The following is a 72,089-nucleotide window of genomic DNA, read 5'->3' as shown; positions in this document are numbered from 1 at the left end:
CTAACCCTAGGCTACCCTTGACTGCTTCTGCCTCCAATAGATTTCCTAAGCACTAGTGTTTTAAGGAACAGCTTAAAAAGAGAATCCTAATGTGATTTCTTTATAATGGGTGTGTTCCTTATCTTATCCTAGTGTCTAAACTCTTCTCCATGGCTGGACCTCCAAATAATATTCCTTTACGTGCTAAGGGGTATCTAGAGATTGGGATAGGTTTAATAACTACCCTAACACTAACGCGTACCCTAACCCTAACCCCTACCCTAACCCTAACACGTACCCTAATCCTAACCAATACCCTAAGCCGAGCCCTAACCCTAACACTAACCCTAACCCTAACCCTAACCCATACCCTACGCCGTACCCGAAGCCCTCCCCAAACCCGTACCCTAAGCCGTACCCTAAGCCGTACCCTAAGCCTAACCCTAACCCTAGGCTACCCTTGACTGCTTCTGCCTCCAATAGATTTCCTAAGCACTAGTGTTTTAAGGAACAGCTTAAAAAGAGAATCCTAATGTGATTTCTTTATAATGGGTGTGTTCCTTATCTTATCCTAGTGTCTAAACTCTTCTCCATGGCTGGACCCCCAAATAATATTCCTTTACGTGCTAAGGGGTATCTAGAGTGTGGGATAGGTTTAATAACTACCCTAACCCTAACGCGTACCCTAACCCTATCCCCTACCCTAACCCTAACACGTACCCTAATCCTAACCCGTACCCTAAACCGAGCCCTAACCCTAACACTAACCCTAACCCTAACCCTAACCCATACCCTACGCCATACCCGAAGCCCTCCCCGAACCCGTACCCTAAGCCGTACCCTAAGCCGTACCCTAAGCCTAACCCTAACCCTAGGCTACCGTTGACTGCTTCTGCCTCCAATAGATTTCCTAAGCACTAGTGTTTTAAGGAACAGCTTAAAAAGAGAATCCTAATGTGATTTCTTTACAATGGGTGTGTTCCTTATCTTATCCTAGTGTCTAAACTCTTCTCCATGGCTGGACCTCCAAATAATATTCCTTTACGTGCTAAGGGGTATCTAGAGACTGGGATAGGTTTAATAACTACCCTAACACTAACGCGTACCCTAACCCTAACCCCTACCCTAACCCTAACACGTACCCTAATCCTAACCAATACCCTAAACCGAGCCCTAACCCTAACACTAACCCTAACCGTAACCCTAACCCATACCCTACGCCGTACCCGAAGCCCTCCCCGAACCGGTACCCTAAGCCGTACCCTAAGCCTAACCCTAAGCCTAAACCTAACCCTAGGCTACCCTTGACTGCTTCTGCCTCCAATAGGTTTTCTAAGCACTAGTGTTTTAAGGAACAGCTTAAAAAAGAATCCTAATGTGATTTCTTTATAATGGGTGTGTTCCTTATCTTATCCTAGTGTCTAAACTCTTCTCCATGGCTGAACCTCCAAATAATATTCCTTTACGTGCTAAGGGGTATCTAGAGAGTGGGTTAGGTTTAATAACTACCCTAACACTAACGCGTACCCTAACCCTAAACCCTACCCTAACCCTAACACGTACCCTAATCCTAACCAATACCCTATACCGAGCCCTAACCCTAACACTAACCCTAACCCTAACCCTAACCCATACCCTACGCCGTACCAGAAGCCCTCCCCGAACTCGTACCCTAAGCCGTACCCTAAGCCTAACCCTAACCCTAGGATACCCTTGGATGCTTCTGCCTCCAATAGATTTCCTAAGCACTAGTGTTTTAAGGAACAGCTTAAAAAGAGAATCCTAATGTGATATCTTTATAATGGGTGTGTTCCTTATCTTATCCTAGTGTCTAAACTCTTCTCCATGGCTGGACCTCCAAATAATATTCCTTTATGTGTAAGGGGTATCTAGAGAGTGGGATAGGTTTAATAACTACCCTAACACTAATGCGTACCCTAACCCTAACCCCTACCCTATCGCTAACACGTACCCTAATCCTAACCAATACCCTAAACCGAGCCCTAACCCTAACACTAACCCTAACCCTAACCCTAACACATACCCTACGCCGTACCAGAAGCCCTCCCCGAACCCGTACCCTAAGCCGTACCCTAAGCCTAACCCTAAGCCTAACCCTAAACGTAGGCTACCCTTGAATGCTTCTGCCTCCAATAGATTTCCTAAGCAGTAGTGTTTTAAGGAACAGCTTAAAAAGAGAATCCTAATGTGATTTCTTTATAATGGGTGTGTTCCTTATCTTATCCTAGTGTCTAAATTCTTCTCCATGGCTGGACCTCCAAATAATATTCCTTTACGTGCTAAGGGGTATCTAGAGAGTGGGATAGCTTTAATAACTACCCTAACACTAACGCGTACCCTAACCCTAACCCCTACCCTAACCCTAACACGTACCCTAATCCTAACCAATACCCTAAACCGAGCCCTAACCCTAACACTAACCCTAACCCTAACCCTAACCCATACCCTACGCCGTACCCGAAGCCATCCCCGAACCCGTACCCTAAGCCGTACCCTAAGCCGTACCCTAAGCCTAACCCTAACCCTAGGCTACCCTTGACTGCTTCTGCCTCCAATAGATTTCCTAAGCACTAGTGTTTTAAGGAACAGCTTAAAAAGAGAATCTTATTGTGATTTCTTTATAATGGGTGTGTTCCTTATCTTATCCTAGTGTCTAAACTCTTCTCCATGGCTGGACCTCCAAATAATATTCCTTTATGTGCTAAGGGGTATCTAGAGAGTGGGATAGGTTTAATAACTACCCTAACACTAATGCGTACCCTAACCCTAACCCCTACCCTATCGCTAACACGTACCCTAATCCTAACCAATACCCTAAACCGAGCCCTAACCCTAACACTAACCCTAACCCTAACCCTAACACATACCCTACGCCGTACCAGAAGCCCTCCCCGAACCCGTACCCTAAGCCGTACCCTAAGCCTAACCCTAAACGTAGGCTACCCTTGAATGCTTCTGCCTCCAATAGATTTCCTAAGCAGTAGTGTTTTAAGGAACAGCTTAAAAAGAGAATCCTAATGTGATTTCTTTATAATGGGTGTGTTCCTTATCTTATCCTAGTGTCTAAATTCTTCTCCATGGCTGGACCTCCAAATAATATTCCTTTACGTGCTAAGGGGTATCTAGAGAGTGGGATAGCTTTAATAACTACCCTAACACTAACGCGTACCCTAACCCTAACCCCTACCCTACCTTAACACGTACCCTAATCCTAAACAATACCCTAAACCGAGCCCTAACCCTAACACTAACCCTAACCCTAACCCTAACCCATACCCTACGCCGTACACGAAGCCATCCCCGAACCCGTACCCTAAGCCGTACCCTAAGCCGTACCCTAAGCCTAACCCTAACCCTAGGCTACCCTTGACTGCTTCTGCCTCCAATAGATTTTCTAAGCACTAGTGTTTTAAGGAACAGCTTAAAAAGAGAATCCTAATGTGATTTCTTTATAATGGGTGTGTTCCTTATCTTATCCTAGTGTCTAAACTCTTCTCCATGGCTGGACCTCCAAATAATATTCCTTTACGTGCTAAGGGGTATCTAGAGAGTGGGTTAGGTTTAATAACTACCCTAACACTAACGCGTACCCTAACCCTAAACCCTACCCTAACCCTAACACGTACCCTAATCCTAACCAATACCCTATACCGAGCCCTAACCCTAACACTAACCCTAACCCTAACCCTAACCCATACCCTACGCCGTACCAGAAGCCCTCCCCGAACCCGTACCCTAAGCCATACCCTAAGCCTAACCCTAAGCCTAACCCTAACCCTAGGCTACCCTTGACTGCTTCTGCCTCCAATAGATTTCCTAAGCACTAGTGTTTTAAGGAACAGCTTAAAAAGAGAATCCTAATGTGATTTCTTTATAATGGGTGTGTTCCTTATCTTATCCTAGTGTCTAAACTCTTCTCCATGGCTGGACCTCCAAATAATATTCCTTTACGTGCTAAGGGGTATCTAGAGAGTGGGTTAGGTTTAATAACTACCCTAACACTAACGCGTACCCTAACCCTAACCCCTACCCTATCGCTAACACGTACCCTAATCCTAACCAATACCCTAAACCGAGCCCTAACCCTAACACTAACCCTAACCCTAACCCTAACCCATACCCCACGCCATACCAGAAGCCCTCCCCGTACCCGTACCCTAAGCCGTACCCTAAGCCTAACCCTAAGCCTAACCCTAACCCTAGGCTACCCTTGACTGCTTCTGCCTCCAATAGATTTCCTAAGCACTAGTGTTTTAAGGAACAGCTTAAAAAGAGAATCCTAATGTGATTTCTTTATAATGGGTGTGTTCCTTATCTTATCCTAGTGTCTAAACTCTTCTCCATGGCTGGACCTCCAAATAATATTCCTTTACGTGCTAAGGGGTATCTAGAGAGTGGGTTAGGTTTAATAACTACCCTAACACTAACGCGTACCCTAACCCTAACCCCTACCCTAACCCTAACACGTACCCTAATCCTAACCAATACCCTAAGCCGAGCCCTAACCCTAACACTAACCCTAACCCTAACCCTAACCCATACCCTAAGCCGTACCCGAAGCCCTCCCCAAACCCGTAACCTAAGCCGTACCCTAAGCCATACCCTAAGCCTAACCCTAACCCTAGGCTACCCTTGACTGCTTCTGCCTCCAATAGATTTCCTAAGCACTAGTGTTTTAAGGAACAGCTTAAAAAGAGAATCCTAATGTGATTTCTTTATAATGGGTGTGTTCCTTATCTTATCCTAGTGTCTAAACTCTTCTCCATGGCTGGACCCCCAAATAATATTCCTTTACGTGCTAAGGGGTATCTAGAGAGTGGGATAGGTTTAATAACTACCCTAACCCTAACGCGTACCCTAACCCTATCCCCTACCCTAACCCTAACACGTACCCTAATCCTAACCCGTACCCTAAACCGAGCCCTAACCCTAACACTAACCCTAACCCTAACCCTAACCCATACCCTACGCCATACCCGAAGCCCTCCCCGAACCCGTACCCTAAGCCGTACCCTAAGCCGTACCCTAAGCCTAACCCTAACCCTAGGCTACCCTTGACTGCTTCTGCCTCCAATAGATTTCCTAAGCACTAGTGTTTTAAGGAACAGCTTAAAAAGAGAATCCTAATGTGATTTCTTTACAATGGGTGTGTTCCTTATCTTATCCTAGTGTCTAAACTCTTCTCCATGGCTGGACCTCCAAATAATATTCCTTTACGTGCTAAGGGGTATCTAGAGACTGGGATAGGTTTAATAACTACCCTAACACTAACGCGTACCCTAACCCTAACCCCTACCCTAACCCTAACACGTACCCTAATCCTAACCAATACCCTAAACCGAGCCCTAACCCTAACACTAACCCTAACCGTAACCCTAACCCATACCCTACGCCGTACCCGAAGCCCTCCCCGAACCGGTACCCTAAGCCGTCTCCTAAGCCGTACCCTAAGCCTAAACCTAACCCTAGGCTACCCTTGACTGCTTCTGCCTCCAATAGATTTTCTAAGCACTAGTGTTTTAAGGAACAGCTTAAAAAGAGAATCCTAATGTGATTTCTTTATAATGGGTGTGTTCCTTATCTTATCCTAGTGTCTAAACTCTTCTCCATGGCTGAACCTCCAAATAATATTCCTTTACGTGCTAAGGGGTATCTAGAGAGTGGGTTAGGTTTAATAACTACCCTAACACTAACGCGTACCCTAACCCTAAACCCTACCCTAACCCTAACACGTACCCTAATCCTAACCAATACCCTATACCGAGCCCTAACCCTAACACTAACCCTAACCCTAACCCTAACCCATACCCTACGCCGTACCAGAAGCCCTCCCCGAACCCGTACCCTAAGCCGTACCCTAAGCCTAACACTAAGCCTAACCCTAACCCTAGGCTACCCTTGGATGCTTCTGCCTCCAATAGATTTCCTAAGCACTAGTGTTTTAAGGAACAGCTTAAAAAGAGAATCCTAATGTGATTTTTTATAATGGGTGTGTTCCTTATCTTATCCTAGTGTCTAAACTCTTCTCCATGGCTGGACCTCCAAATAATATTCCTTTATGTGCTAAGGGGTATCTAGAGAGTGGGATAGGTTTAATAACTACCCTAACACTAATGCGTACCCTAACCCTAACCCCTACCCTATCGCTAACACGTACCCTAATCCTAACCAATACCCTAAACCGAGCCCTAACCCTAACACTAACCCTAACCCTAACCCTAACACATACCCTACGCCGTACCAGAAGCCCTCCCCGAACCCGTACCCTAAGCCGTACCCTAAGCCTAACCCTAAACGTAGGCTACCCTTGAATGCTTCTGCCTCCAATAGATTTCCTAAGCAGTAGTGTTTTAAGGAACAGCTTAAAAAGAGAATCCTAATGTGATTTCTTTATAATGGGTGTGTTCCTTATCTTATCCTAGTGTCTAAATTCTTCTCCATGGCTGGACCTCCAAATAATATTCCTTTACGTGCTAAGGGGTATCTAGAGAGTGGGATAGCTTTAATAACTACCCTAACACTAACGCGTACCCTAACCCTAACCCCTACCCTAACCCTAACACGTACCCTAATCCTAACCAATACCCTAAACCGAGCCCTAACCCTAACACTAACCCTAACCCTAACCCTAACCCATACCCTACGCCGTACCCGAAGCCATCCCCGAACCCGTACCCTAAGCCGTACCCTAAGCCGTACCCTAAGCCTAACCCTAACCCTAGGCTACCCTTGACTGCTTCTGCCTCCAATAGATTTCCTAAGCACTAGTGTTTTAAGGAACAGCTTAAAAAGAGAATCTTATTGTGATTTCTTTATAATGGGTGTGTTCCTTATCTTATCCTAGTGTCTAAACTCTTCTCCATGGCTGGACCTCCAAATAATATTCCTTTATGTGCTAAGGGGTATCTAGAGAGTGGGATAGGTTTAATAACTACCCTAACACTAATGCGTACCCTAACCCTAACCCCTACCCTATCGCTAACACGTACCCTAATCCTAACCAATACCCTAAACCGAGCCCTAACCCTAACACTAACCCTAACCCTAACCCTAACACATACCCTACGCCGTACCAGAAGCCCTCCCCGAACCCGTACCCTAAGCCGTACCCTAAGCCTAACCCTAAACGTAGGCTACCCTTGAATGCTTCTGCCTCCAATAGATTTCCTAAGCAGTAGTGTTTTAAGGAACAGCTTAAAAAGAGAATCCTAATGTGATTTCTTTATAATGGGTGTGTTCCTTATCTTATCCTAATGTCTAAATTCTTCTCCATGGCTGGACCTCCAAATAATATTCCTTTACGTGCTAAGGGGTATCTAGAGAGTGGGATAGCTTTAATAACTACCCTAACACTAACGCGTACCCTAACCCTAACCCCTACCCTACCTTAACACGTACCCTAATCCTAAACAATACCCTAAACCGAGCCCTAACCCTAACACTAACCCTAACCCTAACCCTAACCCATACCCTACGCCGTACACGAAGCCATCCCCGAACCCGTACCCTAAGCCGTACCCTAAGCCGTACCCTAAGCCTAACCCTAACCCTAGGCTACCCTTGACTGCTTCTGCCTCCAATAGATTTTCTAAGCACTAGTGTTTTAAGGAACAGCTTAAAAAGAGAATCCTAATGTGATTTCTTTATAATGGGTGTGTTCCTTATCTTATCCTAGTGTCTAAACTCTTCTCCATGGCTGGACCTCCAAATAATATTCCTTTACGTGCTAAGGGGTATCTAGAGAGTGGGTTAGGTTTAATAACTACCCTAACACTAACGCGTACCCTAACCCTAAACCCTACCCTAACCCTAACACGTACCCTAATCCTAACCAATACCCTATACCGAGCCCTAACCCTAACACTAACCCTAACCCTAACCCTAACCCATACCCTACGCCGTACCAGAAGCCCTCCCCGAACCCGTACCCTAAGCCATACCCTAAGCCTAACCCTAAGCCTAACCCTAACCCTAGGCTACCCTTGACTGCTTCTGCCTCCAATAGATTTCCTAAGCACTAGTGTTTTAAGGAACAGCTTAAAAAGAGAATCCTAATGTGATTTCTTTATAATGGGTGTGTTCCTTATCTTATCCTAGTGTCTAAACTCTTCTCCATGGCTGGACCTCCAAATAATATTCCTTTACGTGCTAAGGGGTATCTAGAGAGTGGGTTAGGTTTAATAACTACCCTAACACTAACGCGTACCCTAACCCTAACCCCTACCCTATCGCTAACACGTACCCTAATCCTAACCAATACCCTAAACCGAGCCCTAACCCTAACACTAACCCTAACCCTAACCCTAACCCATACCCCACGCCATACCAGAAGCCCTCCCCGTACCCGTACCCTAAGCCGTACCCTAAGCCTAACCCTAAGCCTAACCCTAACCCTAGGCTACCCTTGACTGCTTCTGCCTCCAATAGATTTCCTAAGCACTAGTGTTTTAAGGAACAGCTTAAAAAGAGAATCCTAATGTGATTTCTTTATAATGGGTGTGTTCCTTATCTTATCCTAGTGTCTAAACTCTTCTCCATGGCTGGACCTCCAAATAATATTCCTTTACGTGCTAAGGGGTATCTAGAGAGTGGGTTAGGTTTAATAACTACCCTAACACTAACGCGTACCCTAACCCTAACCCCTACCCTAACCCTAACACGTACCCTAATCCTAACCAATACCCTAAGCCGAGCCCTAACCCTAACACTAACCCTAACCCTAACCCTAACCCATACCCTAAGCCGTACCCGAAGCCCTCCCCAAACCCGTACCCTAAGCCGTACCCTAAGCCGTACCCTAAGCCTAACCCTAACCCTAGGCTACCCTTGACTGCTTCTGCCTCCAATAGATTTCCTAAGCACTAGTGTTTTAAGGAACAGCTTAAAAAGAGAATCCTAATGTGATTTCTTTATAATGGGTGTGTTCCTTATCTTATCCTAGTGTCTAAACTCTTCTCCATGGCTGGACCCCCAAATAATATTCCTTTACGTGCTAAGGGGTATCTAGAGAGTGGGATAGGTTTAATAACTACCCTAACCCTAACGCGTACCCTAACCCTATCCCCTACCCTAACCCTAACACGTACCCTAATCCTAACCCGTACCCTAAACCGAGCCCTAACCCTAACACTAACCCTAACCCTAACCCTAACCCATACCCTACGCCATACCCGAAGCCCTCCCCGAACCCGTACCCTAAGCCGTACCCTAAGCCGTACCCTAAGCCTAACCCTAACCCTAGGCTACCCTTGACTGCTTCTGCCTCCAATAGATTTCCTAAGCACTAGTGTTTTAAGGAACAGCTTAAAAAGAGAATCCTAATGTGATTTCTTTACAATGGGTGTGTTCCTTATCTTATCCTAGTGTCTAAACTCTTCTCCATGGCTGGACCTCCAAATAATATTCCTTTACGTGCTAAGGGGTATCTAGAGACTGGGATAGGTTTAATAACTACCCTAACACTAACGCGTACCCTAACCCTAACCCCTACCCTAACCCTAACACGTACCCTAATCCTAACCAATACCCTAAACCGAGCCCTAACCCTAACACTAACCCTAACCGTAACCCTAACCCATACCCTACGCCGTACCCGAAGCCCTCCCCGAACCGGTACCCTAAGCCGTCTCCTAAGCCGTACCCTAAGCCTAAACCTAACCCTAGGCTACCCTTGACTGCTTCTGCCTCCAATAGATTTTCTAAGCACTAGTGTTTTAAGGAACAGCTTAAAAAGAGAATCCTAATGTGATTTCTTTATAATGGGTGTGTTCCTTATCTTATCCTAGTGTCTAAACTCTTCTCCATGGCTGAACCTCCAAATAATATTCCTTTACGTGCTAAGGGGTATCTAGAGAGTGGGTTAGGTTTAATAACTACCCTAACACTAACGCGTACCCTAACCCTAAACCCTACCCTAACCCTAACACGTACCCTAATCCTAACCAATACCCTATACCGAGCCCTAACCCTAACACTAACCCTAACCCTAACCCTAACCCATACCCTACGCCGTACCAGAAGCCCTCCCCGAACCCGTACCCTAAGCCGTACCCTAAGCCTAACACTAAGCCTAACCCTAACCCTAGGCTACCCTTGGATGCTTCTGCCTCCAATAGATTTCCTAAGCACTAGTGTTTTAAGGAACAGCTTAAAAAGAGAATCCTAATGTGATTTTTTATAATGGGTGTGTTCCTTATCTTATCCTAGTGTCTAAACTCTTCTCCATGGCTGGACCTCCAAATAATATTCCTTTATGTGCTAAGGGGTATCTAGAGAGTGGGATAGGTTTAATAACTACCCTAACACTAATGCGTACCCTAACCCTAACCCCTACCCTATCGCTAACACGTACCCTAATCCTAACCAATACCCTAAACCGAGCCCTAACCCTAACACTAACCCTAACCCTAACCCTAACACATACCCTACGCCGTACCAGAAGCCCTCCCCGAACCCGTACCCTAAGCCGTACCCTAAGCCTAACCCTAAACGTAGGCTACCCTTGAATGCTTCTGCCTCCAATAGATTTCCTAAGCAGTAGTGTTTTAAGGAACAGCTTAAAAAGAGAATCCTAATGTGATTTCTTTATAATGGGTGTGTTCCTTATCTTATCCTAGTGTCTAAATTCTTCTCCATGGCTGGACCTCCAAATAATATTCCTTTACGTGCTAAGGGGTATCTAGAGAGTGGGATAGCTTTAATAACTACCCTAACACTAACGCGTACCCTAACCCTAACCCCTACCCTAACCCTAACACGTACCCTAATCCTAACCAATACCCTAAACCGAGCCCTAACCCTAACACTAACCCTAACCCTAACCCTAACCCATACCCTACGCCGTACCCGAAGCCATCCCCGAACCCGTACCCTAAGCCGTACCCTAAGCCGTACCCTAAGCCTAACCCTAACCCTAGGCTACCCTTGACTGCTTCTGCCTCCAATAGATTTCCTAAGCACTAGTGTTTTAAGGAACAGCTTAAAAAGAGAATCTTATTGTGATTTCTTTATAATGGGTGTGTTCCTTATCTTATCCTAGTGTCTAAACTCTTCTCCATGGCTGGACCTCCAAATAATATTCCTTTATGTGCTAAGGGGTATCTAGAGAGTGGGATAGGTTTAATAACTACCCTAACACTAATGCGTACCCTAACCCTAACCCCTACCCTATCGCTAACACGTACCCTAATCCTAACCAATACCCTAAACCGAGCCCTAACCCTAACACTAACCCTAACCCTAACCCTAACACATACCCTACGCCGTACCAGAAGCCCTCCCCGAACCCGTACCCTAAGCCGTACCCTAAGCCTAACCCTAAACGTAGGCTACCCTTGAATGCTTCTGCCTCCAATAGATTTCCTAAGCAGTAGTGTTTTAAGGAACAGCTTAAAAAGAGAATCCTAATGTGATTTCTTTATAATGGGTGTGTTCCTTATCTTATCCTAGTGTCTAAATTCTTCTCCATGGCTGGACCTCCAAATAATATTCCTTTACGTGCTAAGGGGTATCTAGAGAGTGGGATAGCTTTAATAACTACCCTAACACTAACGCGTACCCTAACCCTAACCCCTACCCTACCCTAACACGTACCCTAATCCTAAACAATACCCTAAACCGAGCCCTAACCCTAACACTAACCCTAACCCTAACCCTAACCCATACCCTACGCCGTACACGAAGCCATCCCCGAACCCGTACCCTAAGCCGTACCCTAAGCCGTACCCTAAGCCTAACCCTAACCCTAGGCTACCCTTGACTGCTTCTGCCTCCAATAGATTTTCTAAGCACTAGTGTTTTAAGGAACAGCTTAAAAAGAGAATCCTAATGTGATTTCTTTATAATGGGTGTGTTCCTTATCTTATCCTAGTGTCTAAACTCTTCTCCATGGCTGGACCTCCAAATAATATTCCTTTACGTGCTAAGGGGTATCTAGAGAGTGGGTTAGGTTTAATAACTACCCTAACACTAACGCGTACCCTAACCCTAAACCCTACCCTAACCCTAACACGTACCCTAATCCTAACCAATACCCTATACCGAGCCCTAACCCTAACACTAACCCTAACCCTAACCCTAACCCATACCCTACGCCGTACCAGAAGCCCTCCCCGAACCCGTACCCTAAGCCATACCCTAAGCCTAACCCTAAGCCTAACCCTAACCCTAGGCTACCCTTGACTGCTTCTCCCTCCAATAGATTTCCTAAGCACTAGTGTTTTAAGGAACAGCTTAAAAAGAGAATCCTAATGTGATTTCTTTATAATGGGTGTGTTCCTTATCTTATCCTAGTGTCTAAACTCTTCTCCATGGCTGGACCTCCAAATAATATTCCTTTACGTGCTAAGGGGTATCTAGAGAGTGGGTTAGGTTTAATAACTACCCTAACACTAACGCGTACCCTAACCCTAACCCCTACCCTATCGCTAACACGTACCCTAATCCTAACCAATACCCTAAACCGAGCCCTAACCCTAACACTAACCCTAACCCTAACCCTAACCCATACCCCACGCCATACCAGAAGCCCTCCCCGAACCCGTACCCTAAGCCGTACCCTAAGCCTAACCCTAAGCCTAACCCTAACCCTAGGCTACCCTTGACTGCTTCTGCCTCCAATAGATTTCCTAAGCACTAGTGTTTTAAGGAACAGCTTAAAAAGAGAATCCTAATGTGATTTCTTTATAATGGGTGTGTTCCTTATCTTATCCTAGTGTCTAAACTCTTCTCCATGGCTGGACCTCCAAATAATATTCCTTTACGTGCTAAGGGGTATCTAGAGATTGGGATAGGTTTAATAACTACCCTAACACTAACGTGTACCCTAACCCTAACCCCTACCCTAACCCTAACACGTACCCTAATCCTAACCAATACCCTAAGCCGAGCCCTAACCCTAACACTAACCCTAACCCTAACCCTAACCCATACCCTAAGCCGTACCCGAAGCCCTCACCGAACCCGTACCCTAAGCCGTACCCTAAGCCGTACCCTAAGCCTAACCCTAACCCTAGGCTACCCTTGACTGCTTCTGCCTCCAATAGATTTCCTAAGCACTAGTGTTTTAAGGAACAGCTTAAAAAGAGAATCCTAATGTGATTTCTTTATAATGGGTGTGTTCCTTATCTTATCCTAGTGTCTAAACTCTTCTCCATGGCTGGACCCCCAAATAATATTCCTTTACGTGCTAAGGGGTATCTAGAGAGTGGGATAGGTTTAATAACTACCCTAACCCTAACGCGTACCCTAACCCTATCCCCTATCCTAACCCTAACACGTACCCTAATCCTAACCCGTACCCTAAACCGAGCCCTAACCCTAACACTAACCCTAACCCTAACACTAACCCATACCCTACGCCATACCCGAAGCCCTCCCCGAACCCGTACCCTAAGCCGTACCCTAAGCCGTACCCTAAGCCTAACCCTAACCCTAGGCTACCCTTGACTGCTTCTGCCTCCAATAGATTTCCTAAGCACTAGTGTTTTAAGGAACAGCTTAAAAAGAGAATCCTAATGTGATTTCTTTACAATGGGTGTGTTCCTTATCTTATCCTAGTGTCTAAACTCTTCTCCATGGCTGGACCTCCAAATAATATTCCTTTACGTGCTAAGGGGTATCTAGAGACTGGGATAGGTTTAATAACTACCCTAACACTAACGCGTACCCTAACCCTAACCCCTACCCTAACCCTAACACGTACCCTAATCCTAACCAATACCCTAAACCGAGCCCTATCCCTAACACTAACCCTAACCGTAACCCTAACCCATACCCTACGCCGTACCCGAAGCCCTCCCCGAACCGGTACCCTAAGCCGTCTCCTAAGCCGTACCCTAAGCCTAAACCTAACCCTAGGCTACCCTTGACTGCTTCTGCCTCCAATAGATTTTCTAAGCACTAGTGTTTTAAGGAACAGCTTAAAAAGAGAATCCTAATGTGATTTCTTTATAATGGGTGTGTTCCTTATCTTATCCTAGTGTCTAAACTCTTCTCCATGGCTGAACCTCCAAATAATATTCCTTTACGTGCTAAGGGGTATCTAGAGAGTGGGTTAGGTTTAATAACTACCCTAACACTAACGCGTACCCTAACCCTAAACCCTACCCTAACCCTAACACGTACCCTAATCCTAACCAATACCCTATACCGAGCCCTAACCCTAACACTAACCCTAACCCTAACCCTAACCCATACCCTACGCCGTACCAGAAGCCCTCCCCGAACCCGTACCCTAAGCCGTACCCTAAGCCTAACACTAAGCCTAACCCTAACCCTAGGCTACCCTTGGATGCTTCTGCCTCCAATAGATTTCCTAAGCACTAGTGTTTTAAGGAACAGCTTAAAAAGAGAATCCTAATGTGATTTTTTATAATGGGTGTGTTCCTTATCTTATCCTAGTGTCTAAACTCTTCTCCATGGCTGGACCTCCAAATAATATTCCTTTATGTGCTAAGGGGTATCTAGAGAGTGGGATAGGTTTAATAACTACCCTAACACTAATGCGTACCCTAACCCTAACCCCTACCCTATCGCTAACACGTACCCTAATCCTAACCAATACCCTAAACCGAGCCCTAACCCTAACACTAACCTTAACCCTAACCCTAACCCATACCCTACGCCGTACCAGAAGCCCTCCCCGAACCCGGACCCTAAGCCATACCCTAAGCCTAACCCTAAGCCTAACCCTAACCCTAGGCTACCCTTGACTGCTTCTGCCTCCAATAGATTTCCTAAGCACTAGTGTTTTAAGGAACAGCTTAAAAAGAGAATCCTAATGTGATTTCTTTATAATGGGTGTGTTCCTTATCTTATCCTAGTGTCTAAACTCTTCTCCATGGCTGGACCTCCAAATAATATTCCTTTATGTGCTAAGGGGTATCTAGAGAGTGGGATAGGTTTAATAACTACCCTAACACTAATGCGTACCCTAACCCTAACCCCTACCCTATCGCTAACACGTACCCTAATCCTAACCAATACCCTAAACCGAGCCCTAACCCTAACACTAACCCTAACCCTAACCCTAACACATACCCTACGCCGTACCAGAAGCCCTCCCCGAACCCGTACCCTAAGCCGTACCCTAAGCCTAACCCTAAACGTAGGCTACCCTTGAATGCTTCTGCCTCCAATAGATTTCCTAAGCAGTAGTGTTTTAAGGAACAGCTTAAAAAGAGAATCCTAATGTGATTTCTTTATAATGGGTGTGTTCCTTATCTTATCCTAGTGTCTAAATTCTTCTCCATGGCTGGACCTCCAAATAATATTCCTTTACGTGCTAAGGGGTATCTAGAGAGTGGGATAGCTTTAATAACTACCCTAACACTAACGCGTACCCTAACCCTAACCCCTACCCTAACCCTAACACGTACCCTAATCCTAACCAATACCCTAAACCGAGCCCTAACCCTAACACTAACCCTAACCCTAACCCTAACCCATACCCTACGCCGTACCCGAAGCCATCCCCGAACCCGTACCCTAAGCCGTACCCTAAGCCGTACCCTAAGCCTAACCCTAACCCTAGGCTACCCTTGACTGCTTCTGCCTCCAATAGATTTCCTAAGCACTAGTGTTTTAAGGAACAGCTTAAAAAGAGAATCTTATTGTGATTTCTTTATAATGGGTGTGTTCCTTATCTTATCCTAGTGTCTAAACTCTTCTCCATGGCTGGACCTCCAAATAATATTCCTTTATGTGCTAAGGGGTATCTAGAGAGTGGGATAGGTTTAATAACTACCCTAACACTAATGCGTACCCTAACCCTAACCCCTACCCTATCGCTAACACGTACCCTAATCCTAACCAATACCCTAAACCGAGCCCTAACCCTAACACTAACCCTAACCCTAACCCTAACACATACCCTACGCCGTACCAGAAGCCCTCCCCGAACCCGTACCCTAAGCCGTACCCTAAGCCTAACCCTAAACGTAGGCTACCCTTGAATGCTTCTGCCTCCAATAGATTTCCTAAGCAGTAGTGTTTTAAGGAACAGCTTAAAAAGAGAATCCTAATGTGATTTCTTTATAATGGGTGTGTTCCTTATCTTATCCTAGTGTCTAAATTCTTCTCCATGGCTGGACCTCCAAATAATATTCCTTTACGTGCTAAGGGGTATCTAGAGAGTGGGATAGCTTTAATAACTACCCTAACACTAACGCGTACCCTAACCCTAACCCCTACCCTACCCTAACACGTACCCTAATCCTAAACAATACCCTAAACCGAGCCCTAACCCTAACACTAACCCTAACCCTAACCCTAACCCATACCCTACGCCGTACACGAAGCCATCCCCGAACCCGTACCCTAAGCCGTACCCTAAGCCGTACCCTAAGCCTAACCCTAACCCTAGGCTACCCTTGACTGCTTCTGCCTCCAATAGATTTTCTAAGCACTAGTGTTTTAAGGAACAGCTTAAAAAGAGAATCCTAATGTGATTTCTTTATAATGGGTGTGTTCCTTATCTTATCCTAGTGTCTAAACTCTTCTCCATGGCTGGACCTCCAAATAATATTCCTTTACGTGCTAAGGGGTATCTAGAGAGTGGGTTAGGTTTAATAACTACCCTAACACTAACGCGTACCCTAACCCTAAACCCTACCCTAACCCTAACACGTACCCTAATCCTAACCAATACCCTATACCGAGCCCTAACCCTAACACTAACCCTAACCCTAACCCTAACCCATACCCTACGCCGTACCAGAAGCCCTCCCCGAACCCGTACCCTAAGCCATACCCTAAGCCTAACCCTAAGCCTAACCCTAACCCTAGGCTACCCTTGACTGCTTCTCCCTCCAATAGATTTCCTAAGCACTAGTGTTTTAAGGAACAGCTTAAAAAGAGAATCCTAATGTGATTTCTTTATAATGGGTGTGTTCCTTATCTTATCCTAGTGTCTAAACTCTTCTCCATGGCTGGACCTCCAAATAATATTCCTTTACGTGCTAAGGGGTATCTAGAGAGTGGGTTAGGTTTAATAACTACCCTAACACTAACGCGTACCCTAACCCTAACCCCTACCCTATCGCTAACACGTACCCTAATCCTAACCAATACCCTAAACCGAGCCCTAACCCTAACACTAACCCTAACCCTAACCCTAACCCATACCCCACGCCATACCAGAAGCCCTCCCCGAACCCGTACCCTAAGCCGTACCCTAAGCCTAACCCTAAGCCTAACCCTAACCCTAGGCTACCCTTGACTGCTTCTGCCTCCAATAGATTTCCTAAGCACTAGTGTTTTAAGGAACAGCTTAAAAAGAGAATCCTAATGTGATTTCTTTATAATGGGTGTGTTCCTTATCTTATCCTAGTGTCTAAACTCTTCTCCATGGCTGGACCTCCAAATAATATTCCTTTACGTGCTAAGGGGTATCTAGAGATTGGGATAGGTTTAATAACTACCCTAACACTAACGTGTACCCTAACCCTAACCCCTACCCTAACCCTAACACGTACCCTAATCCTAACCAATACCCTAAGCCGAGCCCTAACCCTAACACTAACCCTAACCCTAACCCTAACCCATACCCTAAGCCGTACCCGAAGCCCTCACCGAACCCGTACCCTAAGCCGTACCCTAAGCCGTACCCTAAGCCTAACCCTAACCCTAGGCTACCCTTGACTGCTTCTGCCTCCAATAGATTTCCTAAGCACTAGTGTTTTAAGGAACAGCTTAAAAAGAGAATCCTAATGTGATTTCTTTATAATGGGTGTGTTCCTTATCTTATCCTAGTGTCTAAACTCTTCTCCATGGCTGGACCCCCAAATAATATTCCTTTACGTGCTAAGGGGTATCTAGAGAGTGGGATAGGTTTAATAACTACCCTAACCCTAACGCGTACCCTAACCCTATCCCCTATCCTAACCCTAACACGTACCCTAATCCTAACCCGTACCCTAAACCGAGCCCTAACCCTAACACTAACCCTAACCCTAACACTAACCCATACCCTACGCCATACCCGAAGCCCTCCCCGAACCCGTACCCTAAGCCGTACCCTAAGCCGTACCCTAAGCCTAACCCTAACCCTAGGCTACCCTTGACTGCTTCTGCCTCCAATAGATTTCCTAAGCACTAGTGTTTTAAGGAACAGCTTAAAAAGAGAATCCTAATGTGATTTCTTTACAATGGGTGTGTTCCTTATCTTATCCTAGTGTCTAAACTCTTCTCCATGGCTGGACCTCCAAATAATATTCCTTTACGTGCTAAGGGGTATCTAGAGACTGGGATAGGTTTAATAACTACCCTAACACTAACGCGTACCCTAACCCTAACCCCTACCCTAACCCTAACACGTACCCTAATCCTAACCAATACCCTAAACCGAGCCCTATCCCTAACACTAACCCTAACCGTAACCCTAACCCATACCCTACGCCGTACCCGAAGCCCTCCCCGAACCGGTACCCTAAGCCGTCTCCTAAGCCGTACCCTAAGCCTAAACCTAACCCTAGGCTACCCTTGACTGCTTCTGCCTCCAATAGATTTTCTAAGCACTAGTGTTTTAAGGAACAGCTTAAAAAGAGAATCCTAATGTGATTTCTTTATAATGGGTGTGTTCCTTATCTTATCCTAGTGTCTAAACTCTTCTCCATGGCTGAACCTCCAAATAATATTCCTTTACGTGCTAAGGGGTATCTAGAGAGTGGGTTAGGTTTAATAACTACCCTAACACTAACGCGTACCCTAACCCTAAACCCTACCCTAACCCTAACACGTACCCTAATCCTAACCAATACCCTATACCGAGCCCTAACCCTAACACTAACCCTAACCCTAACCCTAACCCATACCCTACGCCGTACCAGAAGCCCTCCCCGAACCCGTACCCTAAGCCGTACCCTAAGCCTAACACTAAGCCTAACCCTAACCCTAGGCTACCCTTGGATGCTTCTGCCTCCAATAGATTTCCTAAGCACTAGTGTTTTAAGGAACAGCTTAAAAAGAGAATCCTAATGTGATTTTTTATAATGGGTGTGTTCCTTATCTTATCCTAGTGTCTAAACTCTTCTCCATGGCTGGACCTCCAAATAATATTCCTTTATGTGCTAAGGGGTATCTAGAGAGTGGGATAGGTTTAATAACTACCCTAACACTAATGCGTACCCTAACCCTAACCCCTACCCTATCGCTAACACGTACCCTAATCCTAACCAATACCCTAAACCGAGCCCTAACCCTAACACTAACCTTAACCCTAACCCTAACCCATACCCTACGCCGTACCAGAAGCCCTCCCCGAACCCGGACCCTAAGCCATACCCTAAGCCTAACCCTAAGCCTAACCCTAACCCTAGGCTACCCTTGACTGCTTCTGCCTCCAATAGATTTCCTAAGCACTAGTGTTTTAAGGAACAGCTTAAAAAGAGAATCCTAATGTGATTTCTTTATAATGGGTGTGTTCCTTATCTTATCCTAGTGTCTAAACTCTTCTCCATGGCTGGACCTCCAAATAATATTCCTTTACGTGCTAAGGGGTATCTAGAGAGTGGGTTAGGTTTAATAACTACCCTAACACTAACGCGTACCCTAACCCTAACCCCTACCCTATCGCTAACACGTACCCTAATCCTAACCAATACCCTAAGCCGAGCCCTAACCCTAACACTAACCCTAACCCTAACCCTAACCCATACCCTACGCCGTACCCGAAGCCCTTCCCAAACCCGTACCCTAAGACGTACCCTAAGCCGTACCCTTAGCCTAACCCTAACCCTAGGCTACCCTTGACTGCTTCTGCCTCCAATAGATTTCCTAAGCACTAGTGTTTTAAGGAACAGCTTAAAAAGAGAATCCTAATGTGATTTCTTTATAATGGGTGTGTTCCTTATCTTATCCTAGTGTCTAAACTCTTCTCCATGGCTGGACCCCCAAATAATATTCCTTTACGTGCTAAGGGTTATCTAGAGTGTGGGATAGGTTTAATAACTACCCTAACCCTAACGCGTACCCTAACCCTATCCCCTACCCTAACCCTAACACGTACCCTAATCCTAACCCGTACCCTAAACCGAGCCCTAACCCTAACACTAACCCTAACCCTAACCCTAACCCATACCCTACGCCATACCCGAAGCCCTCCCCGAACCCGTACCCTAAGCCGTACCCTAAGCCGTACCCTAAGCCTAACCCTAACCCTAGGCTACCCTTGACTGCTTCTGCCTCCAATAGATTTCCTAAGCACTAGTGTTTTAAGGAACAGCTTAAAAAGAGAATCCTAATGTGATTTCTTTACAATGGGTGTGTTCCTTATCTTATCCTAGTGTCTAAACTCTTCTCCATGGCTGGACCTCCAAATAATATTCCTTTACGTGCTAAGGGGTATCTAGAGACTGGGATAGGTTTAATAACTACCCTAACACTAACGCGTACCCTAACCCTAACCCCAACCCTAACCCTAACACGTACCCTAATCCTAACCAATACCCTAAACCGAGCCCTAACCCTAACACTAACCCTAACCGTAACCCTAACCCATACCCTACGCCGTACCCGAAGCCCTCCCCGAACCGGTACCCTAAGCCGTACCCTAAGCCTAACCCTAAGCCTAAACCTAACCCTAGGCTACCCTTGACTGCTTCTGCCTCCAATAGGTTTTCTAAGCACTAGTGTTTTAAGGAACAGCTTAAAAAAGAATCCTAATGTGATTTCTTTATAATGGGTGTGTTCCTTATCTTATCCTAGTGTCTAAACTCTTCTCCATGGCTGAACCTCCAAATAATATTCCTTTACGTACTAAGGGGTATCTAGAGAGTGGGTTAGGTTTAATAACTACCCTAACACTAACGCGTACCCTAACCCTAAACCCTACCCTAACCCTAACACGTACCCTAATCCTAACCAATACCCTATACCGAGCCCTAACCCTAACACTAACCCTAACCCTAACCCTAACCCATACCCTACGCCGTACCAGAAGCCCTCCCCGAACTCGTACCCTAAGCCGTACCCTAAGCCTAACCCTAACCCTAGGCTACCCTTGACTGCTTCTGCCTCCAATAGATTTCCTAAGCACTAGTGTTTTAAGGAACAGCTTAAAAAGAGAATCCTAATGTGATTTCTTTATAATGGGTGTGTTCCTTATCTTATCCTAGTGTCTAAACTCTTCTCCATGGCTGGACCTCCAAATAATATTCCTTTACGTGCTAAGGGGTATCTAGAGATTGGGATAGGTTTAATAACTACCCTAACACTAACGCGTACCCTAACCCTAACCCCTACCCTAACCCTAACACGTACCCTAATCCTAACCAATACCCTAAGCCGAGCCCTAACCCTAACACTAACCCTAACCCTAACCCTAACCCATACCCTACGCCGTACCCGAAGCCCTCCCCAAACCCGTACCCTAAGCCGTACCCTAAGCCGTACCCTAAGCCTAACCCTAACCCTAGGCTACCCTTGACTGCTTCTGCCTCCAATAGATTTCCTAAGCACTAGTGTTTTAAGGAACAGCTTAAAAAGAGAATCCTAATGTGATTTCTTTACAATGGGTGTGTTCCTTATCTTATCCTAGTGTCTAAACTCTTCTCCATGGCTGGACCTCCAAATAATATTCCTTTACGTGCTAAGGGGTATCTAGAGACTGGGATAGGTTTAATAACTACCCTAACACTAACGCGTACCCTAACCCTAACCCCTACCCTAACCCTAACACGTACCCTAATCCTAACCCGTACCCTAAACTGAGCCCTAACCCTAACACTAACCCTAACCGTAACCCTAACCCATACCCTACGCCGTACCCGAAGCCCTCCCCGAACCGGTACCCTAAGCCGTACCCTAAGCCATACCCTAAGCCTAAACCTAACCCTAGGCTACCCTTGACTGCTTCTGCCTCCAATAGATTTTCTAAGCACTAGTGTTTTAAGGAACAGCTTAAAAAGAGAATCCTAATGTGATTTCTTTATAATGGGTGTGTTCCTTATCTTATCCTAGTGTCTAAACTCTTCTCCATGGCTGAACCTCCAAATAATATTCCTTTACGTGCTAAGGGGTATCTAGAGAGTGGGTTAGGTTTAATAACTACCCTAACACTAATGCGTACCCTAACCCTAACCCCTACCCTATCGCTAACACGTACCCTAATCCTAACCAATACCCTAAACCGAGCCCTAACCCTAACACTAACCTTAACCCTAACCCTAACCCATACCCTACGCCGTACCAGAAGCCCTCCCCGAACCCGGACCCTAAGCCGTACCCTAAGCCTAACCCTAAGCCTAACCCTAACCCTAGGCTACCCTTGACTGCTTCTGCCTCCAATAGATTTCCTAAGCACTAGTGTTTTAAGGAACAGCTTAAAAAGAGAATCCTAATGTGATTTCTTTATAATGGGTGTGTTCCTTATCTTATCCTAGTGTCTAAACTCTTCTCCATGGCTGAACCTCCAAATAATATTCCTTTACGTGCTAAGGGGTATCTAGAGAGTGGGTTAGGTTTAATAACTACCCTAACACTAACGCGTACCCTAACCCTAACCCCTACCCTATCGCTAACACGTACCCTAATCCTAACCAATACCCTAAACCGAGCCCTAACCCTAACACTAACCCTAACCCTAACCCTAACCCTAACACATACCCTACGCCATACCAGAAGCCCTCCCCGAACCCGTACCCTAAGCCGTACCCTAAGCCTAACCCTAAGCCTAACCCTAACCCTAGGCTACCCTTGACTGCTTCTGCCTCCAATAGATTTCCTAAGCACTAGTGTTTTAAGGAACAGCTTAAAAAGAGAATCCTAATGTGATTTCTTTATAATGGGTGTGTTCCTTATCTTATCCTAGTGTCTAAACTCTTCTCCATGGCTGGACCTCCAAATAATATTCCTTTACGTGCTAAGGGGTATCTAGAGATTGGGATAGGTTTAATAACTACCCTAACACTAACGCGTACCCTAACCCTAACCCCTACCCTAACCCTAACACGTACCCTAATCCTAACCAATACCCTAAGCCGAGCCCTAACCCTAACACTAACCCTAACCCTAACCCTAACCCATACCCTACGCCGTACCCGAAGCCCTCCCCAAACCCGTACCCTAAGCCGTACCCTAAGCCGTACCCTAAGCCTAACCCTAACCCTAGGCTACCCTTGACTGCTTCTGCCTCCAATAGATTTCCTAAGCACTAGTGTTTTAAGGAACAGCTTAAAAAGAGAATCCTAATGTGATTTCTTTATAATGGGTGTGTTCCTTATCTTATCCTAGTGTCTAAACTCTTCTCCATGGCTGGACCCCCAAATAATATTCCTTTACGTGCTAAGGGGTATCTAGAGTGTGGGATAGGTTTAATAACTACCCTAACCCTAACGCGTACCCTAAACCTATCCCCTACCCTAACCCTAACACGTACCCTAATCCTAACCCGTACCCTAAACCGAGCCCTAACCCTAACACTAACCCTAACCCTAACCCTAACCCATACCCTACGCCATACCCGAAGCCCTCCCCGAACCCGTACCCTAAGCCGTACCCTAAGCCGTACCCTAAGCCTAACCCTAACCCTAGGCTACCGTTGACTGCTTCTGCCTCCAATAGATTTCCTAAGCACTAGTGTTTTAAGGAACAGCTTAAAAAGAGAATCCTAATGTGATTTCTTTACAATGGGTGTGTTCCTTATCTTATCCTAGTGTCTAAACTCTTCTCCATGGCTGGACCTCCAAATAATATTCCTTTACGTGCTAAGGGGTATCTAGAGACTGGGATAGGTTTAATAACTACCCTAACACTAACGCGTACCCTAACCCTAACCCCTACCCTAACCCTAACACGTACCCTAATCCTAACCAATACCCTAAACCGAGCCCTAACCCTAACACTAACCCTAACCGTAACCCTAACCCATACCCTACGCCGTACCCGAAGCCCTCCCCGAACCGGTACCCTAAGCCGTACCCTAAGCCTAACCCTAAGCCTAAACCTAACCCTAGGCTACCCTTGACTGCTTCTGCCTCCAATAGGTTTTCTAAGCACTAGTGTTTTAAGGAACAGCTTAAAAAAGAATCCTAATGTGATTTCTTTATAATGGGTGTGTTCCTTATCTTATCCTAGTGTCTAAACTCTTCTCCATGGCTGAACCTCCAAATAATATTCCTTTACGTGCTAAGGGGTATCTAGAGAGTGGGTTAGGTTTAATAACTACCCTAACACTAACGCGTACCCTAACCCTAAACCCTACCCTAACCCTAACACGTACCCTAATCCTAACCAATACCCTATACCGAGCCCTAACCCTAACACTAACCCTAACCCTAACCCTAACCCATACCCTACGCCGTACCAGAAGCCCTCCCCGAACTCGTACCCTAAGCCGTACCCTAAGCCTAACCCTAACCCTAGGCTACCCTTGGATGCTTCTGCCTCCAATAGATTTCCTAAGCACTAGTGTTTTAAGGAACAGCTTAAAAAGAGAATCCTAATGTGATATCTTTATAATGGGTGTGTTCCTTATCTTATCCTAGTGTCTAAACTCTTCTCCATGGCTGGACCTCCAAATAATATTCCTTTATGTGCTAAGGGGTATCTAGAGAGTGGGATAGGTTTAATAACTACCCTAACACTAATGCGTACCCTAACCCTAACCCCTACCCTATCGCTAACACGTACCCTAATCCTAACCAATACCCTAAACCGAGCCCTAACCCTAACACTAACCCTAACCCTAACCCTAACACATACCCTACGCCGTACCAGAAGCCCTCCCCGAACCCGTACCCTAAGCCGTACCCTAAGCCTAACCCTAAGCCTAACCCTAAACGTAGGCTACCCTTGAATGCTTCTGCCTCCAATAGATTTCCTAAGCAGTAGTGTTTTAAGGAACAGCTTAAAAAGAGAATCCTAATGTGATTTCTTTATAATGGGTGTGTTCCTTATCTTATCCTAGTGTCTAAATTCTTCTCCATGGCTGGACCTCCAAATAATATTCCTTTACGTGCTAAGGGGTATCTAGAGAGTGGGATAGCTTTAATAACTACCCTAACACTAACGCGTACCCTAACCCTAACCCCTACCCTAACCCTAACACGTACCCTAATCCTAACCAATACCCTAAACCGAGCCCTAACCCTAACACTAACCCTAACCCTAACCCTAACCCATACCCTACGCCGTACCCGAAGCCATCCCCGAACCCGTACCCTAAGCCGTACCCTAAGCCGTACCCTAAGCCTAACCCTAACCCTAGGCTACCCTTGACTGCTTCTGCCTCCAATAGATTTCCTAAGCACTAGTGTTTTAAGGAACAGCTTAAAAAGAGAATCTTATTGTGATTTCTTTATAATGGGTGTGTTCCTTATCTTATCCTAGTGTCTAAACTCTTCTCCATGGCTGGACCTCCAAATAATATTCCTTTATGTGCTAAGGGGTATCTAGAGAGTGGGATAGGTTTAATAACTACCCTAACACTAATGCGTACCCTAACCCTAACCCCTACCCTATCGCTAACACGTACCCTAATCCTAACCAATACCCTAAACCGAGCCCTAACCCTAACACTAACCCTAACCCTAACCCTAACACATACCCTACGCCGTACCAGAAGCCCTCCCCGAACCCGTACCCTAAGCCGTACCCTAAGCCTAACCCTAAACGTAGGCTACCCTTGAATGCTTCTGCCTCCAATAGATTTCCTAAGCAGTAGTGTTTTAAGGAACAGCTTAAAAAGAGAATCCTAATGTGATTTCTTTATAATGGGTGTGTTCCTTATCTTATCCTAGTGTCTAAATTCTTCTCCATGGCTGGACCTCCAAATAATATTCCTTTACGTGCTAAGGGGTATCTAGAGAGTGGGATAGCTTTAATAACTACCCTAACACTAACGCGTACCCTAACCCTAACCCCTACCCTAACCCTAACACGTACCCTAATCCTAACCAATACCCTAAACCGAGCCCTAACCCTAACACTAACCCTAACCCTAACCCTAACCCATACCCTACGCCGTACCCGAAGCCATCCCCGAACCCGTACCCTAAGCCGTACCCTAAGCCGTACCCTAAGCCTAACCCTAACCCTAGGCTACCCTTGACTGCTTCTGCCTCCAATAGATTTCCTAAGCACTAGTGTTTTAAGGAACAGCTTAAAAAGAGAATCTTATTGTGATTTCTTTATAATGGGTGTGTTCCTTATCTTATCCTAGTGTCTAAACTCTTCTCCATGGCTGGACCTCCAAATAATATTCCTTTATGTGCTAAGGGGTATCTAGAGAGTGGGATAGGTTTAATAACTACCCTAACACTAATGCGTACCCTAACCCTAACCCCTACCCTATCGCTAACACGTACCCTAATCCTAACCAATACCCTAAACCGAGCCCTAACCCTAACACTAACCCTAACCCTAACCCTAACACATACCCTACGCCGTACCAGAAGCCCTCCCCGAACCCGTACCCTAAGCCGTACCCTAAGCCTAACCCTAAACGTAGGCTACCCTTGAATGCTTCTGCCTCCAATAGATTTCCTAAGCAGTAGTGTTTTAAGGAACAGCTTAAAAAGAGAATCCTAATGTGATTTCTTTATAATGGGTGTGTTCCTTATCTTATCCTAGTGTCTAAATTCTTCTCCATGGCTGGACCTCCAAATAATATTCCTTTACGTGCTAAGGGGTATCTAGAGAGTGGGATAGCTTTAATAACTACCCTAACACTAACGCGTACCCTAACCCTAACCCCTACCCTACCTTAACACGTACCCTAATCCTAAACAATACCCTAAACCGAGCCCTAACCCTAACACTAACCCTAACCCTAACCCTAACCCATACCCTACGCCGTACACGAAGCCATCCCCGAACCCGTACCCTAAGCCGTACCCTAAGCCGTACCCTAAGCCTAACCCTAACCCTAGGCTACCCTTGACTGCTTCTGCCTCCAATAGATTTTCTAAGCACTAGTGTTTTAAGGAACAGCTTAAAAAGAGAATCCTAATGTGATTTCTTTATAATGGGTGTGTTCCTTATCTTATCCTAGTGTCTAAACTCTTCTCCATGGCTGGACCTCCAAATAATATTCCTTTACGTGCTAAGGGGTATCTAGAGAGTGGGTTAGGTTTAATAACTACCCTAACACTAACGCGTACCCTAACCCTAAACCCTACCCTAACCCTAACACGTACCCTAATCCTAACCAATACCCTATACCGAGCCCTAACCCTAACACTAACCCTAACCCTAACCCTAACCCATACCCTACGCCGTACCAGAAGCCCTCCCCGAACCCGTACCCTAAGCCATACCCTAAGCCTAACCCTAAGCCTAACCCTAACCCTAGGCTACCCTTGACTGCTTCTGCCTCCAATAGATTTCCTAAGCACTAGTGTTTTAAGGAACAGCTTAAAAAGAGAATCCTAATGTGATTTCTTTATAATGGGTGTGTTCCTTATCTTATCCTAGTGTCTAAACTCTTCTCCATGGCTGGACCTCCAAATAATATTCCTTTACGTGCTAAGGGGTATCTAGAGAGTGGGTTAGGTTTAATAACTACCCTAACACTAACGCGTACCCTAACCCTAACCCCTACCCTATCGCTAACACGTACCCTAATCCTAACCAATACCCTAAACCGAGCCCTAACCCTAACACTAACCCTAACCCTAACCCTAACCCATACCCCACGCCATACCAGAAGCCCTCCCCGTACCCGTACCCTAAGCCGTACCCTAAGCCTAACCCTAAGCCTAACCCTAACCCTAGGCTACCCTTGACTGCTTCTGCCTCCAATAGATTTCCTAAGCACTAGTGTTTTAAGGAACAGCTTAAAAAGAGAATCCTAATGTGATTTCTTTATAATGGGTGTGTTCCTTATCTTATCCTAGTGTCTAAACTCTTCTCCATGGCTGGACCTCCAAATAATATTCCTTTACGTGCTAAGGGGTATCTAGAGATTGGGATAGGTTTAATAACTACCCTAACACTAACGCGTACCCTAACCCTAACCCCTACCCTAACCCTAACACGTACCCTAATCCTAACCAATACCCTAAGCCGAGTCCTAACCCTAACACTAACCCTAACCCTAACCCTAACCCATACCCTAAGCCGTACCCGAAGCCCTCCCCAAACCCGTACCCTAAGCCGTACCCTAAGCCGTACCCTAAGCCTAACCCTAACCCTAGGCTACCCTTGACTGCTTCTGCCTCCAATAGATTTCCTAAGCACTAGTGTTTTAAGGAACAGCTTAAAAAGAGAATCCTAATGTGATTTCTTTATAATGGGTGTGTTCCTTATCTTATCCTAGTGTCTAAACTCTTCTCCATGGCTGGACCCCCAAATAATATTCCTTTACGTGCTAAGGGGTATCTAGAGAGTGTGATAGGTTTAATAACTACCCTAACCCTAACGCGTACCCTAACCCTATCCCCTACCCTAACCCTAACACGTACCCTTATCCTAACCCGTACCCTAAACCGAGCCCTAACCCTAACACTAACCCTAACCCTAACTCTAACCCATACCCTACGCCATACCCGAAGCCCTCCCCGAACCCGTACCCTAAGCCGTACCCTAAGCCGTACCCTAAGCCTAACCCTAACCCTAGGCTACCCTTGACTGCTTCTGCCTCCAATAGATTTCCTAAGCACTAGTGTTTTAAGGAACAGCTTAAAAAGAGAATCCTAATGTGATTTCTTTACAATGGGTGTGTTCCTTATCTTATCCTAGTGTCTAAACTCTTCTCCATGGCTGGACCTCCAAATAATATTCCTTTACGTGCTAAGGGGTATCTAGAGACTGGGATAGGTTTAATAACTACCCTAACACTAACGCGTACACTAACCCTAACCCCTACCCTAACCCTAACACGTACCCTAATCCTAACCAATACCCTAAACCGAGCCCTAACCCTAACACTAACCCTAACCGTAACCCTAACCCATACCCTACGCCGTACCCGAAGCCCTCCCCGAACCGGTACCCTAAGCCGTCTCCTAAGCCGTACCCTAAGCCTAAACCTAACCCTAGGCTACCCTTGACTGCTTCTGCCTCCAATAGATTTTCTAAGCACTAGTGTTTTAAGGAACAGCTTAAAAAGAGAATCCTAATGTGATTTCTTTATAATGGGTGTGTTCCTTATCTTATCCTAGTGTCTAAACTCTTCTCCATGGCTGAACCTCCAAATAATATTCCTTTACGTGCTAAGGGGTATCTAGAGAGTGGGTTAGGTTTAATAACTACCCTAACACTAACGCGTACCCTAACCCTAAACCCTACCCTAACCCTAACACGTACCCTAATCCTAACCAATACCCTATACCGAGCCCTAACCCTAACACTAACCCTAACCCTAACCCTAACCCATACCCTACGCCGTACCAGAAGCCCTCCCCGAACCCGTACCCTAAGCCGTACCCTAAGCCTAACACTAAGCCTAACCCTAACCCTAGGCTACCCTTGGATGCTTCTGCCTCCAATAGATTTCCTAAGCACTAGTGTTTTAAGGAACAGCTTAAAAAGAGAATCCTAATGTGATTTTTTATAATGGGTGTGTTCCTTATCTTATCCTAGTGTCTAAACTCTTCTCCATGGCTGGACCTCCAAATAATATTCCTTTATGTGCTAAGGGGTATCTAGAGAGTGGGATAGGTTTAATAACTACCTTAACACTAATGCGTACCCTAACCCTAACCCCTACCCTATCGCTAACACGTACCCTAATCCTAACCAATACCCTAAACCGAGCCCTAACCCTAACACTAACCCTAACCCTAACCCTAACCCTAACACATACCCTACGCCATACCAGAAGCCCTCCCCGAACCCGTACCCTAAGCCGTACCCTAAGCCTAACCCTAAGCCTAACCCTAACCCTAGGCTACCCTTGACTGCTTCTGCCTCCAATAGATTTCCTAAGCACTAGTGTTTTAAGGAACAGCTTAAAAAGAGAATCCTAATGTGATTTCTTTATAATGGGTGTGTTCCTTATCTTATCCTAGTGTCTAAACTCTTCTCCATGGCTGGACCTCCAAATAATATTCCTTTACGTGCTAAGGGGTATCTAGAGATTGGGATAGGTTTAATAACTACCCTAACACTAACGCGTACCCTAACCCTAACCCCTACCCTAACCCTAACACGTACCCTAATCCTAACCAATACCCTAAGCCGAGCCCTAACCCTAACACTAACCCTAACCCTAACCCTAACCCATACCCTACGCCGTACCCGAAGCCCTCCCCAAACCCGTACCCTAAGCCGTACCCTAAGCCGTACCCTAAGCCTAACCCTAACCCTAGGCTACCCTTGACTGCTTCTGCCTCCAATAGATTTCCTAAGCACTAGTGTTTTAAGGAACAGCTTAAAAAGAGAATCCTAATGTGATTTCTTTATAATGGGTGTGTTCCTTATCTTATCCTAGTGTCTAAACTCTTCTCCATGGCTGGACCCCCAAATAATATTCCTTTACGTGCTAAGGGGTATCTAGAGTGTGGGATAGGTTTAATAACTACCCTAACCCTAACGCGTACCCTAACCCTATCCCCTACCCTAACCCTAACACGTACCCTAATCCTAACCCGTACCCTAAACCGAGCCCTAACCCTAACACTAACCCTAACCCTAACCCTAACCCATACCCTACGCCATACCCGAAGCCCTCCCCGAACCCGTACCCTAAGCCGTACCCTAAGCCGTACCCTAAGCCTAACCCTAACCCTAGGCTACCGTTGACTGCTTCTGCCTCCAATAGATTTCCTAAGCACTAGTGTTTTAAGGAACAGCTTAAAAAGAGAATCCTAATGTGATTTCTTTACAATGGGTGTGTTCCTTATCTTATCCTAGTGTCTAAACTCTTCTCCATGGCTGGACCTCCAAATAATATTCCTTTACGTGCTAAGGGGTATCTAGAGACTGGGATAGGTTTAATAACTACCCTAACACTAACGCGTACCCTAACCCTAACCCCTACCCTAACCCTAACACGTACCCTAATCCTAACCAATACCCTAAACCGAGCCCTAACCCTAACACTAACCCTAACCGTAACCCTAACCCATACCCTACGCCGTACCCGAAGCCCTCCCCGAACCGGTACCCTAAGCCGTACCCTAAGCCTAACCCTAAGCCTAAACCTAACCCTAGGCTACCCTTGACTGCTTCTGCCTCCAATAGGTTTTCTAAGCACTAGTGTTTTAAGGAACAGCTTAAAAAAGAATCCTAATGTGATTTCTTTATAATGGGTGTGTTCCTTATCTTATCCTAGTGTCTAAACTCTTCTCCATGGCTGAACCTCCAAATAATATTCCTTTACGTGCTAAGGGGTATCTAGAGAGTGGGTTAGGTTTAATAACTACCCTAACACTAACGCGTACCCTAACCCTAAACCCTACCCTAACCCTAACACGTACCCTAATCCTAACCAATACCCTATACCGAGCCCTAACCCTAACACTAACCCTAACCCTAACCCTAACCCATACCCTACGCCGTACCAGAAGCCCTCCCCGAACTCGTACCCTAAGCCGTACCCTAAGCCTAACCCTAACCCTAGGCTACCCTTGGATGCTTCTGCCTCCAATAGATTTCCTAAGCACTAGTGTTTTAAGGAACAGCTTAAAAAGAGAATCCTAATGTGATATCTTTATAATGGGTGTGTTCCTTATCTTATCCTAGTGTCTAAACTCTTCTCCATGGCTGGACCTCCAAATAATATTCCTTTATGTGCTAAGGGGTATCTAGAGAGTGGGATAGGTTTAATAACTACCCTAACACTAATGCGTACCCTAACCCTAACCCCTACCCTATCGCTAACACGTACCCTAATCCTAACCAATACCCTAAACCGAGCCCTAACCCTAACACTAACCCTAACCCTAACCCTAACACATACCCTACGCCGTACCAGAAGCCCTCCCCGAACCCGTACCCTAAGCCGTACCCTAAGCCTAACCCTAAGCCTAACCCTAAACGTAGGCTACCCTTGAATGCTTCTGCCTCCAATAGATTTCCTAAGCAGTAGTGTTTTAAGGAACAGCTTAAAAAGAGAATCCTAATGTGATTTCTTTATAATGGGTGTGTTCCTTATCTTATCCTAGTGTCTAAATTCTTCTCCATGGCTGGACCTCCAAATAATATTCCTTTACGTGCTAAGGGGTATCTAGAGAGTGGGATAGCTTTAATAACTACCCTAACACTAACGCGTACCCTAACCCTAACCCCTACCCTAACCCTAACACGTACCCTAATCCTAACCAATACCCTAAACCGAGCCCTAACCCTAACACTAACCCTAACCCTAACCCTAACCCATACCCTACGCCGTACCCGAAGCCATCCCCGAACCCGTACCCTAAGCCGTACCCTAAGCCGTACCCTAAGCCTAACCCTAACCCTAGGCTACCCTTGACTGCTTCTGCCTCCAATAGATTTCCTAAGCACTAGTGTTTTAAGGAACAGCTTAAAAAGAGAATCTTATTGTGATTTCTTTATAATGGGTGTGTTCCTTATCTTATCCTAGTGTCTAAACTCTTCTCCATGGCTGGACCTCCAAATAATATTCCTTTATGTGCTAAGGGGTATCTAGAGAGTGGGATAGGTTTAATAACTACCCTAACACTAATGCGTACCCTAACCCTAACCCCTACCCTATCGCTAACACGTACCCTAATCCTAACCAATACCCTAAACCGAGCCCTAACCCTAACACTAACCCTAACCCTAACCCTAACACATACCCTACGCCGTACCAGAAGCCCTCCCCGAACCCGTACCCTAAGCCGTACCCTAAGCCTAACCCTAAACGTAGGCTACCCTTGAATGCTTCTGCCTCCAATAGATTTCCTAAGCAGTAGTGTTTTAAGGAACAGCTTAAAAAGAGAATCCTAATGTGATTTCTTTATAATGGGTGTGTTCCTTATCTTATCCTAGTGTCTAAATTCTTCTCCATGGCTGGACCTCCAAATAATATTCCTTTACGTGCTAAGGGGTATCTAGAGAGTGGGATAGCTTTAATAACTACCCTAACACTAACGCGTACCCTAACCCTAACCCCTACCCTACCTTAACACGTACCCTAATCCTAAACAATACCCTAAACCGAGCCCTAACCCTAACACTAACCCTAACCCTAACCCTAACCCATACCCTACGCCGTACACGAAGCCATCCCCGAACCCGTACCCTAAGCCGTACCCTAAGCCGTACCCTAAGCCTAACCCTAACCCTAGGCTACCCTTGACTGCTTCTGCCTCCAATAGATTTTCTAAGCACTAGTGTTTTAAGGAACAGCTTAAAAAGAGAATCCTAATGTGATTTCTTTATAATGGGTGTGTTCCTTATCTTATCCTAGTGTCTAAACTCTTCTCCATGGCTGGACCTCCAAATAATATTCCTTTACGTGCTAAGGGGTATCTAGAGAGTGGGTTAGGTTTAATAACTACCCTAACACTAACGCGTACCCTAACCCTAAACCCTACCCTAACCCTAACACGTACCCTAATCCTAACCAATACCCTATACCGAGCCCTAACCCTAACACTAACCCTAACCCTAACCCTAACCCATACCCTACGCCGTACCAGAAGCCCTCCCCGAACCCGTACCCTAAGCCATACCCTAAGCCTAACCCTAAGCCTAACCCTAACCCTAGGCTACCCTTGACTGCTTCTGCCTCCAATAGATTTCCTAAGCACTAGTGTTTTAAGGAACAGCTTAAAAAGAGAATCCTAATGTGATTTCTTTATAATGGGTGTGTTCCTTATCTTATCCTAGTGTCTAAACTCTTCTCCATGGCTGGACCTCCAAATAATATTCCTTTACGTGCTAAGGGGTATCTAGAGAGTGGGTTAGGTTTAATAACTACCCTAACACTAACGCGTACCCTAACCCTAACCCCTACCCTATCGCTAACACGTACCCTAATCCTAACCAATACCCTAAACCGAGCCCTAACCCTAACACTAACCCTAACCCTAACCCTAACCCATACCCCACGCCATACCAGAAGCCCTCCCCGTACCCGTACCCTAAGCCGTACCCTAAGCCTAACCCTAAGCCTAACCCTAACCCTAGGCTACCCTTGACTGCTTCTGCCTCCAATAGATTTCCTAAGCACTAGTGTTTTAAGGAACAGCTTAAAAAGAGAATCCTAATGTGATTTCTTTATAATGGGTGTGTTCCTTATCTTATCCTAGTGTCTAAACTCTTCTCCATGGCTGGACCTCCAAATAATATTCCTTTACGTGCTAAGGGGTATCTAGAGAGTGGGTTAGGTTTAATAACTACCCTAACACTAACGCGTACCCTAACCCTAACCCCTACCCTAACCCTAACACGTACCCTAATCCTAACCAATACCCTAAGCCGAGCCCTAACCCTAACACTAACCCTAACCCTAACCCTAACCCATACCCTAAGCCGTACCCGAAGCCCTCCCCAAACCCGTAACCTAAGCCGTACCCTAAGCCATACCCTAAGCCTAACCCTAACCCTAGGCTACCCTTGACTGCTTCTGCCTCCAATAGATTTCCTAAGCACTAGTGTTTTAAGGAACAGCTTAAAAAGAGAATCCTAATGTGATTTCTTTATAATGGGTGTGTTCCTTATCTTATCCTAGTGTCTAAACTCTTCTCCATGGCTGGACCCCCAAATAATATTCCTTTACGTGCTAAGGGGTATCTAGAGAGTGGGATAGGTTTAATAACTACCCTAACCCTAACGCGTACCCTAACCCTATCCCCTACCCTAACCCTAACACGTACCCTAATCCTAACCCGTACCCTAAACCGAGCCCTAACCCTAACACTAACCCTAACCCTAACCCTAACCCATACCCTACGCCATACCCGAAGCCCTCCCCGAACCCGTACCCTAAGCCGTACCCTAAGCCGTACCCTAAGCCTAACCCTAACCCTAGGCTACCCTTGACTGCTTCTGCCTCCAATAGATTTCCTAAGCACTAGTGTTTTAAGGAACAGCTTAAAAAGAGAATCCTAATGTGATTTCTTTACAATGGGTGTGTTCCTTATCTTATCCTAGTGTCTAAACTCTTCTCCATGGCTGGACCTCCAAATAATATTCCTTTACGTGCTAAGGGGTATCTAGAGACTGGGATAGGTTTAATAACTACCCTAACACTAACGCGTACCCTAACCCTAACCCCTACCCTAACCCTAACACGTACCCTAATCCTAACCAATACCCTAAACCGAGCCCTAACCCTAACACTAACCCTAACCGTAACCCTAACCCATACCCTACGCCGTACCCGAAGCCCTCCCCGAACCGGTACCCTAAGCCGTCTCCTAAGCCGTACCCTAAGCCTAAACCTAACCCTAGGCTACCCTTGACTGCTTCTGCCTCCAATAGATTTTCTAAGCACTAGTGTTTTAAGGAACAGCTTAAAAAGAGAATCCTAATGTGATTTCTTTATAATGGGTGTGTTCCTTATCTTATCCTAGTGTCTAAACTCTTCTCCATGGCTGAACCTCCAAATAATATTCCTTTACGTGCTAAGGGGTATCTAGAGAGTGGGTTAGGTTTAATAACTACCCTAACACTAACGCGTACCCTAACCCTAAACCCTACCCTAACCCTAACACGTACCCTAATCCTAACCAATACCCTATACCGAGCCCTAACCCTAACACTAACCCTAACCCTAACCCTAACCCATACCCTACGCCGTACCAGAAGCCCTCCCCGAACCCGTACCCTAAGCCGTACCCTAAGCCTAACACTAAGCCTAACCCTAACCCTAGGCTACCCTTGGATGCTTCTGCCTCCAATAGATTTCCTAAGCACTAGTGTTTTAAGGAACAGCTTAAAAAGAGAATCCTAATGTGATTTTTTATAATGGGTGTGTTCCTTATCTTATCCTAGTGTCTAAACTCTTCTCCATGGCTGGACCTCCAAATAATATTCCTTTATGTGCTAAGGGGTATCTAGAGAGTGGGATAGGTTTAATAACTACCCTAACACTAATGCGTACCCTAACCCTAACCCCTACCCTATCGCTAACACGTACCCTAATCCTAACCAATACCCTAAACCGAGCCCTAACCCTAACACTAACCCTAACCCTAACCCTAACACATACCCTACGCCGTACCAGAAGCCCTCCCCGAACCCGTACCCTAAGCCGTACCCTAAGCCTAACCCTAAACGTAGGCTACCCTTGAATGCTTCTGCCTCCAATAGATTTCCTAAGCAGTAGTGTTTTAAGGAACAGCTTAAAAAGAGAATCCTAATGTGATTTCTTTATAATGGGTGTGTTCCTTATCTTATCCTAGTGTCTAAATTCTTCTCCATGGCTGGACCTCCAAATAATATTCCTTTACGTGCTAAGGGGTATCTAGAGAGTGGGATAGCTTTAATAACTACCCTAACACTAACGCGTACCCTAACCCTAACCCCTACCCTAACCCTAACACGTACCCTAATCCTAACCAATACCCTAAACCGAGCCCTAACCCTAACACTAACCCTAACCCTAACCCTAACCCATACCCTACGCCGTACCCGAAGCCATCCCCGAACCCGTACCCTAAGCCGTACCCTAAGCCGTACCCTAAGCCTAACCCTAACCCTAGGCTACCCTTGACTGCTTCTGCCTCCAATAGATTTCCTAAGCACTAGTGTTTTAAGGAACAGCTTAAAAAGAGAATCTTATTGTGATTTCTTTATAATGGGTGTGTTCCTTATCTTATCCTAGTGTCTAAACTCTTCTCCATGGCTGGACCTCCAAATAATATTCCTTTATGTGCTAAGGGGTATCTAGAGAGTGGGATAGGTTTAATAACTACCCTAACACTAATGCGTACCCTAACCCTAACCCCTACCCTATCGCTAACACGTACCCTAATCCTAACCAATACCCTAAACCGAGCCCTAACCCTAACACTAACCCTAACCCTAACCCTAACACATACCCTACGCCGTACCAGAAGCCCTCCCCGAACCCGTACCCTAAGCCGTACCCTAAGCCTAACCCTAAACGTAGGCTACCCTTGAATGCTTCTGCCTCCAATAGATTTCCTAAGCAGTAGTGTTTTAAGGAACAGCTTAAAAAGAGAATCCTAATGTGATTTCTTTATAATGGGTGTGTTCCTTATCTTATCCTAATGTCTAAATTCTTCTCCATGGCTGGACCTCCAAATAATATTCCTTTACGTGCTAAGGGGTATCTAGAGAGTGGGATAGCTTTAATAACTACCCTAACACTAACGCGTACCCTAACCCTAACCCCTACCCTACCTTAACACGTACCCTAATCCTAAACAATACCCTAAACCGAGCCCTAACCCTAACACTAACCCTAACCCTAACCCTAACCCATACCCTACGCCGTACACGAAGCCATCCCCGAACCCGTACCCTAAGCCGTACCCTAAGCCGTACCCTAAGCCTAACCCTAACCCTAGGCTACCCTTGACTGCTTCTGCCTCCAATAGATTTTCTAAGCACTAGTGTTTTAAGGAACAGCTTAAAAAGAGAATCCTAATGTGATTTCTTTATAATGGGTGTGTTCCTTATCTTATCCTAGTGTCTAAACTCTTCTCCATGGCTGGACCTCCAAATAATATTCCTTTACGTGCTAAGGGGTATCTAGAGAGTGGGTTAGGTTTAATAACTACCCTAACACTAACGCGTACCCTAACCCTAAACCCTACCCTAACCCTAACACGTACCCTAATCCTAACCAATACCCTATACCGAGCCCTAACCCTAACACTAACCCTAACCCTAACCCTAACCCATACCCTACGCCGTACCAGAAGCCCTCCCCGAACCCGTACCCTAAGCCATACCCTAAGCCTAACCCTAAGCCTAACCCTAACCCTAGGCTACCCTTGACTGCTTCTGCCTCCAATAGATTTCCTAAGCACTAGTGTTTTAAGGAACAGCTTAAAAAGAGAATCCTAATGTGATTTCTTTATAATGGGTGTGTTCCTTATCTTATCCTAGTGTCTAAACTCTTCTCCATGGCTGGACCTCCAAATAATATTCCTTTACGTGCTAAGGGGTATCTAGAGAGTGGGTTAGGTTTAATAACTACCCTAACACTAACGCGTACCCTAACCCTAACCCCTACCCTATCGCTAACACGTACCCTAATCCTAACCAATACCCTAAACCGAGCCCTAACCCTAACACTAACCCTAACCCTAACCCTAACCCATACCCCACGCCATACCAGAAGCCCTCCCCGTACCCGTACCCTAAGCCGTACCCTAAGCCTAACCCTAAGCCTAACCCTAACCCTAGGCTACCCTTGACTGCTTCTGCCTCCAATAGATTTCCTAAGCACTAGTGTTTTAAGGAACAGCTTAAAAAGAGAATCCTAATGTGATTTCTTTATAATGGGTGTGTTCCTTATCTTATCCTAGTGTCTAAACTCTTCTCCATGGCTGGACCTCCAAATAATATTCCTTTACGTGCTAAGGGGTATCTAGAGAGTGGGTTAGGTTTAATAACTACCCTAACACTAACGCGTACCCTAACCCTAACCCCTACCCTAACCCTAACACGTACCCTAATCCTAACCAATACCCTAAGCCGAGCCCTAACCCTAACACTAACCCTAACCCTAACCCTAACCCATACCCTAAGCCGTACCCGAAGCCCTCCCCAAACCCGTACCCTAAGCCGTACCCTAAGCCGTACCCTAAGCCTAACCCTAACCCTAGGCTACCCTTGACTGCTTCTGCCTCCAATAGATTTCCTAAGCACTAGTGTTTTAAGGAACAGCTTAAAAAGAGAATCCTAATGTGATTTCTTTATAATGGGTGTGTTCCTTATCTTATCCTAGTGTCTAAACTCTTCTCCATGGCTGGACCCCCAAATAATATTCCTTTACGTGCTAAGGGGTATCTAGAGAGTGGGATAGGTTTAATAACTACCCTAACCCTAACGCGTACCCTAACCCTATCCCCTACCCTAACCCTAACACGTACCCTAATCCTAACCCGTACCCTAAACCGAGCCCTAACCCTAACACTAACCCTAACCCTAACCCTAACCCATACCCTACGCCATACCCGAAGCCCTCCCCGAACCCGTACCCTAAGCCGTACCCTAAGCCGTACCCTAAGCCTAACCCTAACCCTAGGCTACCCTTGACTGCTTCTGCCTCCAATAGATTTCCTAAGCACTAGTGTTTTAAGGAACAGCTTAAAAAGAGAATCCTAATGTGATTTCTTTACAATGGGTGTGTTCCTTATCTTATCCTAGTGTCTAAACTCTTCTCCATGGCTGGACCTCCAAATAATATTCCTTTACGTGCTAAGGGGTATCTAGAGACTGGGATAGGTTTAATAACTACCCTAACACTAACGCGTACCCTAACCCTAACCCCTACCCTAACCCTAACACGTACCCTAATCCTAACCAATACCCTAAACCGAGCCCTAACCCTAACACTAACCCTAACCGTAACCCTAACCCATACCCTACGCCGTACCCGAAGCCCTCCCCGAACCGGTACCCTAAGCCGTCTCCTAAGCCGTACCCTAAGCCTAAACCTAACCCTAGGCTACCCTTGACTGCTTCTGCCTCCAATAGATTTTCTAAGCACTAGTGTTTTAAGGAACAGCTTAAAAAGAGAATCCTAATGTGATTTCTTTATAATGGGTGTGTTCCTTATCTTATCCTAGTGTCTAAACTCTTCTCCATGGCTGAACCTCCAAATAATATTCCTTTACGTGCTAAGGGGTATCTAGAGAGTGGGTTAGGTTTAATAACTACCCTAACACTAACGCGTACCCTAACCCTAAACCCTACCCTAACCCTAACACGTACCCTAATCCTAACCAATACCCTATACCGAGCCCTAACCCTAACACTAACCCTAACCCTAACCCTAACCCATACCCTACGCCGTACCAGAAGCCCTCCCCGAACCCGTACCCTAAGCCGTACCCTAAGCCTAACACTAAGCCTAACCCTAACCCTAGGCTACCCTTGGATGCTTCTGCCTCCAATAGATTTCCTAAGCACTAGTGTTTTAAGGAACAGCTTAAAAAGAGAATCCTAATGTGATTTTTTATAATGGGTGTGTTCCTTATCTTATCCTAGTGTCTAAACTCTTCTCCATGGCTGGACCTCCAAATAATATTCCTTTATGTGCTAAGGGGTATCTAGAGAGTGGGATAGGTTTAATAACTACCCTAACACTAATGCGTACCCTAACCCTAACCCCTACCCTATCGCTAACACGTACCCTAATCCTAACCAATACCCTAAACCGAGCCCTAACCCTAACACTAACCCTAACCCTAACCCTAACACATACCCTACGCCGTACCAGAAGCCCTCCCCGAACCCGTACCCTAAGCCGTACCCTAAGCCTAACCCTAAACGTAGGCTACCCTTGAATGCTTCTGCCTCCAATAGATTTCCTAAGCAGTAGTGTTTTAAGGAACAGCTTAAAAAGAGAATCCTAATGTGATTTCTTTATAATGGGTGTGTTCCTTATCTTATCCTAGTGTCTAAATTCTTCTCCATGGCTGGACCTCCAAATAATATTCCTTTACGTGCTAAGGGGTATCTAGAGAGTGGGATAGCTTTAATAACTACCCTAACACTAACGCGTACCCTAACCCTAACCCCTACCCTAACCCTAACACGTACCCTAATCCTAACCAATACCCTAAACCGAGCCCTAACCCTAACACTAACCCTAACCCTAACCCTAACCCATACCCTACGCCGTACCCGAAGCCATCCCCGAACCCGTACCCTAAGCCGTACCCTAAGCCGTACCCTAAGCCTAACCCTAACCCTAGGCTACCCTTGACTGCTTCTGCCTCCAATAGATTTCCTAAGCACTAGTGTTTTAAGGAACAGCTTAAAAAGAGAATCTTATTGTGATTTCTTTATAATGGGTGTGTTCCTTATCTTATCCTAGTGTCTAAACTCTTCTCCATGGCTGGACCTCCAAATAATATTCCTTTATGTGCTAAGGGGTATCTAGAGAGTGGGATAGGTTTAATAACTACCCTAACACTAATGCGTACCCTAACCCTAACCCCTACCCTATCGCTAACACGTACCCTAATCCTAACCAATACCCTAAACCGAGCCCTAACCCTAACACTAACCCTAACCCTAACCCTAACACATACCCTACGCCGTACCAGAAGCCCTCCCCGAACCCGTACCCTAAGCCGTACCCTAAGCCTAACCCTAAACGTAGGCTACCCTTGAATGCTTCTGCCTCCAATAGATTTCCTAAGCAGTAGTGTTTTAAGGAACAGCTTAAAAAGAGAATCCTAATGTGATTTCTTTATAATGGGTGTGTTCCTTATCTTATCCTAGTGTCTAAATTCTTCTCCATGGCTGGACCTCCAAATAATATTCCTTTACGTGCTAAGGGGTATCTAGAGAGTGGGATAGCTTTAATAACTACCCTAACACTAACGCGTACCCTAACCCTAACCCCTACCCTACCCTAACACGTACCCTAATCCTAAACAATACCCTAAACCGAGCCCTAACCCTAACACTAACCCTAACCCTAACCCTAACCCATACCCTACGCCGTACACGAAGCCATCCCCGAACCCGTACCCTAAGCCGTACCCTAAGCCGTACCCTAAGCCTAACCCTAACCCTAGGCTACCCTTGACTGCTTCTGCCTCCAATAGATTTTCTAAGCACTAGTGTTTTAAGGAACAGCTTAAAAAGAGAATCCTAATGTGATTTCTTTATAATGGGTGTGTTCCTTATCTTATCCTAGTGTCTAAACTCTTCTCCATGGCTGGACCTCCAAATAATATTCCTTTACGTGCTAAGGGGTATCTAGAGAGTGGGTTAGGTTTAATAACTACCCTAACACTAACGCGTACCCTAACCCTAAACCCTACCCTAACCCTAACACGTACCCTAATCCTAACCAATACCCTATACCGAGCCCTAACCCTAACACTAACCCTAACCCTAACCCTAACCCATACCCTACGCCGTACCAGAAGCCCTCCCCGAACCCGTACCCTAAGCCATACCCTAAGCCTAACCCTAAGCCTAACCCTAACCCTAGGCTACCCTTGACTGCTTCTCCCTCCAATAGATTTCCTAAGCACTAGTGTTTTAAGGAACAGCTTAAAAAGAGAATCCTAATGTGATTTCTTTATAATGGGTGTGTTCCTTATCTTATCCTAGTGTCTAAACTCTTCTCCATGGCTGGACCTCCAAATAATATTCCTTTACGTGCTAAGGGGTATCTAGAGAGTGGGTTAGGTTTAATAACTACCCTAACACTAACGCGTACCCTAACCCTAACCCCTACCCTATCGCTAACACGTACCCTAATCCTAACCAATACCCTAAACCGAGCCCTAACCCTAACACTAACCCTAACCCTAACCCTAACCCATACCCCACGCCATACCAGAAGCCCTCCCCGAACCCGTACCCTAAGCCGTACCCTAAGCCTAACCCTAAGCCTAACCCTAACCCTAGGCTACCCTTGACTGCTTCTGCCTCCAATAGATTTCCTAAGCACTAGTGTTTTAAGGAACAGCTTAAAAAGAGAATCCTAATGTGATTTCTTTATAATGGGTGTGTTCCTTATCTTATCCTAGTGTCTAAACTCTTCTCCATGGCTGGACCTCCAAATAATATTCCTTTACGTGCTAAGGGGTATCTAGAGACTGGGATAGGTTTAATAACTACCCTAACACTAACGCGTACCCTAACCCTAACCCCTACCCTAACCCTAACACGTACCCTAATCCTAACCAATACCCTAAACCGAGCCCTATCCCTAACACTAACCCTAACCGTAACCCTAACCCATACCCTACGCCGTACCCGAAGCCCTCCCCGAACCGGTACCCTAAGCCGTCTCCTAAGCCGTACCCTAAGCCTAAACCTAACCCTAGGCTACCCTTGACTGCTTCTGCCTCCAATAGATTTTCTAAGCACTAGTGTTTTAAGGAACAGCTTAAAAAGAGAATCCTAATGTGATTTCTTTATAATGGGTGTGTTCCTTATCTTATCCTAGTGTCTAAACTCTTCTCCATGGCTGAACCTCCAAATAATATTCCTTTACGTGCTAAGGGGTATCTAGAGAGTGGGTTAGGTTTAATAACTACCCTAACACTAACGCGTACCCTAACCCTAAACCCTACCCTAACCCTAACACGTACCCTAATCCTAACCAATACCCTATACCGAGCCCTAACCCTAACACTAACCCTAACCCTAACCCTAACCCATACCCTACGCCGTACCAGAAGCCCTCCCCGAACCCGTACCCTAAGCCGTACCCTAAGCCTAACACTAAGCCTAACCCTAACCCTAGGCTACCCTTGGATGCTTCTGCCTCCAATAGATTTCCTAAGCACTAGTGTTTTAAGGAACAGCTTAAAAAGAGAATCCTAATGTGATTTTTTATAATGGGTGTGTTCCTTATCTTATCCTAGTGTCTAAACTCTTCTCCATGGCTGGACCTCCAAATAATATTCCTTTATGTGCTAAGGGGTATCTAGAGAGTGGGATAGGTTTAATAACTACCCTAACACTAATGCGTACCCTAACCCTAACCCCTACCCTATCGCTAACACGTACCCTAATCCTAACCAATACCCTAAACCGAGCCCTAACCCTAACACTAACCTTAACCCTAACCCTAACCCATACCCTACGCCGTACCAGAAGCCCTCCCCGAACCCGGACCCTAAGCCATACCCTAAGCCTAACCCTAAGCCTAACCCTAACCCTAGGCTACCCTTGACTGCTTCTGCCTCCAATAGATTTCCTAAGCACTAGTGTTTTAAGGAACAGCTTAAAAAGAGAATCCTAATGTGATTTCTTTATAATGGGTGTGTTCCTTATCTTATCCTAGTGTCTAAACTCTTCTCCATGGCTGGACCTCCAAATAATATTCCTTTACGTGCTAAGGGGTATCTAGAGAGTGGGTTAGGTTTAATAACTACCCTAACACTAACGCGTACCCTAACCCTAACCCCTACCCTATCGCTAACACGTACCCTAATCCTAACCAATACCCTAAGCCGAGCCCTAACCCTAACACTAACCCTAACCCTAACCCTAACCCATACCCTACGCCGTACCCGAAGCCCTTCCCAAACCCGTACCCTAAGCCGTACCCTAAGCCGTACCCTTAGCCTAACCCTAACCCTAGGCTACCCTTGACTGCTTCTGCCTCCAATAGATTTCCTAAGCACTAGTGTTTTAAGGAACAGCTTAAAAAGAGAATCCTAATGTGATTTCTTTATAATGGGTGTGTTCCTTATCTTATCCTAGTGTCTAAACTCTTCTCCATGGCTGGACCCCCAAATAATATTCCTTTACGTGCTAAGGGTTATCTAGAGTGTGGGATAGGTTTAATAACTACCCTAACCCTAACGCGTACCCTAACCCTATCCCCTACCCTAACCCTAACACGTACCCTAATCCTAACCCGTACCCTAAACCGAGCCCTAACCCTAACACTAACCCTAACCCTAACCCTAACCCATACCCTACGCCATACCCGAAGCCCTCCCCGAACCCGTACCCTAAGCCGTACCCTAAGCCGTACCCTAAGCCTAACCCTAACCCTAGGCTACCCTTGACTGCTTCTGCCTCCAATAGATTTCCTAAGCACTAGTGTTTTAAGGAACAGCTTAAAAAGAGAATCCTAATGTGATTTCTTTACAATGGGTGTGTTCCTTATCTTATCCTAGTGTCTAAACTCTTCTCCATGGCTGGACCTCCAAATAATATTCCTTTACGTGCTAAGGGGTATCTAGAGACTGGGATAGGTTTAATAACTACCCTAACACTAACGCGTACCCTAACCCTAACCCCAACCCTAACCCTAACACGTACCCTAATCCTAACCAATACCCTAAACCGAGCCCTAACCCTAACACTAACCCTAACCGTAACCCTAACCCATACCCTACGCCGTACCCGAAGCCCTCCCCGAACCGGTACCCTAAGCCGTACCCTAAGCCTAACCCTAAGCCTAAACCTAACCCTAGGCTACCCTTGACTGCTTCTGCCTCCAATAGGTTTTCTAAGCACTAGTGTTTTAAGGAACAGCTTAAAAAAGAATCCTAATGTGATTTCTTTATAATGGGTGTGTTCCTTATCTTATCCTAGTGTCTAAACTCTTCTCCATGGCTGAACCTCCAAATAATATTCCTTTACGTACTAAGGGGTATCTAGAGAGTGGGTTAGGTTTAATAACTACCCTAACACTAACGCGTACCCTAACCCTAAACCCTACCCTAACCCTAACACGTACCCTAATCCTAACCAATACCCTATACCGAGCCCTAACCCTAACACTAACCCTAACCCTAACCCTAACCCATACCCTACGCCGTACCAGAAGCCCTCCCCGAACTCGTACCCTAAGCCGTACCCTAAGCCTAACCCTAACCCTAGGCTACCCTTGACTGCTTCTGCCTCCAATAGATTTCCTAAGCACTAGTGTTTTAAGGAACAGCTTAAAAAGAGAATCCTAATGTGATTTCTTTATAATGGGTGTGTTCCTTATCTTATCCTAGTGTCTAAACTCTTCTCCATGGCTGGACCTCCAAATAATATTCCTTTACGTGCTAAGGGGTATCTAGAGATTGGGATAGGTTTAATAACTACCCTAACACTAACGCGTACCCTAACCCTAACCCCTACCCTAACCCTAACACGTACCCTAATCCTAACCAATACCCTAAGCCGAGCCCTAACCCTAACACTAACCCTAACCCTAACCCTAACCCATACCCTACGCCGTACCCGAAGCCCTCCCCAAACCCGTACCCTAAGCCGTACCCTAAGCCGTACCCTAAGCCTAACCCTAACCCTAGGCTACCCTTGACTGCTTCTGCCTCCAATAGGTTTTCTAAGCACTAGTGTTTTAAGGAACAGCTTAAAAAAGAATCCTAATGTGATTTGTTTATGATGGGTGTGTTCCTTATCTTATCCTAGTGTCTAAACTCTTCTCCATGGCTGAACCTCCAAATAATATTCCTTTACGTACTAAGGGGTATCTAGAGAGTGGGTTAGGTTTAATAACTACCCTAACACTAACGCATACCCTAACCCTAAACCCTACCCTAACCCTAACACGTACCCTAATCCTAACCAATACCCTATACCGAGCCCTAACCCTAACACTAACCCTAACCCTAACCCTAACCCATACCCTACGCCGTACCAGAAGCCCTCCCCGAACTCGTACCCTAAGCCGTACCCTAAGCCTAACCCTAACCCTAGGCTACCCTTGGATGCTTCTGCCTCCAATAGATTTCCTAAGCACTAGTGTTTTAAGGAACAGCTTAAAAAGAGAATCCTAATGTGATTTCTTTATAATGGGTGTGTTCCTTATCTTATCCTAGTGTCTAAACTCTTCTCCATGGCTGGACCTCCAAATAATATTCCTTTATGTGCTAAGGGGTATCTAGAGAGTGGGATAGGTTTAATAACTACCCTAACACTAATGCGTACCCTAACCCTAACCCCTACCCTATCGCTAACACGTACCCTAATCCTAACCAATACCCTAAACCGAGCCCTAACCCTAACACTAACCCTAACCCTAACCCTAACACATACCCTACGCCGTACCAGAAGCCCTCCCCGAACCCGTACCCTAAGCCGTACCCTAAGCCTAACCCTAAGCCTAACCCTAAACGTAGGCTACCCTTGAATGCTTCTGCCTCCAATAGATTTCCTAAGCAGGAGTGTTTTAAGGAACAGCTTAAAAAGAGAATCCTAATGTGATTTCTTTATAATGGGTGTGTTCCTTATCTTATCCTAGTGTCTAAATTCTTCTCCATGGCTGGACCTCCAAATAATATTCCTTTACGTGCTAAGGGGTATCTAGAGAGTGGGATAGCTTTAATAACTACCCTAACACTAACGCGTACCCTAACCCTAACCCCTACCCTAACCCTAACACGTACCCTAATCCTAACCAATACCCTAAGCCCAGCCCTAACCCTAACACTAACCCTAACCCTAACCCTAACCCATACCCTACGCCGTACCCAAAGCCCTCCCCAAACCCGTACCCTAAGCCGTACCCTAAGCCGTACCCTAAGCCTAACCCTAACCCTAGGCTACCCTTGACTGCTTCTGCCTCCAATAGTTTCCTAAGCACTAGTGTTTTAAGGAACAGCTTAAAAAGAGAATCCTAATGTGATTTCTTTATAATGGGTGTGTTCCTTATCTTATCCTAGTGTCTAAACTCTTCTCCATGGCTGGACCCCCAAATAATATTCCTTTACGTGCTAAGGGGTATCTAGAGAGTGGGATAGGTTTAATAACTACCCTAACCCTAACGCGTACCCTAACCCTATCCCCTACCCTAACCCTAACACGTACCCTAATCCTAACCCGTACCCTAAACCGAGCCCTAACCCTAACACTAACCCTAACCCTAACCCTAACCCATACCCTACGCCATACCCGAAGCCCTCCCCGAACCCGTACCCTAAGCCGTACCCTAAGCCGTACCCTAAGCCCAACCCTAACCCTAGGCTACCCTTGACTGCTTCTGCCTCCAATAGATTTCCTAAGCACTAGTGTTTTAAGGAACAGCTTAAAAAGAGAATCCTAATGTGATTTCTTTACAATGGGTGTGTTCCTTATCTTATCCTAGTGTCTAAACTCTTCTCCATGGCTGGACCTCCAAATAATATTCCTTTACGTGCTAAGGGGTATCTAGAGACTGGGATAGGTTTAATAACTACCCTAACACTAACGCGTACCCTAACCCTAACCCCTACCCTAACCCTAACACGTACCCTAATCCTAACCAATACCCTAAACCGAGCCCTAACCCTAACACTAACCCTAACCGTAACCCTAACCCATACCCTACGCCGTACCCGAAGCCCTCCCCGAACCGGTACCCTAAGCCGTCTCCTAAGCCGTACCCTAAGCCTAAACCTAACCCTAGGCTACCCTTGGCTGCTTCTGCCTCCAATAGATTTTCTAAGCACTAGTGTTTTAAGGAACAGCTTAAAAAGAGAATCCTAATGTGATTTCTTTATAATGGGTGTGTTCCTTATCTTATCCTAGTGTCTAAACTCTTCTCCATGGCTGAACCTCCAAATAATATTCCTTTACGTGCTAAGGGGTATCTAGAGAGTGGGTTAGGTTTAATAACTACCCTAACACTAACGCGTACCCTAACCCTAAACCCTACCCTAACCCTAACACGTACCCTAATCCTAACCAATACCCTATACCGAGCCCTAACCCTAACACTAACCCTAACCCTAACCCTAACCCATACCCTACGCCGTACCAGAAGCCCTCCCCGAACCCGTACCCTAAGCCGTACCCTAAGCCTAACACTAAGCCTAACCCTAACCCTAGGCTACCCTTGGATGCTTCTGCCTCCAATAGATTTCCTAAGCACTAGTGTTTTAAGGAACAGCTTAAAAAGAGAATCCTAATGTGATTTTTTATAATGGGTGTGTTCCTTATCTTATCCTAGTGTCTAAACTCTTCTCCATGGCTGGACCTCCAAATAATATTCCTTTATGTGCTAAGGGGTATCTAGAGAGTGGGATAGGTTTAATAACTACCTTAACACTAATGCGTACCCTAACCCTAACCCCTACCCTATCGCTAACACGTACCCTAATCCTAACCAATACCCTAAACCGAGCCCTAACCCTAACACTAACCCTAACCCTAACCCTAACCCATACCCCACGCCATACCAGAAGCCCTCCCCGTACCCGTACCCTAAGCCGTACCCTAAGCCTAACCCTAAGCCTAACCCTAACCCTAGGCTACCCTTGACTGCTTCTGCCTCCAATAGATTTCCTAAGCACTAGTGTTTTAAGGAACAGCTTAAAAAGAGAATCCTAATGTGATTTCTTTATAATGGGTGTGTTCCTTATCTTATCCTAGTGTCTAAACTCTTCTCCATGGCTGGACCTCCAAATAATATTCCTTTACGTGCTAAGGGGTATCTAGAGAGTGGGTTAGGTTTAATAACTACCCTAACACTAACGCGTACCCTAACCCTAACCCCTACCCTAACCCTAACACGTACCCTAATCCTAACCAATACCCTAAGCCGAGCCCTAACCCTAACACTAACCCTAACCCTAACCCTAACCCATACCCTAAGCCGTACCCGAAGCCCTCCCCAAACCCGTACCCTAAGCCGTACCCTAAGCCGTACCCTAAGCCTAACCCTAACCCTAGGCTACCCTTGACTGCTTCTGCCTCCAATAGATTTCCTAAGCACTAGTGTTTTAAGGAACAGCTTAAAAAGAGAATCCTAATGTGATTTCTTTATAATGGGTGTGTTCCTTATCTTATCCTAGTGTCTAAACTCTTCTCCATGGCTGGACCCCCAAATAATATTCCTTTACGTGCTAAGGGGTATCTAGAGAGTGGGATAGGTTCAATAACTACCCTAACCCTAACGCGTACCCTAACCCTATCCCCTACCCTAACCCTAACACGTACCCTAATCCTAACCCGTACCCTAAACCGAGCCCTAACCCTAACACTAACCCTAACCCTAACCCTAACCCATACCCTACGCCATACCCGAAGCCCTCCCCGAACCCGTACCCTAAGCCGTACCCTAAGCCGTACCCTAAGCCTAACCCTAACCCTAGGCTACCCTTGACTGCTTCTGCCTCCAATAGATTTCCTAAGCACTAGTGTTTTAAGGAACAGCTTAAAAAGAGAATCCTAATGTGATTTCTTTACAATGGGTGTGTTCCTTATCTTATCCTAGTGTCTAAACTCTTCTCCATGGCTGGACCTCCAAATAATATTCCTTTACGTGCTAAGGGGTATCTAGAGACTGGGATAGGTTTAATAACTACCCTAACACTAACGCGTACCCTAACCCTAACCCCTACCCTAACCCTAACACGTACCCTAATCCTAACCAATACCCTAAACCGAGCCCTAACCCTAACACTAACCCTAACCGTAACCCTAACCCATACCCTACGCCGTACCCGAAGCCCTCCCCGAACCGGTACCCTAAGCCGTCTCCTAAGCCGTACCCTAAGCCTAAACCTAACCCTAGGCTACCCTTGACTGCTTCTGCCTCCAATAGATTTTCTAAGCACTAGTGTTTTAAGGAACAGCTTAAAAAGAGAATCCTAATGTGATTTCTTTATAATGGGTGTGTTCCTTATCTTATCCTAGTGTCTAAACTCTTCTCCATGGCTGAACCTCCAAATAATATTCCTTTACGTGCTAAGGGGTATCTAGAGAGTGGGTTAGGTTTAATAACTACCCTAACACTAACGCGTACCCTAACCCTAAACCCTACCCTAACCCTAACACGTACCCTAATCCTAACCAATACCCTATACCGAGCCCTAACCCTAACACTAACCCTAACCCTAACCCTAACCCATACCCTACGCCGTACCAGAAGCCCTCCCCGAACCCGTACCCTAAGCCGTACCCTAAGCCTAACACTAAGCCTAACCCTAACCCTAGGCTACCCTTGGATGCTTCTGCCTCCAATAGATTTCCTAAGCACTAGTGTTTTAAGGAACAGCTTAAAAAGAGAATCCTAATGTGATTTTTTATAATGGGTGTGTTCCTTATCTTATCCTAGTGTCTAAACTCTTCTCCATGGCTGGACCTCCAAATAATATTCCTTTATGTGCTAAGGGGTATCTAGAGAGTGGGATAGGTTTAATAACTACCCTAACACTAATGCGTACCCTAACCCTAACCCCTACCCTATCGCTAACACGTACCCTAATCCTAACCAATACCCTAAACCGAGCCCTAACCCTAACACTAACCCTAACCCTAACCCTAACACATACCCTACGCCGTACCAGAAGCCCTCCCCGAACCCGTACCCTAAGCCGTACCCTAAGCCTAACCCTAAACGTAGGCTACCCTTGAATGCTTCTGCCTCCAATAGATTTCCTAAGCAGTAGTGTTTTAAGGAACAGCTTAAAAAGAGAATCCTAATGTGATTTCTTTATAATGGGTGTGTTCCTTATCTTATCCTAGTGTCTAAATTCTTCTCCATGGCTGGACCTCCAAATAATATTCCTTTACGTGCTAAGGGGTATCTAGAGAGTGGGATAGCTTTAATAACTACCCTAACACTAACGCGTACCCTAACCCTAACCCCTACCCTAACCCTAACACGTACCCTAATCCTAACCAATACCCTAAACCGAGCCCTAACCCTAACACTAACCCTAACCCTAACCCTAACCCATACCCTACGCCGTACCCGAAGCCATCCCCGAACCCGTACCCTAAGCCGTACCCTAAGCCGTACCCTAAGCCTAACCCTAACCCTAGGCTACCCTTGACTGCTTCTGCCTCCAATAGATTTCCTAAGCACTAGTGTTTTAAGGAACAGCTTAAAAAGAGAATCTTATTGTGATTTCTTTATAATGGGTGTGTTCCTTATCTTATCCTAGTGTCTAAACTCTTCTCCATGGCTGGACCTCCAAATAATATTCCTTTATGTGCTAAGGGGTATCTAGAGAGTGGGATAGGTTTAATAACTACCCTAACACTAATGCGTACCCTAACCCTAACCCCTACCCTATCGCTAACACGTACCCTAATCCTAACCAATACCCTAAACCGAGCCCTAACCCTAACACTAACCCTAACCCTAACCCTAACACATACCCTACGCCGTACCAGAAGCCCTCCCCGAACCCGTACCCTAAGCCGTACCCTAAGCCTAACCCTAAACGTAGGCTACCCTTGAATGCTTCTGCCTCCAATAGATTTCCTAAGCAGTAGTGTTTTAAGGAACAGCTTAAAAAGAGAATCCTAATGTGATTTCTTTATAATGGGTGTGTTCCTTATCTTATCCTAGTGTCTAAATTCTTCTCCATGGCTGGACCTCCAAATAATATTCCTTTACGTGCTAAGGGGTATCTAGAGAGTGGGATAGCTTTAATAACTACCCTAACACTAACGCGTACCCTAACCCTAACCCCTACCCTACCCTAACACGTACCCTAATCCTAAACAATACCCTAAACCGAGCCCTAACCCTAACACTAACCCTAACCCTAACCCTAACCCATACCCTACGCCGTACACGAAGCCATCCCCGAACCCGTACCCTAAGCCGTACCCTAAGCCGTACCCTAAGCCTAACCCTAACCCTAGGCTACCCTTGACTGCTTCTGCCTCCAATAGATTTTCTAAGCACTAGTGTTTTAAGGAACAGCTTAAAAAGAGAATCCTAATGTGATTTCTTTATAATGGGTGTGTTCCTTATCTTATCCTAGTGTCTAAACTCTTCTCCATGGCTGGACCTCCAAATAATATTCCTTTACGTGCTAAGGGGTATCTAGAGAGTGGGTTAGGTTTAATAACTACCCTAACACTAACGCGTACCCTAACCCTAAACCCTACCCTAACCCTAACACGTACCCTAATCCTAACCAATACCCTATACCGAGCCCTAACCCTAACACTAACCCTAACCCTAACCCTAACCCATACCCTACGCCGTACCAGAAGCCCTCCCCGAACCCGTACCCTAAGCCATACCCTAAGCCTAACCCTAAGCCTAACCCTAACCCTAGGCTACCCTTGACTGCTTCTCCCTCCAATAGATTTCCTAAGCACTAGTGTTTTAAGGAACAGCTTAAAAAGAGAATCCTAATGTGATTTCTTTATAATGGGTGTGTTCCTTATCTTATCCTAGTGTCTAAACTCTTCTCCATGGCTGGACCTCCAAATAATATTCCTTTACGTGCTAAGGGGTATCTAGAGAGTGGGTTAGGTTTAATAACTACCCTAACACTAACGCGTACCCTAACCCTAACCCCTACCCTATCGCTAACACGTACCCTAATCCTAACCAATACCCTAAACCGAGCCCTAACCCTAACACTAACCCTAACCCTAACCCTAACCCATACCCCACGCCATACCAGAAGCCCTCCCCGAACCCGTACCCTAAGCCGTACCCTAAGCCTAACCCTAAGCCTAACCCTAACCCTAGGCTACCCTTGACTGCTTCTGCCTCCAATAGATTTCCTAAGCACTAGTGTTTTAAGGAACAGCTTAAAAAGAGAATCCTAATGTGATTTCTTTATAATGGGTGTGTTCCTTATCTTATCCTAGTGTCTAAACTCTTCTCCATGGCTGGACCTCCAAATAATATTCCTTTACGTGCTAAGGGGTATCTAGAGATTGGGATAGGTTTAATAACTACCCTAACACTAACGTGTACCCTAACCCTAACCCCTACCCTAACCCTAACACGTACCCTAATCCTAACCAATACCCTAAGCCGAGCCCTAACCCTAACACTAACCCTAACCCTAACCCTAACCCATACCCTAAGCCGTACCCGAAGCCCTCACCGAACCCGTACCCTAAGCCGTACCCTAAGCCGTACCCTAAGCCTAACCCTAACCCTAGGCTACCCTTGACTGCTTCTGCCTCCAATAGATTTCCTAAGCACTAGTGTTTTAAGGAACAGCTTAAAAAGAGAATCCTAATGTGATTTCTTTATAATGGGTGTGTTCCTTATCTTATCCTAGTGTCTAAACTCTTCTCCATGGCTGGACCCCCAAATAATATTCCTTTACGTGCTAAGGGGTATCTAGAGAGTGGGATAGGTTTAATAACTACCCTAACCCTAACGCGTACCCTAACCCTATCCCCTATCCTAACCCTAACACGTACCCTAATCCTAACCCGTACCCTAAACCGAGCCCTAACCCTAACACTAACCCTAACTCTAACACTAACCCATACCCTACGCCATACCCGAAGCCCTCCCCGAACCCGTACCCTAAGCCGTACCCTAAGCCGTACCCTAAGCCTAACCCTAACCCTAGGCTACCCTTGACTGCTTCTGCCTCCAATAGATTTCCTAAGCACTAGTGTTTTAAGGAACAGCTTAAAAAGAGAATCCTAATGTGATTTCTTTACAATGGGTGTGTTCCTTATCTTATCCTAGTGTCTAAACTCTTCTCCATGGCTGGACCTCCAAATAATATTCCTTTACGTGCTAAGGGGTATCTAGAGACTGGGATAGGTTTAATAACTACCCTAACACTAACGCGTACCCTAACCCTAACCCCTACCCTAACCCTAACACGTACCCTAATCCTAACCAATACCCTAAACCGAGCCCTATCCCTAACACTAACCCTAACCGTAACCCTAACCCATACCCTACGCCGTACCCGAAGCCCTCCCCGAACCGGTACCCTAAGCCGTCTCCTAAGCCGTACCCTAAGCCTAAACCTAACCCTAGGCTACCCTTGACTGCTTCTGCCTCCAATAGATTTTCTAAGCACTAGTGTTTTAAGGAACAGCTTAAAAAGAGAATCCTAATGTGATTTCTTTATAATGGGTGTGTTCCTTATCTTATCCTAGTGTCTAAACTCTTCTCCATGGCTGAACCTCCAAATAATATTCCTTTACGTGCTAAGGGGTATCTAGAGAGTGGGTTAGGTTTAATAACTACCCTAACACTAACGCGTACCCTAACCCTAAACCCTACCCTAACCCTAACACGTACCCTAATCCTAACCAATACCCTATACCGAGCCCTAACCCTAACACTAACCCTAACCCTAACCCTAACCCATACCCTACGCCGTACCAGAAGCCCTCCCCGAACCCGTACCCTAAGCCGTACCCTAAGCCTAACACTAAGCCTAACCCTAACCCTAGGCTACCCTTGGATGCTTCTGCCTCCAATAGATTTCCTAAGCACTAGTGTTTTAAGGAACAGCTTAAAAAGAGAATCCTAATGTGATTTTTTATAATGGGTGTGTTCCTTATCTTATCCTAGTGTCTAAACTCTTCTCCATGGCTGGACCTCCAAATAATATTCCTTTATGTGCTAAGGGGTATCTAGAGAGTGGGATAGGTTTAATAACTACCCTAACACTAATGCGTACCCTAACCCTAACCCCTACCCTATCGCTAACACGTACCCTAATCCTAACCAATACCCTAAACCGAGCCCTAACCCTAACACTAACCTTAACCCTAACCCTAACCCATACCCTACGCCGTACCAGAAGCCCTCCCCGAACCCGGACCCTAAGCCATACCCTAAGCCTAACCCTAAGCCTAACCCTAACCCTAGGCTACCCTTGACTGCTTCTGCCTCCAATAGATTTCCTAAGCACTAGTGTTTTAAGGAACAGCTTAAAAAGAGAATCCTAATGTGATTTCTTTATAATGGGTGTGTTCCTTATCTTATCCTAGTGTCTAAACTCTTCTCCATGGCTGGACCTCCAAATAATATTCCTTTACGTGCTAAGGGGTATCTAGAGAGTGGGTTAGGTTTAATAACTACCCTAACACTAACGCGTACCCTAACCCTAACCCCTACCCTATCGCTAACACGTACCCTAATCCTAACCAATACCCTAAGCCGAGCCCTAACCCTAACACTAACCCTAACCCTAACCCTAACCCATACCCTACGCCGTACCCGAAGCCCTTCCCAAACCCGTACCCTAAGCCGTACCCTAAGCCGTACCCTTAGCCTAACCCTAACCCTAGGCTACCCTTGACTGCTTCTGCCTCCAATAGATTTCCTAAGCACTAGTGTTTTAAGGAACAGCTTAAAAAGAGAATCCTAATGTGATTTCTTTATAATGGGTGTGTTCCTTATCTTATCCTAGTGTCTAAACTCTTCTCCATGGCTGGACCCCCAAATAATATTCCTTTACGTGCTAAGGGTTATCTAGAGTGTGGGATAGGTTTAATAACTACCCTAACCCTAACGCGTACCCTAACCCTATCCCCTACCCTAACCCTAACACGTACCCTAATCCTAACCCGTACCCTAAACCGAGCCCTAACCCTAACACTAACCCTAACCCTAACCCTAACCCATACCCTACGCCATACCCGAAGCCCTCCCCGAACCCGTACCCTAAGCCGTACCCTAAGCCGTACCCTAAGCCTAACCCTAACCCTAGGCTACCCTTGACTGCTTCTGCCTCCAATAGATTTCCTAAGCACTAGTGTTTTAAGGAACAGCTTAAAAAGAGAATCCTAATGTGATTTCTTTACAATGGGTGTGTTCCTTATCTTATCCTAGTGTCTAAACTCTTCTCCATGGCTGGACCTCCAAATAATATTCCTTTACGTGCTAAGGGGTATCTAGAGACTGGGATAGGTTTAATAACTACCCTAACACTAACGCGTACCCTAACCCTAACCCCAACCCTAACCCTAACACGTACCCTAATCCTAACCAATACCCTAAACCGAGCCCTAACCCTAACACTAACCCTAACCGTAACCCTAACCCATACCCTACGCCGTACCCGAAGCCCTCCCCGAACCGGTACCCTAAGCCGTACCCTAAGCCTAACCCTAAGCCTAAACCTAACCCTAGGCTACCCTTGACTGCTTCTGCCTCCAATAGGTTTTCTAAGCACTAGTGTTTTAAGGAACAGCTTAAAAAAGAATCCTAATGTGATTTCTTTATAATGGGTGTGTTCCTTATCTTATCCTAGTGTCTAAACTCTTCTCCATGGCTGAACCTCCAAATAATATTCCTTTACGTACTAAGGGGTATCTAGAGAGTGGGTTAGGTTTAATAACTACCCTAACACTAACGCGTACCCTAACCCTAAACCCTACCCTAACCCTAACACGTACCCTAATCCTAACCAATACCCTATACCGAGCCCTAACCCTAACACTAACCCTAACCCTAACCCTAACCCATACCCTACGCCGTACCAGAAGCCCTCCCCGAACTCGTACCCTAAGCCGTACCCTAAGCCTAACCCTAACCCTAGGCTACCCTTGACTGCTTCTGCCTCCAATAGATTTCCTAAGCACTAGTGTTTTAAGGAACAGCTTAAAAAGAGAATCCTAATGTGATTTCTTTATAATGGGTGTGTTCCTTATCTTATCCTAGTGTCTAAACTCTTCTCCATGGCTGGACCTCCAAATAATATTCCTTTACGTGCTAAGGGGTATCTAGAGATTGGGATAGGTTTAATAACTACCCTAACACTAACGCGTACCCTAACCCTAACCCCTACCCTAACCCTAACACGTACCCTAATCCTAACCAATACCCTAAGCCGAGCCCTAACCCTAACACTAACCCTAACCCTAACCCTAACCCATACCCTACGCCGTACCCGAAGCCCTCCCCAAACCCGTACCCTAAGCCGTACCCTAAGCCGTACCCTAAGCCTAACCCTAACCCTAGGCTACCCTTGACTGCTTCTGCCTCCAATAGGTTTTCTAAGCACTAGTGTTTTAAGGAACAGCTTAAAAAAGAATCCTAATGTGATTTGTTTATGATGGGTGTGTTCCTTATCTTATCCTAGTGTCTAAACTCTTCTCCATGGCTGAACCTCCAAATAATATTCCTTTACGTACTAAGGGGTATCTAGAGAGTGGGTTAGGTTTAATAACTACCCTAACACTAACGCATACCCTAACCCTAAACCCTACCCTAACCCTAACACGTACCCTAATCCTAACCAATACCCTATACCGAGCCCTAACCCTAACACTAACCCTAACCCTAACCCTAACCCATACCCTACGCCGTACCAGAAGCCCTCCCCGAACTCGTACCCTAAGCCGTACCCTAAGCCTAACCCTAACCCTAGGCTACCCTTGGATGCTTCTGCCTCCAATAGATTTCCTAAGCACTAGTGTTTTAAGGAACAGCTTAAAAAGAGAATCCTAATGTGATTTCTTTATAATGGGTGTGTTCCTTATCTTATCCTAGTGTCTAAACTCTTCTCCATGGCTGGACCTCCAAATAATATTCCTTTATGTGCTAAGGGGTATCTAGAGAGTGGGATAGGTTTAATAACTACCCTAACACTAATGCGTACCCTAACCCTAACCCCTACCCTATCGCTAACACGTACCCTAATCCTAACCAATACCCTAAACCGAGCCCTAACCCTAACACTAACCCTAACCCTAACCCTAACACATACCCTACGCCGTACCAGAAGCCCTCCCCGAACCCGTACCCTAAGCCGTACCCTAAGCCTAACCCTAAGCCTAACCCTAAACGTAGGCTACCCTTGAATGCTTCTGCCTCCAATAGATTTCCTAAGCAGGAGTGTTTTAAGGAACAGCTTAAAAAGAGAATCCTAATGTGATTTCTTTATAATGGGTGTGTTCCTTATCTTATCCTAGTGTCTAAATTCTTCTCCATGGCTGGACCTCCAAATAATATTCCTTTACGTGCTAAGGGGTATCTAGAGAGTGGGATAGCTTTAATAACTACCCTAACACTAACGCGTACCCTAACCCTAACCCCTACCCTAACCCTAACACGTACCCTAATCCTAACCAATACCCTAAGCCCAGCCCTAACCCTAACACTAACCCTAACCCTAACCCTAACCCATACCCTACGCCGTACCCAAAGCCCTCCCCAAACCCGTACCCTAAGCCGTACCCTAAGCCGTACCCTAAGCCTAACCCTAACCCTAGGCTACCCTTGACTGCTTCTGCCTCCAATAGTTTCCTAAGCACTAGTGTTTTAAGGAACAGCTTAAAAAGAGAATCCTAATGTGATTTCTTTATAATGGGTGTGTTCCTTATCTTATCCTAGTGTCTAAACTCTTCTCCATGGCTGGACCCCCAAATAATATTCCTTTACGTGCTAAGGGGTATCTAGAGAGTGGGATAGGTTTAATAACTACCCTAACCCTAACGCGTACCCTAACCCTATCCCCTACCCTAACCCTAACACGTACCCTAATCCTAACCCGTACCCTAAACCGAGCCCTAACCCTAACACTAACCCTAACCCTAACCCTAACCCATACCCTACGCCATACCCGAAGCCCTCCCCGAACCCGTACCCTAAGCCGTACCCTAAGCCGTACCCTAAGCCCAACCCTAACCCTAGGCTACCCTTGACTGCTTCTGCCTCCAATAGATTTCCTAAGCACTAGTGTTTTAAGGAACAGCTTAAAAAGAGAATCCTAATGTGATTTCTTTACAATGGGTGTGTTCCTTATCTTATCCTAGTGTCTAAACTCTTCTCCATGGCTGGACCTCCAAATAATATTCCTTTACGTGCTAAGGGGTATCTAGAGACTGGGATAGGTTTAATAACTACCCTAACACTAACGCGTACCCTAACCCTAACCCCTACCCTAACCCTAACACGTACCCTAATCCTAACCAATACCCTAAACCGAGCCCTAACCCTAACACTAACCCTAACCGTAACCCTAACCCATACCCTACGCCGTACCCGAAGCCCTCCCCGAACCGGTACCCTAAGCCGTCTCCTAAGCCGTACCCTAAGCCTAAACCTAACCCTAGGCTACCCTTGGCTGCTTCTGCCTCCAATAGATTTTCTAAGCACTAGTGTTTTAAGGAACAGCTTAAAAAGAGAATCCTAATGTGATTTCTTTATAATGGGTGTGTTCCTTATCTTATCCTAGTGTCTAAACTCTTCTCCATGGCTGAACCTCCAAATAATATTCCTTTACGTGCTAAGGGGTATCTAGAGAGTGGGTTAGGTTTAATAACTACCCTAACACTAACGCGTACCCTAACCCTAAACCCTACCCTAACCCTAACACGTACCCTAATCCTAACCAATACCCTATACCGAGCCCTAACCCTAACACTAACCCTAACCCTAACCCTAACCCATACCCTACGCCGTACCAGAAGCCCTCCCCGAACCCGTACCCTAAGCCGTACCCTAAGCCTAACACTAAGCCTAACCCTAACCCTAGGCTACCCTTGGATGCTTCTGCCTCCAATAGATTTCCTAAGCACTAGTGTTTTAAGGAACAGCTTAAAAAGAGAATCCTAATGTGATTTCTTTATAATGGGTGTGTTCCTTATCTTATCCTAGTGTCTAAACTCTTCTCCATGGCTGGACCTCCAAATAATATTCCTTTATGTGCTAAGGGGTATCTAGAGAGTGGGATAGGTTTAATAACTACCCTAACACTAATGCGTACCCTAACCCTAACCCCTACCCTATCGCTAACACGTACCCTAATCCTAACCAATACCCTAAACCGAGCCCTAACCCTAACACTAACCCTAACCCTAACCCTAACACATACCCTACGCCGTACCAGAAGCCCTCCCCGAACCCGTACCCTAAGCCGTACCCTAAGCCTAACCCTAAGCCTAACCCTAAACGTAGGCTACCCTTGAATGCTTCTGCCTCCAATAGATTTCCTAAGCACTAGTGTTTTAAGGAACAGCTTAAAAAGAGAATCCTAATGTGATTTCTTTATAATGGGTGTGTTCCTTATCTTATCCTAGTGTCTAAACTCTTCTCCATGGCTGGACACCCAAATAATATTCCTTTACGTGCTAAGGGGTATCTAGAGAGTGGGATAGGTTTAATAACTACCCTAACCCTAACGCGTACCCTAACCCTATCCCCTACCCTAATCCTAACCCGTACCCTAAACCGAGCCCTAACCCTAACACTAACCCTAACCCTAACCCTAACCCATACCCTACGCCGTACCCGAAGCCCTCACCGAACCCGTACCCTAAGCCGTACCCTAAGACGTACCCTAAGCCTAACCCTAACCCTAGGCTACCCTTGACTGCTTCTGCCTCCAATAGATTTCCTAAGCACTAGTGTTTTAAGGAAAAGCTTAAAAAGAGAATCCTAATGTGATTTCTTTATAATGGGTGTGTTCCTTATCTTATCCTAGTGTGTAAACTCTTCTCCATGGCTGGACCTCCAAATAATATTCCTTTACGTGCTAAGGGGTATCTAGAGAGTGGGTTAGGTTTAATAACTACCCTAACACTAACGCGTACCCTAACCCTAACCCCTACCCTATCGCTAACACGTACCCTAATCCTAACCAATACCCTAAACCGAGCCCTAACCCTAACACTAACCCTAACCCTAACCCTAACCCATACCCTACGCCGTACCAGAAGCCCTCCCCGAACCCGTACCCTAAGCCGTACCCTAAGCCTAACCCTAAGCCTAACCCTAAACCTAGGCTACCCTTGAATGCTTCTGCCTCCAATAGATTTCCTAAGCACTAGTGTTTTAAGGAACAGCTTAAAAAGAGAATCCTAATGTGATTTCTTTATAATGGGTGTGTTCCTTATCTTATCCTAGTGTCTAAACTCTTCTCCATGGCTGGACCTCCAAATAATATTCCTTTACGTGCTAAGGGGTATCTAGAGAGTGTGATAGCTTTAATAACTACCCTAACACTAACGCGTACCCTAACCCTAACCCCTACCCTATCGCTAACACGTACCCTAATCCTAACCAATACCCTAAACCGAGCCCTAACCCTAACACTAACCCTAACCGTAACCCTAACCCATACCCTACGCCGTACCAGAAGCCCTCCCCGAACCCGTACCCTAAGCCGTACCCTAAGCCTAACCCTAAGCCTAACCCTAAACCTAGGCTACCCTTGAATGCTTCTGCCTCCAATAGATTTCCTAAGCACTAATGTTTTAAGGAACAGCTTAAAAAGAGAATCCTAATGTGATTTCTTTATAATGGGTGTGTTCCTTATCTTATCCTAGTGTCTAAACTCTTCTCCATGGCTGGACCTCCAAATAATATTCCTTTACGTGCTAATGGGTATCTAGAGATTGGGATAGGTTTAATAACTACCCTAACACTAACGCGTACCCTAACCCTAACCCCTACCCTAACCCTAACACGTACCCTAATCCTAACCAATACCCTAAGCCGAGCCCTAACCCTAACACTAACCCTAACCCTAACCCTAACCCATACCCTAAGCCGTACCCGAAGCCCTCCCCAAACCCGTACCCTAAGCCGTACCCTAAGCCATACCCTAAGCCTAACCCTAACCCTAGGCTACCCTTGACTGCTTCTGCCTCCAGTAGATTTCCTAAGCACTAGTGTTTTAAGGAACAGCTTAAAAAGAGAATCCTAATGTGATTTCTTTATAATGGGTGTGTTCCTTATCTTATCCTAGTGTGTAAACTCTTCTCCATGGCTGGACCTCCAAATAATATTCCTTTACGTGCTAAGGGGTATCTAGAGAGTGGGTTAGGTTTAATAACTACCCTAACACTAACGCGTACCCTAACCCTAACCCCTACCCTATCGCTAACACGTACCCTAATCCTAACCAATACCCTAAACCGAGCCCTAACCCTAACACTAACCCTAACCCTAACCCTAACCCATACCCTACGCCGTACCAGAAGCCCTCCCCGAACCCGTACCCTAAGCCGTACCCTAAGCCTAACCCTAAGCCTAACCCTAAACCTAGGCTACCCTTGAATGCTTCTGCCTCCAATAGATTTCCTAAGCACTAATGTTTTAAGGAACAGCTTAAAAAGAGAATCCTAATGTGATTTCTTTATAATGGGTGTGTTCCTTATCTTATGCTAGTGTCTAAATTCTTCTCCATGGCTGGACTTCCAAATAATATTCCTTTACGTGCTAAGGGGTATCTAGAGAGTGGGATAGCTTTAATAACTACCCTAACACTAACGCGTACCCTAACCCTAACCCCTACCCTAACCCTAACACGTACCCTAATCCTAACCAATACCCTAAACCGAGCCCTAACCCTAACACTAACCCTAACCCTAACCCTAACCCATACCCTACGCCGTACCCGAAGCCCTCCCCGAACCCGTACCCTAAGCCGTACCCTAAGCCTAACCCTAACCCTAGGCTACCCTTGACTGCTTCTGCCTCCAATAGATTTCCTAAGCACTAGTGTTTTAAGGAACAGCTTAAAAAGAGAATCCTAATGTGATTTCTTTATAATGGGTGTGTTCCTTATCTTATCCTAGTGTCTAAACTCTTCTCCATGGCTGGACCTCCAAATAATATTCCTTTACGTGCTAAGGGGTATCTAGAGATTGGGATAGGTTTAATAACTACCCTAACACTAACGCGTACCCTAACCCTAACCCCTACCCTAACCCTAACACGTACCCTAATCCTAACCAATACCCTAAGCCGAGCCCTAACCCTAACACTAACCCTAACCCTAACCCTAACCCATACCCTAAGCCGTACCCGAAGCCCTCCCCAAACCCGTACCCTAAGCCGTACCCTAAGCCGTACCCTAAGCCTAACCCTAACCCTAGGCTTCCCTTGACTGCTTCTGCCTCCAATAGATTTCCTAAGCACTAGTGTTTTAAGGAACAGCTTAAAAAGAGAATCCTAATGTGATTTCTTTATAATGGGTGTGTTCCTTATCTTATCCTAGTGTCTAAACTCTTCTCCATGGCTGGACCTCCAAATAATATTCCTTTACGTGCTTAGGGGTATCTAGAGACTGGGATAGGTTTAATAACTACCCTAACACTAACGCGTACCCTAACCCTAACCCCTACCCTAACCCTAACACGTACCCTAATCCTAACCAATACCCTAAACCGAGCCCTAACCCTAACACTAACCCTAACCCTAACCCTAACCCATACCCTACGCCGTACCCGAAGCCCTCCCCGAACCGGTACCCTAAGCCGTACCCTAAGCCGTACCCTAAGCCTAACCCTAACCCTAGGCTACCCTTGACTGCTTCTGCCTCCAATAGATTTTCTAAGCACTAGTGTTTTAAGGAACAGCTTAAAAAGAGAATCCTAATGTGATTTCTTTATAATGGGTGTGTTCCTTATCTTATCCTAGTGTCTAAACTCTTCTCCATGGCTGGACCTCCAAATAATATTCCTTTACGTGCTAAGGGGTATCTAGAGAGTGGGTTAGGTTTAATAACTACCCTAACACTAACGCGTACCCTAACCCTAAACCCTACCCTAACCCTAACACGTACCCTAATCCTAACCAATACCCTAAACCGAGCCCTAACCCTAACACTAACCCTAACCCTAACCCTAACCCATACCCTACGCCGTACCCGAAGTCCTCCCCGAACCCGTACCCTAAGCCGTACCCTAAGCCGTACCCTAAGCCTAACCCTAACCCTAGGCTACCCTTGACTGCTTCTGCCTCCAATAGATTTCCTAAGCATTGTGTTTTAAGGAACAGCTTAAAAAGAGAATCTTATTGTGATTTCTTTATAATGGGTGTGTTCCTTATCTTATCCTAGTGTCTAAACTCTTCTCCATGGCTGGAGACCCAAATAATATTCCTTTACGTGCTAAGGGGTATCTAGAGAGTGGGATAGGTTTAATAACTACCCTAACCCTAACGCGTACCCTAACCCTATCCCCTACCCTAGTCCTAACCCGTACCCTAAACCGAGCCCTAACCCTAACACTAACCCTAACACTAACCCTAACCCATACCCTACGCCGTACCCGAAGCCCTCACCGAACCCGTACCCTAAGCCTTACCCTAAGCCGTACCCTAAGCCTAACCCTAACCCTAGGCTACCCTTGACTTCTTCTGCCTCCAATAGATTTCCTAAGCACTAGTGTTTTAAGGAACAGCTTAAAAAGAGAATCCTAATGTGATTTCTTTATAATGGGTGTGTTCCTTATCTTATCCTAGTGTCTAAATTCTTCTCCATGGCTGGACCTCCAAATAATATTCCTTTACGTGCTAAGGGGTATCTAGAGAGTGGGATAGCTTTAATAACTACCCTAACACTAACGCGTACCCTAACCCTAACCCCTACCCTAACCCTAACACGTACCCTAATCCTAACCAATACCCTAAACCGAGCCCTAACCCTAACACTAACCCTAACCCTAACCCTAACCCATACCCTAAGCCGTACCCGAAGCCCTCCCCAAACCCGTACCCTAAGCCGTACCCTAAGCCGTACCCTAAGCCTAACCCTAACCCTAGGCTTCCCTTGACTGCTTCTGCCTCCAATAGATTTCCTAAGCACTAGTGTTTTAAGGAACAGCTTAAAAAGAGAATCCTAATGTGATTTCTTTATAATGGGTGTGTTCCTTATCTTATCCTAGTGTCTAAATTCTTCTCCATGGCTGGACCTCCAAATAATATTCCTTTACGTGCTAAGGGGTATCTAGAGAGTGGGATAGCTTTAATAACTACCCTAACACTAACGCGTACCCTAACCCTAACCCCTACCCTAACCCTAACACGTACCCTAATCCTAACCAATACCCTAAACCGAGCCCTAACCCTAACACTAACCCTAACCCTAACCCTAACCCATACCCTACGCCGTGCCCGAAGCCATCCCCGAACCCGTACCCTAAGCCGTACCCTAAGCCTAACCCTAACCCTAGGCTACCCTTGACTGCTTCTGCCTCCAATAGATTTCCTAAGCACTAGTGTTTTAAGGAACAGCTTAAAAAGAGAATCCTAATGTGATTTGTTTATGATGGGTGTGTTCCTTATCTTATCCTAGTGTCTAAATTCTTCTCCATGGCTGGACCTCCAAATAATATTCCTTTACGTGCTAAGGGGTATCTAGAGAGTGGGATAGCTTTAATAACTACCCTAACACTAACGCGTACCCTAACCCTAACCCCTACCCTAACCCTAACACGTACCCTAATCCTAACCAATACCCTAAACCGAGCCCTAACCCTAACACTAACCCTAACCCATACCCTACGCCGTACCCGAAGCCATCCCCGAACCCGTACCCTAAGCCGTACCCTAAGCCTAACCCTAACCCTAGGCTACCCTTGACTGCTTCTGCCTCCAATAGATTTCCTAAGCACTAGTGTTTTAAGGAACAGCTTAAAAAGAGAATCCTAATGTGATTTCTTTATAATGGGTGTGTTCCTTATCTTATCCTAGTGTCTAAACTCTTCTCCATGGCTGGACCTCCAAATAATATTCCTTTACGTGCTAAGGGGTATCTAGAGACTGGGATAGGTTTAATAACTACCCTAACACTAACGCGTACCCTAAACCTAACCCCTACCCTAACCCTAACACGTACCCTAATCCTAACCAATACCCTAAGCCGAGCCCTAACCCTAACACTAACCCTAAACCTAACCCTATCCCATACCCTACGCCGTACCCGAAGCCCTCCCCGAACCGGTACCCTAAGCCGTACCCTAAGCCGTACCCTAAGCCTAACCCTAACCCTAGGCTACCCTTGACTGCTTCTGCCTCCAATAGATTTTCTAAGCACTAGTGTTTTAAGGAACAGCTTAAAAAGAGAATCCTAATGTGATTTCTTTATAATGGGTGTGTTCCTTATCTTATCCTAGTGTCTAAACTCTTCTCCATGGCTGGACCTCCAAATAATATTCCTTTACGTGCTAAGGGGTATCTAGAGAGTGGGTTAGGTTTAATAACTACCCTAACACTAACGCGTACCCTAACCCTAAACCCTACCCTAACCCTAACACGTACCCTAATCCTAACCAATACCCTATACCGAGCCCTAACCCTAACACTAACCCTAACCCTAACCCTAACCCATACCCTACGCCGTACCAGAAGCCCTCCCCGAACCCGTACCCTAAGCCGTACCCTAAGCCTAACCCTAAGCCTAACCCTAACCCTAGGCTACCCTTGACTGCTTCTGCCTCCAATAGATTTCCTAAGCACTAGTGTTTTAAGGAACAGCTTAAAAAGAGAATCTTATTGTGATTTCTTTATAATGGGTGTGTTCCTTATCTTATCCTAGTGTCTAAACTCTTCTCCATGGCTGGACCCCCAAATAATATTCCTTTACGTGCTAAGGGGTATCTAGAGAGTGGGATAGGTTTAATAACTACCCTAACCCTAACGCGTACCCTAACCCTATCCCCTACCCTAATCCTAACCCGTACCCTAAACCGAGCCCTAACCCTAACACTAACCCTAACCCTAACCCTAACCCATACCCTACGCCGTACCCGAAGCCCTCACCGAACCCGGACCCTAAGCCGTACCCTAAGCCGTACCCTAAGCCTAACCCTAACGCTAGGCTACCCTTGACTGCTTCTGCCTCCAATAGATTTCCTAAGCACTAGTGTTTTAAGGAACAGCTTAAAAAGAGAATCCTAATGTGATTTCTTTATAATGGGTGTGTTCCTTATCTTATCCTAGTGTGTAAACTCTTCTCCATGGCTGGACCTCCAAATAATATTCCTTTACGTGCTAAGGGGTATCTAGAGAGTGGGTTAGGTTTAATAACTACCCTAACACTAACGCGTACCCTAACCCTAACCCCTGCCCAATCGCTAACATGTACCCTAATCCTAACCAATACCCTAAACCGAGCCCTAACCCTAACACTAACCCTAACCCTAACCCTAACCCATACCCTATGCCGTACCAGAAGCCCTCCCCGAACCCGTACCCTAAGCCGTACCCTAAGCCTAACCCTAAGCCTAACCCTAAACCTAGGCTACCCTTGAAAGCTTCTGCCTCCAATAGATTTCCTAAGCACTAGTGTTTTAAGGAACAGCTTAAAAAGAGAATCTTATTGTGATTTCTTTATAATGGGTGTGTTCCTTATCTTATCCTAGTGTCTAAACTCTTCTCCATGGCTGGACCCCCAAATAATATTCCTTTACGTGCTAAGGGGTATCTAGAGAGTGGGTTAGGTTTAATAACTACCCTAACACTAACGCGTACCCTAACCCTAACCCCTACCCTATCGCTAACACGTACCCTAATCCTAACCAATACCCTAAACCGAGCCCTAACCCTAACACTAACCCTAACCCTAACCCTAACCCATACCCTACGCCGTACCAGAAGCCCTCCCCGAACCCGTACCCTAAGCCGTACCCTAAGCCTAACCCTAAGCCTAACCCTAAACCTAGGCTACCCTTGAATGCTTCTGCCTCCAATAGATTTCCTAAGCACTAGTGTTTTAAGGAACAGCTTAAAAAGAGAATCTTATTGTGATTTCTTTATAATGGGTGTGTTCCTTATCTTATCCTAGTGTCTAAACTCTTCTCCATGGCTGGACACCCAAATAATATTCCTTTACGTGCTAAGGGGTATCTAGAGAGTGGGATAGGTTTAATAACTACCCTAACCCTAACGCGTACCCTAACCCTATCCCCTACCCTAATCCTAACCCGTACCCTAAACCGAGCCCTAACCCTAACACTAACCCTAACCCTAACCCTAACCCATACCCTACGCCGTACCCGAAGCCCTCACCGAACCCGTACCCTAAGCCGTACCCTAAGACGTACCCTAAGCCTAACCCTAACCCTAGGCTACCCTTGACTGCTTCTGCCTCCAATAGATTTCCTAAGCACTAGTGTTTTAAGGAAAAGCTTAAAAAGAGAATCCTAATGTGATTTCTTTATAATGGGTGTGTTCCTTATCTTATCCTAGTGTGTAAACTCTTCTCCATGGCTGGACCTCCAAATAATATTCCTTTACGTGCTAAGGGGTATCTAGAGAGTGGGTTAGGTTTAATAACTACCCTAACACTAACGCGTACCCTAACCCTAACCCCTACCCTATCGCAAACACGTACCCTAATCCTAACCAATACCCTAAACCGAGCCCTAACCCTAACACTAACCCTAACCCTAACCCTAACCCATACCCTACGCTGTACCAGAAGCCCTCCCCGAACCCGTACCCTAAGCCGTACCCTAAGCCTAACCCTAAGCCTAACCCTAAACCTAGGCTACCCTTGAATGCTTCTGCCTCCAATAGATTTCCTAAGCACTAGTGTTTTAAGGAACAGCTTAAAAAGAGAATCCTAATGTGATTTCTTTATAATGGGTGTGTTCCTTATCTTATCCTAGTGTCTAAACTCTTCTCCATGGCTGGACCTCCAAATAATATTCCTTTACGTGCTAAGGGGTATCTAGAGAGTGTGATAGCTTTAATAACTACCCTAACACTAACGCGTACCCTAACCCTAACCCCTACCCTATCGCTAACACGTACCCTAATCCTAACCAATACCCTAAACCGAGCCCTAACCCTAACACTAACCCTAACCGTAACCCTAACCCATACCCTACGCCGTACCAGAAGCCCTCCCCGAACCCGTACCCTAAGCCGTACCCTAAGCCTAACCCTAAGCCTAACCCTAAACCTAGGCTACCCTTGAATGCTTCTGCCTCCAATAGATTTCCTAAGCACTAATGTTTTAAGGAACAGCTTAAAAAGAGAATCCTAATGTGATTTCTTTATAATGGGTGTGTTCCTTATCTTATCCTAGTGTCTAAACTCTTCTCCATGGCTGGACCTCCAAATAATATTCCTTTACGTGCTAATGGGTATCTAGAGATTGGGATAGGTTTAATAACTACCCTAACACTAACGCGTACCCTAACCCTAACCCCTACCCTAACCCTAACACGTACCCTAATCCTAACCAATACCCTAAGCCGAGCCCTAACCCTAACACTAACCCTAACCCTAACCCTAACCCATACCCTAAGCCGTACCCGAAGCCCTCCCCAAACCCGTACCCTAAGCCGTACCCTAAGCCATACCCTAAGCCTAACCCTAACCCTAGGCTACCCTTGACTGCTTCTGCCTCCAGTAGATTTCCTAAGCACTAGTGTTTTAAGGAACAGCTTAAAAAGAGAATCCTAATGTGATTTCTTTATAATGGGTGTGTTCCTTATCTTATCCTAGTGTGTAAACTCTTCTCCATGGCTGGACCTCCAAATAATATTCCTTTACGTGCTAAGGGGTATCTAGAGAGTGGGTTAGGTTTAATAACTACCCTAACACTAACGCGTACCCTAACCCTAACCCCTACCCTATCGCTAACACGTACCCTAATCCTAACCAATACCCTAAACCGAGCCCTAACCCTAACACTAACCCTAACCCTAACCCTAACCCATACCCTACGCCGTACCAGAAGCCCTCCCCGAACCCGTACCCTAAGCCGTACCCTAAGCCTAACCCTAAGCCTAACCCTAAACCTAGGCTACCCTTGAATGCTTCTGCCTCCAATAGATTTCCTAAGCACTAATGTTTTAAGGAACAGCTTAAAAAGAGAATCCTAATGTGATTTCTTTATAATGGGTGTGTTCCTTATCTTATCCTAGTGTCTAAATTCTTCTCCATGGCTGGACTTCCAAATAATATTCCTTTACGTGCTAAGGGGTATCTAGAGAGTGGGATAGGTTTAATAACTACCCTAACCCTAACGCGTACCCTAACCCTATCCCCTACCCTAGTCCTAACCCGTACCCTAAACCGAGCCCTAACCCTAACACTAACCCTAACACTAACCCTAACCCATACCCTACGCCGTACCCGAAGCCCTCACCGAACCCGTACCCTAAGCCGTACCCTAAGCCTAACCCTAAGCCTAACCCTAAACCTAGGCTACCCTTGAATGCTTCTGCCTCCAATAGATTTCCTAAGCACTAGTGTTTTAAGGAACAGCTTAAAAAGAGAATCCTAATGTGATTTCTTTATAATGGGTGTGTTCCTTATCTTATCCTAGTGTCTAAATTCTTCTCCATGGCTGGACCTCCAAATAATATTCCTTTACGTGCTAAGGGGTATCTAGAGAGTGGGATAGCTTTAATAACTACCCTAACACTAACGCGTACCCTAACCCTAACCCCTACCCTAACCCTAACACGTACCCTAATCCTAACCAATACCCTAAACCGAGCCCTAACCCTAACACTAACCCTAACCCTAACCCTAACCCATACCCTAAGCCGTACCCGAAGACCTCCCCAAACCCGTACCCTAAGCCGTACCCTAAGCCGTACCCTAAGCCTAACCCTAACCCTAGGATTCCCTTGACTGCTTCTGCCTCCAATAGATTTCCTAAGCACTAGTGTTTTAAGGAACAGCTTAAAAAGAGAATCCTAATGTGATTTCTTTATAATGGGTGTGTTCCTTATCTTATCCTAGTGTCTAAACTCTTCTCCATGGCTGGACCTCCAAATAATATTCCTTTACGTGCTAAGGGGTATCTAGAGATTGGGATAGGTTTAATAACTACCCTAACACTAACGCGTACCCTAACCCTAACCCCTACCCTAACCCTAACACGTACCCTAATCCTAACCAATACCCTAAGCCGAGCCCTAACCCTAACACTAACCCTAACCCTAACCCTAACCCATACCCTAATCCGTACCCGAAGCCCTCCCCAAACCCGTACCCTAAGCCGTACCCTAAGCCGTACCCTAAGCCTAACCCTAACCCTAGGCTTCCCTTGACTGCTTCTGCCTCCAATAGATTTCCTAAGCACTAGTGTTTTAAGGAACAGCTTAAAAAGAGAATCCTAATGTGATTTCTTTATAATGGGTGTGTTCCTTATCTTATCCTAGTGTCTAAACTCTTCTCCATGGCTGGACCTCCAAATAATATTCCTTTACGTGCTTAGGGGTATCTAGAGACTGGGATAGGTTTAATAACTACCCTAACACTAACGCGTACCCTAACCCTAACCCCTACCCTAACCCTAACACGTACCCTAATCCTAACCAATACCCTAAACCGAGCCCTAACCCTAACACTAACCCTAACCCTAACCCTAACCCATACCCTACGCCGTACCCGAAGCCCTCCCCGAACCGGTACCCTAAGCCGTACCCTAAGCCGTACCCTAAGCCTAACCCTAACCCTAGGCTACCCTTGACTGCTTCTGCCTCCAATAGATTTTCTAAGCACTAGTGTTTTAAGGAACAGCTTAAAAAGAGAATCCTAATGTGATTTCTTTATAATGGGTGTGTTCCTTATCTTATCCTAGTGTCTAAACTCTTCTCCATGGCTGGACCTCCAAATAATATTCCTTTACGTGCTAAGGGGTATCTAGAGAGTGGGTTAGGTTTAATAACTACCCTAACACTAACGCGTACCCTAACCCTAAACCCTACCCTAACCCTAACACGTACCCTAATCCTAACCAATACCCTAAACCGAGCCCTAACCCTAACACTAACCCTAACCCTAACCCTAACCCATACCCTACGCCGTACCCGAAGCCCTCCCCGAACCCGTACCCTAAGCCGTACCCTAAGCCGTACCCTAAGCCTAACCCTAACCCTAGGCTACCCTTGACTGCTTCTGCCTCCAATAGATTTCCTAAGCATTGTGTTTTAAGGAACAGCTTAAAAAGAGAATCTTATTGTGATTTCTTTATAATGGGTGTGTTCCTTATCTTATCCTAGTGTCTAAACTCTTCTCCATGGCTGGAGACCCAAATAATATTCCTTTACGTGCTAAGGGGTATCTAGAGAGTGGGATAGGTTTAATAACTACCCTAACCCTAACACGTACCCTAACCCTATCCCCTACCCTAGTCCTAACCCGTACCCTAAACCGAGCCCTAACCCTAACACTAACCCTAACACTAACCCTAACCCATACCCTACGCCGTACCCGAAGCCCTCACCGAACCCGTACCCTAAGC

The sequence above is a fragment of the Balaenoptera physalus genome (assembly GCF_965194825.1).
Source record: "Balaenoptera physalus genome assembly, chromosome: X".
Lineage (NCBI taxonomy): Eukaryota > Metazoa > Chordata > Mammalia > Artiodactyla > Balaenopteridae > Balaenoptera > Balaenoptera physalus.
This window is presented reverse-complemented; position numbering follows the sequence as displayed.